Genomic DNA, 72,089 nt, shown 5'->3' with positions numbered 1-72,089 from the left:
AGTATGATCGGTTTAGCTCAGGACATGTGAGCAAAGGTGACACAAATGTGCGTTTTCTTTTACATAAAACAAATACAGGCCACATTTTCACAGGCAAATACAACAGAATACAATCCCAACATATTCACAGTTTTATAACTTATAACTTTTACAGTTTTAGAAATTGTCAAATTTCCATTCATGTGAGAACTATGTAGAAACTCACAAAAACAAGTACATGAAAATGTTTTTTCGTTCGTTTGTTAAAGTTTAAAACTGTCAGGGAGCGAAATAGAAGAAAAACAACGGACAAGGACATCTGCAGTCAGCACAGGTATCAGGTAAAGGCAAACACAGCTGAGGTCTGTTCAAATCTTTTAAAGAACCAACAACAACAAAAGAGAACTCAGGAAGAGCAACCCTGCACCAGGCAGCACGATGCGGTAAATCCCACTAGAGGGCGCCAGAGAACAACCAATAAAGTAGCATCGTACTCATAATCAACACAACTCTTAATAGCCATACATGTAGTTTCTACACAGCAGAGTAACAAACTAACTGAACTAAATAGACACTCAGCACAAAGATTAACAACTAGAAATATTCTAACAGTGTTTTACACAGATCTGGGGCACCTCCGACTGAGAGTCGGAGGTGCCTTTTACAGTCTCCGGTGGCGTACAGGTGCTCTAGGAAAAGTATGTGCACCTGCTGTAAAAGTGTGTAAAATACGTCATAAAAAGGTTTTTGTTCGTATGTTACACTTCAAATATCTGATTCATATAAAACTCATTTTTTGTACGCTTTTTTAAATAAAGCTTTGTCCATTGTACATGTCATGTGTTTTATTCTTTGGCCTTCGGAAACTGTGCAGTTTCTTAAACTTAATGACTGTGCAGTCGTTATCACTTACAACACAGAAGGTCAGTGTAGACCCCATACAACCAAATTAGACTAGCACATATAGTATTAAAGACACCATCTACTACTGTGTCTGAATGTGTGGTATTGGCACTGTCAGTTTAGGCCTAAAGAGATATGTGTTTAAAAAAAGACCACCTAATTTAAATATCATCATTACATGCTTGTTAAAAGCCAACTTCCAACATATAAAGTTTCTAATAAGCACAATGACCAGATAAAACATGAGGCGGTGTTTATATGTAACATAGGCAAGCCCAAAATGTTTCTTATGATTCAACTGTGGAATTTAACTTAATTCTTTAGAAGAATATAGAAGAAATTATAAAGCCAACCTAAACTTTAACCATTTAACAGAACACTAATCTGGTTTATGCCTTTGGACTTTCAAAAGCAAAACTTGTGTCTAAACACATTTTAATAGCAAAACAAATACTATTGTTATTATTATTATTATTACTATTATTTAAAATGAAATTAAGCAGAAAATGTCATTAAATGTAAATGCAGTTTGTTGTTAAAGAAAGGCTAGATTTGACATTAATAGATGCCACAGATGTCCAAAAGCAACCACAAAGCATTAAAATAAATACAGGGATTAGGAATATACAGTTCTTATGTTATAAAAGTTCATATGGATTGAAAACAAGCCCCGCCCCCTAACGGCTGCACCTTCCGAAAAAGTTTCGTCTGGGCTCTTATCTAGTACTGGGGTCGGCAACCTTTCTCAATGTACCATATCAACCATGGCATTAACAATAAACGTAATAACGCTCTATATCAGCAGTTACACACTATATAGAACAACTTCATAGAACTATATTTGTTCGCAGATGTTGGCAGAGTGCAGATCAGCTATTGGGGAAAAAAAGAGACACGTTTTATCCATAACAAAAACACCAGCAAATGAATTGTACAACAGAAAATGCAAATGCTATGTATGGCCTCCTCACAACAATGATAAGAAAAAATAAACTGGGCCAATATGGCATGTTTGTTAATACAAGGCTTCACATATTAACTAAAGTGAGTTTGGCAATAAGATGCCCCACAAATGATGTGTGCCAGTAAAAACAGGAGAACAACACAGGGAGAAACCTGCAGGCCTGACAACAGCAGGTGTATCACTCTGCTGGTTTTCTACTTAGTGACAGTGTTTATGTTCTGGATTTACTGGCCTGTAATTAAAATTTAAAAACTTTGAAGTCCGAACTTTCAATGTGGGCTGAAATAGAGACTCAGCGTGGCTGCAGCTTGTTGCTATGTCAGCTTAAATAGTCATGTGATTTGGAGGTGCAGCGTATCCGTGGACCACAGAGGGTTAATAACACTCACCTTCCTTCCATTTCCAGAGTGTAACATCCACCCACCTGTGTAAAAAGCGAAATTTCAATGGTGTTGTTCAAAATGTGTTCTGGCACAATGATAGGCATCGCTGGCTACTGAAAACAAGAAAAAAAGCTGCTGCTATGGGCTGAACCATTTGTTAATGGTGGAGGGGGGGAACATTATGCAATATATTCAGTTTTACCATTTATATTGACTGTTGACTGTAACTATGCTCAAACTGTTAAAGCTATCTTATTTTAATAAACAACACTGCAAAACTGGGGTGGCACTTGGGGTGGCAAGGGATCGTTTTAGGGTGGCACTTGCCACCCCATGCCACCCTTCTAGATCCGCCCCTGGTTTCAGGAGCTGCTACCGACAAACCAGCAAAAAAACCCGCCAAATGTGTCATCTGTGACACTTGTAAGGTTATCTCAAACACACTCTGTCAGTCTTGATGCTGTTGAACAACAAAATGTTTAAAGATGTCGCGAGTTTACCTGGTGATATCCTCATGCGCGACGCGATCACGAAAACAGCAAACTATTAACACCACGCCGATGTTGTTCACAGGACAGCAAGAGTAAACGATCAGGAGACTCTTGTCGTCGTTATCGTTCCCCTCGCACGTTTTATTTCTCCGGTTTCAGCGTTTTTGCTTCACAACTAAAGCGAGCAGTTTACTTTGTGCACTAACATGGACTCGAATCAACCAGCGCCACATCTGGCCAAGTGCCACAGCCTACAGCCAGATCAACCTGTGATAATGTGAGTGAAGTTGCCCCCCCCCAACACCTTCTTCAAATCCAACAAAAGTGGTATCAAACGTTTGGGCTACGTTTGTGCTGCAAAAATTTTCATTTGTGCTGCTATCATTTTAAAGATATTAATAAAAATTTCTAGAGGTCATCAGAGGTCAACCAGCCCCACCCACATTAATTAAATCAAACTAAATGGGTGTCAGTCAACTGTGCTACGTTTGTGCTGCTAAAATTGTCATTTGTGCTGCTTCTGTTTTAAAGATATTAATGAAAATGTAAAGGTCAAAAGGTCAACCAGCCCCCCCCACATTACCCAAATCAAACAAAATTGATGTCAAACGTTTGTGCTGCAAACATTTTCGTTTGTGCTGCTATCATTTTAAAAATATTAATAAAATAACATCCTGATGCGTGTTTAATCATCCAGGTAAGTAAATCCCAAAAGGTTGATTATGTTCATCTGGACATTTTCAGTTGGAGAAACGTTTCGTCACTCATCCAAGTGACTTCTTCAGTCTCAGCTGACTGCAGGTTTTCCCAACCTTATAAACACATGTGAGTGAAGTTGGCCCCCCTATACCTTCTTCAAATCGAACAAAATTGTTGTCAAACATTTGACCTGCAAATTATTTTGTTTGTGCAGGTCAAATGTTTCCCTAGTTTTATAAACAGTGAGAGAGAGATGTTACATCTGTCTTCACTTGCATCCCAGTCACGGAAGCGTTGGAGGTCGTTCATAAGAGATTACAGGATCACCCCAACCTCAGCAACAGGACCACTCTCAGCACTGATCAGTTGTGCTTGCTTTTGGTCTTAATTCCACCTATTTTGCATAAGGATCAGTAGAGGCAGAAACCTAAGTGTGCCATGGGTTCCCACAGGCCCCTGGTCAAAGTCACCAAACCAGTTCGTCTACAAGCCCACTCTACAGACTGTGGTGACACAATCCCCAGACAGTGTGTGGAGATCCCTTGCCAAAATCAATACACGCAAAGGTCCTGATAACATCCTTGGACGAGCACTGACGGACTATGCTGTGGAACTCACAAATGTCTTCACAGACATCTTTAACACATCACTAGGGTCAGGCCGTCGTTCCCACATGCCTCAAAGCCTCCACCATCATTACTGTACCCAAGAAGTCATCTACCTCCTGCTTTAAGGACTACCGTCCTGTCAAACTCACCTCCATCATTATTAAGTTAAGTGCTTTGAACGGTTAGTCATGCATCAAATCAAATTATCGCTTTCCCCCAACCTGGATCCATTTCAGTTCGCATACCGGTCAAAACGGTCAACCGATGATGGAATTTCAACTGCCCCTCACTCAGCCCTCACACATCTGAACACTAGAGACTCATATGTCAGAGTGCTGTTCATAGACTTCAGTTCAGCATTCAACACCATCATTCCCCAGCAACTCATTCACAAACTGGATCTGCTGGGGATCAGCACCTTGCTCTATAACGGGCTGCTAGATTTCTTGACAGGAAGACAGCAGACAGTACGGGTCAACAGCAACACCTCCAGCCCAAGAAGACTGAATACGGGGGCTCCCCAAGGATGTGTGTTGAGCTCCCTTCTCTTCACTCTGCTGACCCACGACGAGATCTACTACAGGGGTGAAGTTAACCATCTGGCAGAGTGGTACAGCAACAACAACCTGTCCCTGAATGTGGAGAAGACCAACAGCGACTCTACTTCCTCTGCAAACTGAGAAGCACAAGAAATTCAACCCCCATTATGAGCACCTTTTAAAGAGGCACAGTTGAGAGTATCCTCACCAGCTGCATCACTGTGTGGTATGACTCCTGCACTGGGTTCTGCAGGAAAAAATGACAACGGGTAGTGAGAGCAGCCGAGAGCATTGTGGGGACCTCTCTTGCCTCCCTCCCCAGGAGATCTACTGCACCTGCCTCATCTGGAAGGTCCTCTCCATTACAGGTGACTCCACTCATCCCTTCAACAGCGTCTTCAGTTTGCTGCCATCAGGAAGGATACTGAAGAGCCTCCGGGCCAGAACCAGCAGACTGAGAGACAGCTTCGTCCATTGGGCTGTCAGGATGCTGACCATCTCTGAATCGAGAAGGGGGGCCCAAGGGTACATCTTTCACCATCTTACAATGCTGTGATTGTAGCCATTCCCCACTTTCTGTGAATGGTACTCATGGCCATTGATCAGTAGGCTTTGATTAGTTGTCATTGATCAATGGTCATAAGAATTTGCATACTAACAATCATGGAACTAACCCCCCGGCACATTGTTCATTCAGTGGTGCTAGTTTCCTTCACTATGCAAATGTACTGTTTATAAGGTTGGAGAAACCTGCAGTCAGCTGAGACTGAAGAAGTCACTTGGATGAGTGATGAAACGTTTCTCCCACTGAAAATGTCCAGATGAACAAAATCAACCTTTTGGGATTTACTTACCTGGATGATTAAGCACACATCAGGATGTTATTTTATTAATATTTTTAAAATGATAGCAGCACACACAAAAATTTTTGCAGCACAAACCAGCACAAAAGTAGCACAAACATTTGACGTCAATTTCCTTTGACTTGGGTAATGTGGGGGGGCTGGTTGACCTTTTGACCTTTACATTTTCATTAATATCTTTAAAACAGAAGCAGCACAAATGACAATTTTAGCAGCACAAACCAGCACAAACGTTTGATACCACTTTTGTTGGATTTGAAGAAGGTGGGGGGGGCAACTTCACTCACATGTGAAGGCCAGATGAAGCTTGTAAAAAGGGTTCATTACTCTTTGGTGACATCTGGTGGACAACAATACGAAGAGCAGCTTAAATCAACAAGTAAAAATGAAGTTCTTTGTTATGATGGCCCACTCTGAGACGAGGCTGTGCTTCCGCTGTGGTGCTTTGAACATGTGAAAAAATAATGTTTATTTGATTAATAAATAAATTCGATGAATAAACCTTCATTGTTTAAACTTACTTTGTGACTTCTCCTTGTTTGTAAACATAACAAATAAAAGATATATTATGTATAATTATGTAAACACAATCTTATAATCTTAATAGGTTGGGAGTATGCTTGTACTGTGACGTCCTGCCTCCACACTCTAACTGTAACCCCAACCAGTGAACAGTTACATTTATATATAAAATACTGTAAATTATATGTATATTTTATTTGACCTCGATGACGTTTTCATGGAGGTCAAGGAAAAGTGAGTAGGAGAGTAGATGAGGACTTAGGAAACAGAAGAGCTGTGTGCTGAGAACTGGACCAACCTTACGCTCGTCTCTGTCAAATATGATGATGGATGTCTGCAGTGTTGAAACTACAATATGCAGAAAATGGACTACAAAATGCACATCTTACACTGCTACCACATGTCCTAACCCCATTTTCTATGGAGGTCAAATAATCGAGAACAGTCTGTGAAATATTTTTAGAAAAAGAACATTTAGGGCCAGATTAACGTCTCCAGCAGCAGAAATCCTTCTTTGGATGTTAAAAATCTGCTGGATTTACTGATGGCTCAGTGTTTTGTGACTAACTTCTTCTTCGGCTGGCCTTATGGTAAATGGACTGATTCTTATACAGGACTTTTCTACTCTCCAGAAGTACTCACTGTCTACAACATGCCTCGTTCACCCAATCATACAAGCACCTTCTTCTGCTGTAGTGCTGTTTAGTTAACATTCACACGGATGCATCAGAGAGCAAACTGGGGTTATTATCTTGTATCTGTTGTATTCGGGGGGAGCCACGGATCAAACCACTAACCATCCAATCAGCAGCTGACCTGCTCTACCACCTGAGCTACGTGCCTTATGTGTTTGTAAGGACCTAAAACAAAACTGTTAGAGCATTCAGGAGCAGCAATCTGACACCAGGCAGCACAAAGCAGCAACAGACACTAGAGGACACCAAAGGAACATCATTAACTTTAAAGCTGATATATATATCAGCACAATCAGACTTTTAATATTCATAGTTTGTACACAACTAATAAACACACTTGCTGCTTTGAATTTACAGAAATTCAGCACAAAGATCAGCAACCACTAACTAGTACTACTTTTTCTCTCTCTCTGTTGGTGAGACAGACAGATGAACCCGGTTGAGCTCATAAAAACAAAGATGAGGGAGTTAGAGATTGAAAAGAGATAAGTGACAGTTAGAAATGAGGTCAGTCAGGAGCTGAAACAGGACCAGCTTGTTTTACATTGTTGGAGCTCAGGATCAGCGTCAGTGTGAAGTTTGTGTTTTTTTAAATACTGCTGCCTGATGCTTGAGGTTCTATTTAAATCAAATCACTTTTATTGTCACATCACATGTGCAGGTTAAACGGTACAGCACATGCGAGTGAAATTCTTGTGTACAAGCGTCACAAGCAAAATACAACACAATAACGTAAGAACAAACAAACTATAAGAATGGGTAAATCTGAGGATTATAACAATAAATATATTTACAAATATAATAGTGTATGTGCATTACTGAATATGTATTGTTGTAAAGGCTCACCTTTCAGCACATTCACTTCACCAGATGCACCTTGTTTCTTTTCCTCACCTTTGATTGGGTGTGGTGCTTGCCCTTAATTGCACTCACCTCTCACCCGTTATATAAGGACTGCACTCACCTACAGCTCACTCTTTCTTCACTCCCACATGGGGCGGCAGCTGAGGTGAGTTTCTGTTTGAGTCTCTTGAGTTCATGTATTATTTTGAGTTACTTAAATCATACTTTATTTCCTTTCAGAGACAGCAGTCCATGTGTGTCTTTCCTTTACTCATTATTCAGTAAAACAAACCTACAAGTGATGACTGATTGTTCATTCTCATCCTGACCAGATGATGATGGTAACAATCTCCAACCTCCTCTGAACCTTCCTCCAAAACATGGTCCTTCGAGCTGGAACAGTGTTATCGTCATGGATTCACAGCCCTCAACAGTAGATTTGAGACATTTCGGTTATGAAAGGCGACCTCCTGCTTACCTGCAGCAGTATGACGTTCAGTACCCTGGAGCTAGAAGTAGAAGTGCTAGATGTGATACAGAGAGTCCAACTGAATGCCAGCACAGTGACACAGATACACATGGGCTGCAGGATCCTGATGGAGCGTCAGAGAGCCAACCAGAGACACACCCTGCTCCTTTACCCACCAATCAAGATGAGGTTGTGAGGGAACTCCTGATGACGATGAGGGAGATTAGGCGATTCATGATTCAGTTATCTCCTCCCCATTCTCGCAGTTCCCCCAGATCTTCAATTCACTGTCTCATCTGATAAAGCAAATCCTCTGTATGCAGTTTACAAGGCATTCCTCAAACACACCAGCAACATGAGCAGTTCCCAGTGATTGATCGAGCAACATGTCAATCACCCTCTCAGCCCCCCCAGGTTAGCCGTCACTCTGGTGCAGTTCTTGCTGCTAGCCCTCCTTCACCAAATTCATCAATATTAGATGCTGCAGTTCCTTCAAGCGGTTTGCCTAGACCAGTTTTTCCTACACCAGATGAGTCTCCTTTCAATTTCCTGGCCACACAACTGAAGGTTCCCCACCAGATTTCCTTTTGTTCAACTTGCTGTTCCTCTAGATGAAGACCCCGCTAAACCACCACCCACCAGCTACATCTGATGGTCTGCATGCACGGAAACCTTCGGGACTCATTCCTGCTAGTTCTAGTCACCCTGTTAGCACTAGAACACATGTATGCAAGCTTGAGGGTCCTTCTTTCCCAGACCTTACCAGAGAAGATGAAATCCAGTATAGGCTGTTACAAATGGCCCTCACTAACCTTCTTGACCCTCATGAGACAGAGCACTTTAAATGTGTCCTTCTCGATCATCTGAAAATAGACCAAGGTAAACGATTAGCTCTTGCCTTTTTTCTATGCTCCTAACCCATACACTCAAGCCATCAAAGCCCTTGATGAACGTTATGGGCAACCAAGGCAGCTAGCATTGAAAGACCACCCAACATAGAAACTGAGAGTTAATAACACGGATAACAAAGGAGGGCAGGAGAACTGAGAGAAGAAAATCAATACCTGCAAACTACAAGCTAGAACACAAACTACACTGCAAAACTATTTGACCTTAAAAATGCAAAATTACTATTAATGACAGAACTAATCCTACAAAAAATACATTAGTAAATAAATCATGGGTGTCAAACTCCAGGCCTCAAGGGCCGGTGTCCTGCAGGTTTTAGATGTCCTTGATCTAAAACAGCTGATTCAAACAGCTAAATGACCTTCCCAGCGTATCTTGAAGTTCTCCAGAAGCCTGGTAATGAACTAATCATGTGATTCAGGTGTGTTGACCCGGGGTGTTATCTAAAACCTGCAGGACACCGGCCCTCGAGGCCTGGAGTTGGACACCCCTGTAATAAATGAAAGCTCTAAAACAGAACATGAAAGGCAAACTAAGAATCCACAGAATACTTGATAACAATTAAAAATAGAAAGTCCCAACTCAACATCAGATCCATGACAGGTTAGGAACCATCGAACTCACAACATCCCATGTTCACATCACTACTAAAATTACAGAGTAATTGTTCTTTTATTTTTATTTTTTGCCTGTCCCGTTTGGTTCTTCAGCCATCAGAATTGTTGTCTGAAGGCCAAGAAAGATGCCCAACAGATTTACTTTACTAAGTAAATCTGAGATGATCCTTGAGAAAGGACACTTAAAAAAAATCACCTGGATCACCTGTTGAGAGAAGAAGAGAAAAGAAGCAAAAAAGAGAGCAGCATAAAAACACAACACCATTGCAATAATCTAGCTAAGTGTAAAAAAACAGTAAATATTAAATGTTATTGTGCAGCACGCAAGACCGACAGGGCACAAAGTGCTTTGAGGTAGCAGCCAAGAAAGGTGTGGTTTGTGTCTGTGCACACCTGTGTGGATCAGCGCGCTTGTATTAAAAAAGTTTCTCCATGTAGCGATCTGTTAGTGGGTGTGGGGAGTAATAGCCCTGTCCCCCAGAGCATGAAGCAGGTATGGAGGAGATCCAGGCCCCAGACTTCCAGAGGCCCCAGAGTGTGAGAGCCCAAGAAGGACCATTGGAGGGTCAACCGTGCCACCCTCCTGGGAAGAGGTGAAAAGAGCCCCAGATGAGGGGTCACCCAGCAGCCGTGGTGCAGAAGCCACAGGGGGCTGCAGTGATGTGCCCGTGGGCTCTGCCAATCCACCAGAGTGGCGCGAGCCCCAGGCTCAGAGGCCTGATGGCCCCCCTAACTTTTGTTGTTATGTTCCAGCATTTTGTTGTTAAATACTTTATTTAGGACCTTTGAAGATAAACAAATAACATATTATTTATATATTTTTTTATTTTACTTTCCTTGTCTGTCTGCTCATTGATTTCAGAAACTATAACTTGTCCTGATCTGTTCTCTGTTGGGGTTCCATTCTGCCACGATGGGTCATTGAAGTGTAATCACCAGAAATAACTGAATTCTGTCTCAATATTTTGTGTTTGGTTCTTCGAAATGATCTCTCCTTATTGACCTGGATGTTGTTGTTTTATAATTTTGGATTTCCTAATAGCACTGATTGTAAATCCTGCTGTAACCAGATGTTTCTCTCTCTAAGGGTGAGTTTCTGTTTCTTTAGAGTTTAGGTCAGATCTTCATTTTAATCACTAAACTGTTGATGTGGCAACAGCTCTGTCTCTTTCTCTTTCCTTCATACATGATGGAACAGGACCGGGCAGTGCTGCAGTGTGAGACTGCACTGTCAGCCAAACACTGTTATTACAGATTTTTCCTAGTAAAAGATTAGTTGAGCAACGACAATGCAAAGATCGTTAGTAATGATAGCATTTGATACTACTTAATGTCTCCTGTTGGCACCTGATGAGAATATTTCTTCTTCTAAATGTTCCGCATGTTGGAAATACTTGAAAGTTGATCCTTTAGCGAGGACATTTTCTTTGACTCCTTAAGCTGTGCACACTGTGCTGTATGACAGGCAGAGGGGACGGCTATCTGCCATGACTGATCAGGGGTCAGCGGAGGAAGACAGAACAAAGACACACTGTGGGTGACAGCCAGACTAATAAGTAATGAATGAACACAGTAGTGATGTATAAACACAGAGTGAAAAAAGGTGACTGAAGCAGAAACAGTGCATCATGGGAAATCTTCCAGCAGCTTAGACCTAACTGAGGGAGGATTCAGGGCCACCTGGTCCAGCACTAACTAAATACTTTATTAAAAGTTTGAAGCCTAATCTTAAAAGTAGAGATAGTGTTTGTCTCCTGAATCCAAACTGGAAGTTGGTTCCACAGAAGAGGGGCCTGAAAACTGAAGGCTCTGCCTCCCATTCTACTTTTAAATACTCTAGGAACAACAAGTAGGCCTGCAGAGCGAGAGCGAAGTGCTCTGTTCTTGGTTGTACTTTTACATTTCCTACTAGTTATTAGTTAATCTAATTTATTCAATAAAGATTTTTTTAAATGAATACAGTTTAATAATTAATGAAGAATTCGTTTTAGAATATCTACAGAACAAATTACATCACATGAATTTACTGCAGAATAAACTGTTCCCTGTACTGATGCTGTCAGTTTGGATTTCATCAATCTGCTGAGAAATTAACACAAAGAAATGTATTGTGGTTTAATCCTGAGAGGCTGAGCTCTGAGATGTTGTACACAGTTACTCTGTCATACACAAAATACCTAAAGACAGAAACCGAGGAGAAACAAAATACTCATCTGAGCTGTTTTTCTGCTCTATGAAAGACTGTCAGTCACCAAGTTTGTACTCACAACCTTTTGTTTTTCATGTAATCAGACCATCAGTTTAATGTCAGCCTACTTTAAATATACAATCCTAACATAAGAAAGCAAATGTTGATCCAACAGATCCTTAAAGTTTAGATTAAACTCTACTTTTCCTTTTCAGCAGCTGCTGCAGTTTTTCTTGAATAACAAAGAAAAAAATGTAAAGTTGGTGAAGTTTTGAGGGTTAGCTTTAAACTTGATGTCTTCAGCAGTGTATCATCATTACTGCATCAACATCCCAGGTGCAGTTCTCAGCTCCTGGGTCGGGCCTCTGGCTGCCTGTGGTTCTGTGGGGCTTTTGGTCTTTGGCTGTGAGGCCTCCCCCCTTCTGCTGCTGGGGTGGGCACACACTTGTCACTGAGATGTCTCCTCAGCTCTTTGGTACTCTTGTGCTGCTGTTTATTTTTTATTTTTGTGTTTTCTCCAACAGTTGGTGAATTGTTGTGTTTTTCTACTTGTGCTTATGTTTTTCTCTCTTCTCTCATTTCTCCAATTTTTATTTTTTCTTTCTGTCTATTTTTTTCTCTCCTCCCCTTCCAGCCTATCAGCTCTATTGTTATATTACACATGTACTCATGTAAATAATAAAGATAGATAAATGAATGAATGACAATAACCAGAGGAGCCTATAGAGAGTTCATTATAGAGCTCATCTTTTCAAACCAAATACGAATATAAATGCACAACAGTGCAAAGCCAGGGTTTCATTCTTTATGAAGCTTGTTTTTTTACTCTCACTTGTTTCTTTCTCTGCTCTTCTGCCTTCATGAATCTGAATCTGATTCTTGGAAGTCTGGCCTTCTGGATGATTGTTGTGTGATAAGTCTCTAAGTCACTGGTTTAACTCTGATTTTAATCAGGGTTTCTGAACAGTAGATGACAACAAAGCAGAATAACTAATTGTCCCACATTTTCCTTCATGTTGTTCACATGAAAAGTGAAAATTATTAGTGGTTCAAAAAGGAAACAACTCATAAACTCATCTTCTTCCTGTTACTGTCATCAGTTCTCATGAATGCCTACAGTTTCCCTGATAGAGGAGATGCTGCATCATGAAGATAATATGCTGTGAGTGCATAGATCAGTACAGCTCCTGATATACGGTCATTATTCCAAAGGCTGTCAGTTCTTGGAAGTCTGGCCTTCTGGATGACGGCCAGCTTGTTGTGAAATCTAATTGCCTGACAGGAAGTCTGTCATTTAAAGTGAAAGTGAGAGTGGAGCTGAAATCTTTTTTTCTTTTGTTTAATGACTTCATAGCCTGGGTTGTAGTATCATTCCTCTGTCTGACTTTGAGATAAAATTCAGTTGTGAATTCTCAGACTAGTCGTAATCTCACGTTTAATTTTAAATTGATTAGTCTCACCTTTCAGACACTCAGTTTATGTTAAAAAGAAATGTAAATTTCACTCTCCTCCTTTCACTAGATTCAGTTCCTGAGTGGGGGATCTGATGCCATCAGAATGTAAAACGTGTCATTTCCAGCATTCAGATACATGAAAACCTCACTGTGTGTACTATGATCCGCGGGTGGGTAATTGTACATTCCTACATGCAGACAGAAATATGGACCCAGATTTATCTGTTATGTTTATTTCCAGCTTTGTTCTGAATGAGAGAGAGATTCGGAAGGATGAAGGACAGCTGAGTCTGGTGCTGCCAGAGGTTTCTTACTATTAAAAGAGAGCTTTTCTTTGCCACTGCCAACTGCTTTCATTTAAGTCAGCTTTATTGTCAAATGTATTGTCAACGTGTTCCATATGTACAGATCATACACAGGAATTTGAAATTGCAGTGCTCCCTCAGCCCTCAGTGTTACAGTAAAACAGTGGTTCCCAAACCTTTTGTGCTAGGCCCCCCTTTGTTTTACAAGGAAATCTAAATCAATATTTGGTGTGACCTCCCTTTGCCTTCTTCTAGGTACACTTGCACACAGTTTTTGAAGAAACTCTGATTGTGGGTTGTTCCAAACATCTTAGAGAACTAACCACAGATCGTCTGTGGATGTCGGCTTCCTCACATCTTTCTGTCTCTTTATGTAATCCCAGACACACTCGATGATGTTGAGATCAGGGCTCTGTGGGGGCCACACCATCACTTCCAGTACATATAGTTCTTTGTTACGCTGAAGATAGTTATTGACTATCTTTGCCTATGTTTGGAGTCATTGTTTCTGCTGCAGAATACATTGGGGACCAATAAACAATCATTTATATTTCTGAAAGCTTTCTTTGTTTACAGCAATTTTTCACACCTGCCTAAAACCTTTGCACAGTACTGTAAATATAATAAGATAAAAATAAAATAAAATAAAAGTCTTATATAAAATACAATCTTATATAAGATTGGGGAGTCTTTTGTGCAGAGGTGTAGTTCTGTGCCTCAGAGCAAGCGAAGAATTTGTTTAGCTCATTTGGTAGAGAGGTGTAACCGACAGCAGTCTGTGGAGTGGGCTTGTAGTCTGTGCCACAGCTTCTGAGTATCTCTGCTGTCCATGAACCTCTGTGAAATCCTCCCGGAGTACTGCCTTTTCACCTCTCTGATGCCACGTGACAGGTTTGGCCTTTGCTGTTCTTAGGCTCACCTCATCCCCAGCTCTGAAGGTTGCATTCCTCACCCTCAGAAGCCTGTTTTAAAAATGGATGGATATAAAATGATGGATTTAAAAGATGGATGTCGTTACTGTGAAAACACCCATTGGTTTTCCACTGAAACTAAATGTTTGTTTATTTGTTTTTTTTCTTTGAGTGATTGTTCAAGCCAGAAGTGACCATATACCAAAAAATGATCAATTAATCAACAAATTCTATGATAGACTGGTGACCCGTTTGTGTCTACTTCAGCTCTCACCCTGTGACAGCCAAGACTGGCTGACTGGCCCGCAGTGTACCTGAAATGAACAAGCAGTTAAGAAGATGGATTGATAGATGGATGGATTCATCCAAATGTCACTCTAAAAATAATCCATCTTCCATCCATCCTGTGCCTTTTATCCAGGTTTGGGTTGTGGGGACAGCAACCTAAGGAGATCTTTCCCGACAGCCACCTCGTCCAGCTCATCTCTCCAGCATGTCCTGGGTCTGGTCTGGGGCCTCCTCTCTAAAGGGCACACATACAAGAGGCATTAGATGCCTGAAGCAGTTCAACTGTCTCCGCTAGAGGAAATGCAGTTTTTGACTAATTTTATTTTCATGCAATGAAAAAGAAATTTGAAGCGTAAAGTTAAGCACGGTGGGACGGTGGTCAGCACTGCTACCTCACAGCAAAAAGGTCCTGAGTTCAAATCTGCTATCAGGCTGGGGTCTTTCTCTCTGGGTACTCCAGTTTCCTCCCACAGTCCCCCCCCACCACACACAAACATCTCCCTGTGACCCTGACAAGTATAAGCAGAAGAGGATGGGTCGAAGTTAAGATTTGATTTAAATCCAAAATGGAAGCCATGAGCATTTATTTTTCTTTTCTTTTCTCCCCTCATTCTCATTATTGCAGGTCAGATGCAGCACCCAGGAAACAGGTCATGTCCTTCATGAATCTTTCTCCCGTCAGCCTTTCTCTATGTCTGTCACAAAGCCACCGGAAGTGCAGTTATGGTTTACTGCTTTAAGAGAATAGAAAGTCAAAGTGTTTTGGAGCGCGTCAGTGCGCTGCGAGGAGTGGCTCCGAGCTCCTTTTTATTAAAGAGATCCTGTAACGTCTGAACGTTTGAGGGTTTCTGCAGACATGGAGCTTCCACCACTTCTGATTCTGAGCTTCTGTTTCCTGAATTTATCCGGACTGACGTTTGCTGCTGAATCCGGTAAGAAACTCGTTGATTTAGACTGATCATGTGTGCAGGCGCTGTCACGTTTCACAGGAGCGGATGGAGCTTTAACGCTGCTCAGGCTGCTGCTTTAGTGGGTGGATGACTGCGGCATGTACACCTGTGACATCAGCTTTTTACGCAGCCGCGTTTTAGAATAAAATAATAAGACGGCAGATTAATGTGCAGCATCTTCAACAATGAAACGAAACTATTCTCTTTGTTCTTTATGGTCAAATACTTATGATTCCATTTGGAGGAGTTTTAATGTGAAGGAGCCGCGTGTTTGTTACTGCGCTGCACGTGTGTGTGTGTTTGATTGTGGACTTCTTCGTGGTGTGCTTATCGCCTTCTTAAATCATGCAGCAAACTACAATATTTCATTGTTCTTGGTTTCAATATTCTGAATCATAAAAAACCCTAATTTGTTTTTAACTCTTTGGTCTTCCTGTATATGTAAAGCTTCAGGTGCATTTCTGGCTACTGCGCCGCTGCGAGCCGGCTCTTCCACCACTGACTTCGGCACTTTCGATAGTGACTCTTGATTGGCCAATTAAATGTCTTAACGCAACTGACCTTCCTATGCTCCCTATGTGCTGCTTCTAGAACAAAATTTAATGTAGAAGTAGTGTTTGATAAAAATTGAGAAATACTGCTGCACCGTGAATAGCAACAACAACGAGTAACAGCGTTGTAACTTTGTGTTGAATGGTTTAGATATGTGATTAAAAAATAACTGTAAACAAAAGCAAGAAAAGTTTCATCTCCTTCAGCAAATGACTATCAAAGGATATTTTCTATATTTTCTATCTGCACAATATACTCATATTACTAGAGTCATGGTAAAGTGGAACTATTATAAGAGTTCCATTATATATTAAAGTCATTGTTATATTGTGTGAAGGCATACATTTTATGAAGTACACATTTATGATCTGAACTTTAGCTCTTAAAATATTTCCTCAGTGCTTCCCAGTGCACTCATTAAAATAGAGTTTTTTCTGCAGTGTTTTGTTGGCAGAGAGGAATACTGGGAAATATATTTCCTGTACTTCCTGAAATTGATCTGTCATTTGTGTAAAATAACCACAGCAAGTGAATGCACTCATATTAGCAGAAATAAATATGCAGAGAGTCTTCTGTAATGGACCTCACTCTTTGTCTTCTGACCTCGACGATGCAACACTGATTTTTCAGTGTCTTATAGAGTCCCTAGCAGCATTTTAAATTATGTAAGTATGCCTGAAAGATGAATTTCAGATGTTTGTGTACTATGTGTTTTCGCAAAGGACTGAAACATTCTTATCACTGAAAATATGCATTCATGATGTAATGCCTACCTCTGACTGTGGTTATTGTCCATGGTGCTGTCCAAAAACTGTCATCCCTGAATGAAAAGCGTAGCATTTATGGCTGTCAAATGATTAAAATATTTAATCAAAATTAGTGGAGAAATATACACATCTATGTTTATTATTGGTGCAACAATCCAAAACAGTAGGAAATGCTATACAGAATATTCGGTAAAAGTACTGCATGCGCATAAAACATACCAAGAGCAGACTCACAAAAAACATCCCGTTCTAAGTGGGATCACAACAGAAAGACACAAAAACACAAATGAAATAAAATGCACACATCACAGAAGGATGTTTAATTCAGAACTATGATTCAGCCTGTAAAGTGAAGTTATGATATAGCTTCCAGTTTACTGTCTCTCCTTTTGTATTCAGCGGAGGCTGAGCGACCAACCTCTTTTTCCTTCCTCTGACTTCCTTTTTTGTGTTAATGCTTCATTATCATATTACCTTTGACAGTGTGTGTAGGTGAAAGAAATAAAGAGAGAATGTGACATTTAACTGCGGTACATTGTGTTGGTAAAGGTCCTAAATTACTAAACTTAAACCTATATTAATTGTTTTTTCGCTAATGTAGAGGCAGATCAGAAGTCCAACAACAACACAAATGCTGCAGTCACATACTAAAAACTGCCAATATGAGTACAGAGTAAATCCCAGCAGATTGTCTGAAGAGTGATCTTCATGAATCCACTCCAAAAACAAATCAGGAAGATGGAGAGGTCACATTCATACTGAACTTTGGGATCGTAGTCAAAAACAGTAAGAAAGAAAGTCAGAGCAGAGAAAAATAAGCAGTAACTCACAGATATGTCAGGGCTGCTGTCAGCTGACAAACTGCTGTAGATCATTATTACAGTTGTAAAGCTGAGGAATCAGAATTTTTTAGATTAGAAAATTAATCATGAATGATCTGATATTTTTGTTTACAGAAAAAATAAATACAGTTTGGTCACAGTGTGATTGTTACTGAGGTGGAGCTGTGTGTTGGTAGGATGGAGGAGCAGCTCATGTGGATATTAGCAAAAATCAATATTCAGAGAGAGTCCTCTTTAATGGACCTCACCCTCTGACTTCTGAAAACAGAAATGTAGTACATGAAGTAAAGGTGAGCTATTATACTCATTTCCGGCTCCATATTTTATTCTTGGACACGACTGGAACGGTTTAGCATGATTCACAGTTCACAATAATCCTTGTTTATCTCAGTCTGGGCCTTGGTGCAGCCTCTGAGCTCACCCTCTCTGAAACAAGCTCTTCAGCTCCTTCAGCCTCCATTTAAACCAGTCATACAAACTGTGGGGCTGTAGGTGGGACTGTGATGACAACAGAAAAATATGAAGAGGAAGTAAACTAAAAATGTATGTTTTGTAAGGGTAAAAAGAATGATCATGACTGATAAAAATTAAGGGTGAACTTTCTTCTGATTGGCTGCCCCTGCCTCATATCTGACTTTTCCTTCTATCCTCATCACTGTTTAATTCATGTTTTGTCTTTCAGGGACACCTGTGACCAGAGTGACGGTGAAAGAAGATGATGGTGTCATTTTACCCTGTTCCCTCAGCACCAATGAGAACATTGAGTCAATGCTGTTTGACTGGAAGATAGAAGGAACAGTTCCACAAAAGAATGTGTTCCTGTATGATGATGGCAAATATTACAATTATGGCCTCTCAGGTCAAGATGAGGAGTTCAAAGATCGAGTCTCACATTTTCCAGAAGAGTTAAAGCATGGCAACGCGTCTATAAGAATAAAAAAAACTAGGTTGGAGGACAACGGAACCTATTTATGTAAATTTCCAAAACTGAAGCCAGAAATCAGAACATTCCGCATTGAGCTTGTTGTTGGTGAGTGCTGTTATAAACCAGCTGATTATTTACAGATGAAACGGTCAGCATGCACATCTGGCAGGGCCTCATCCCTACAGCACACCTGCATTAATATTCAGTGAACAAAACTGAGACCTTCCATGTGCATGCTGGTCCTGCGCCTGTCTACTTATCAGAAATCTGAGGTGTCCATGGAGTCTTTAGTAAACAAAATAAAATAAATAATTGTTCATTTCTTCTGAAATATCAGACACACAACTGTTCAAAGTGTTTTCTGACTGTGTGATTATGACACATTCATGACCATAAACCAGCCTCTTGTTTAAATGTATCAGGACATTTATTTAATCTGTGACTGTGCCTTCTCTTTTAGTTTAGGATTATAAAAACTGAACTGTCTAATATAGCAAGTTAACATGTCTGGGTTTCTTTTCTCTAGTTTTATTTAACTGCCAAGTTGATGATAACACAATCACCTCTAACATGTGTGTGTTTCTTCCTTTTCAGAGCCCGTATTAAAGGTCCGAATTAATGGTGAGTCCTCTTAGTTACGTCACTAATCTTTACGTCCTTGTGTGTATATATGAACTGATAGGTAAATACTGAACAATACTTTTACCATCTTATGGTTAGAACCATATAAAATATCTGCAGATTATCTTTATAAACAGTCCGAACAAACGTTTTTTTTTTATTTGTGTGCTTTGTAAATATTAAGGATTATTTAATTCATAATCAGTTCATTAACTGTGAATATATTATTGATCAAGATATTATCTTAATTGCACATAGCTGTTCATCCAAATAGAAAACTATCGCATGACCTACATATGCCCATATATCTCATCCCTCTCAGTGTCTTGGTTCAAATTTACAGTAACGTCCAAAAGTCTGCATTAAAATATATTTTTATATTCAAAATTGCAGTTTTTGATATTGGTATTTTCTGTAACATCTACAGTTGTTTACATATTTATTTATCCAAATTAAATTAGTAGTTTTTTGATGTTAAAAATAAATTTGTTTTAATTAATGGCACTTTATCATGTTTCTATATAACGCTTGGACAAATGTCTAAATTGGAGTCACAAGTAATGTATAGAGTGAAAACTCTCAAATTGAATCTCTACCTATCAAAACTGTGCTGTTAGGTACAGTTAAGGTGGAACAACTGTTCTTTATGCTCAAATACATGTGCATTCAGAGTAGGTAAAATAACTGACTGTCATTGTTACTGTCACATGATAATCTGTCTATCATGTGTTCACAGGTGCAGCACAACCTTCTGTCACAATTCTTAATCAAACAGATGACTGGGCACTGCTTCAGTGTGATGTTCAAAGTGGGTCCCCCAGACCTACGGTCGAGTGGTGGGACAGTAACAATCAGACCATTCCTTCTGATGACCCACATGTCTCTAAAATAGGAGATCGCTTCTACATCACTGTCAGCACTACTGTGAAAAAGGATGACAACTATTGCTGCGTTGCCACACAAAAGGACATCTGGCATCAGTCACAGAAGAAAATCTATATACATTTGAATAGTGAGTGGCATTTTAGTCATTAGACGATTCCAATAATTATTGCTTTTCAAAAATGTTAATACATGCTCAGACTGAATGCAAAGAATGTTTCCAAGGAAACAAAATGTTAAATAATTAAATCATAAAGACATGCAGTCAAATGTCTGTAAAATGTTTCTCAGGTGAAAAAAGAAAAGGTCTTTGATAAAACAAAAGCAGATTTTGTTTTTATATAAGTCTTCTTACAGATTTCATTATACACTGCTATTATATCAGTGTAACACATGGTCTGATTAAATTACTTTTTTATGTCTTGTAGCAAATGTTTGAGAGCAGAAACTAAAAAGTAAGATGACACCCATTACACATCTGAGCTCTGTCTCATTAAGGAGTCATTTCCCTTCTCTTTGGAAGTTTTCTGATAGCAAATCATCAAACTCTTTTAAAAAGTCTGTTGTGGTCCCTAAATCCAAAGCTGAGATTAACCCAACATGTTGCTGCAACCCAAAGAATATGAAATAACACAAAAATAGCACCAAATATAAAAGATAAAAAATGTAAATATATATAAAAATGTTGCAGTCTTACACGCCTCTCTGCAGCTTCTCTCCTCCTCTTATCCCTCCAAAGCCCCATCCCCTTAGAGACTGTGTCAGCTCCTAAACAGACAAAAATACAAAAGAAAAGACAAACTAAAAATCGTATTGGATTATTAAACATTAGGTCTCTCTCCTCCAAGTCTCTGTTAGTACATGACTTAATAATTGATCAACAAATTGATTTACTCTGCCTTACAGAAACCTGGTTGCAGCAGGATGATTATGTTAGTTTAATGAATCAACACCCCCGAGTCATTCTAACTACTAGAAATCTCGAAGCACAGGCCGAGGGGGCGGTGTGGCAGCAATTTTACACGCCAGCCTATTAATCAACGAAAGACCCAGACAGACTTTTAATTCATTTGAAAGCCTGATGCTTAGCCTCAGAAACCAGTCTTACTTGTTATCATCTATCGTCCACCTGGGCCTTACACAGAGTTTCTGTCTGATTTCTCAGACTTTTTATCTGATTTAGTTCTGAGCTCAGATAAAATAATTATTGTGGTGATTTTAACATCCATGTAGATGCTAAAAATGACAGCCTCAACATGGCATTTAATCTGTTATTAGACTCAATTGGCTTCTCTCAAAATGTAAAAGAACCCACCCACCACTTTAATCACACTCTAGATCTTGCACACACAATCTAAACATTAAAATAACTTTCTTAACTCAAACAAATGTCTCATTTATCATATTAATCAGGCTTATACTTTTAAATCTTTGATCAAGAATAAAAATGATTTAGTATTAGTGAATGCATATATAGATAAACTGGTAAACTGAGGTAAGCTGGGGGACCTCAATCTCTCCGAGCACCCCCTCGCTTGACAACTGTTGCAGCTATAAGAACAGGAGTGAGGTAGTATGAAGGGACATGACAGAGAAAAGTCTCTGAAAGACTGAAATGACTCACACACCCACAATAATCTCATGAACTTCATACAAATATCCTGTAAAGGATTTAGAAAAAGCTGGTGTGATTTTTGTGGCTGGCCTTCTCACATATGTATTTGCAGGAGTTTAACATTAAAGAGAATAATATCTAAATAAATCATGAAAATGGGATTTGCTAATATTTTCAGCATGCAGTTTGTTGTTAATTCCACTAAATTTACTTTTCATGGTTGTCATAGTTTCTTGTTTTATTATATCTTTTATGAGCCTTCAACATAATTTCCTTGTGTATTTATTGATAAATTTATATTTTGGTCATTATTTCACCGTTTTACACAGTTTGTTTTAGTCTCAGTTTTCTCTTCATTATGTTTTCTGATATTTATGCATCTTTGTCTGCTACACTTTTATAATAAGAACCTTTTCTACCTTTTTGTGTCCACAGAGAAGAGGGACTTGGCACCCCAAGGTAAAGTCCAGAATCCTCATTTTGATTCATACATTACATCATTTGTTTGCTGTCATTCACAGGTTGGCAGTTAGCAAGGTAAACAAACAAAATGTATTAACATTAGGAACCAGCACAGTGAGGAGATCAGTTAGGAAGAACATGAAGTCCTGGAAAAAATTCGACTTTAAAGACAATCTGGTAATTGGCGAGGGGACAGAGACGACTGTATGTTTAAAAAGTCCAAAACATGTCATAAGGACATATAGGAATGGTGGAGGGGAACTTGATATGGACTTGGAAAAATCAGAACCAGAATACCTATACAAGAAGTAAGAAAAAGCACGATATATATATATATATATATATCCCTTTCTAATAAACATCTGAAAAAGAAAGAAGAACATGCGCAACAAAAGGTGTAGCTACAGCAGTATACAGTGTGTTAGGTGGAGTTGTAGAGGGAGATGGCCACAGGCAGGAATGATTTCCTGTGTCATTTAGTGGTGCTTCTTGGTAATCTCAGTCTCTCACCGAACGTGCTCCTGTGGCTAGCCAGCATGTCATGGAGTGGGTGGGAGGCATTATCCATGATTGTCCTTGTCTTGGACAACATTCGCCTCTCCATCACTACCCTAAGAGAGTCCAGCTCCATCCCCACAACAGTGTTGGCCTTGCAGATCAGTTTATTTAGTCTGTTAGCATCAGCAACCTTCAATCTGCTCCCCCACCTGCTGCTCAGGTTGCTTAGCAACCATGATACTAACCGCGAGAAAAGTCAAAGTCAACTTTGTCATCTCAGAAACGTTCCATACAGCATTGTTTGAAAGAAAAAAATTTTTTTTGTTCATTATGTCTGTGAAGGTTCTCAGTCATCCAGGTCATCGTAGTCTAAGGAGCTTGGAAAGAAAAGCGCCTGGACTTCTTTGAGTTGCTTGAAGACGTTTCACCTCTCATCCGAGAAGCTTCTTCAGTTCTAAGGTCAAATGGTGGAGAGTCCCAGATTTAAACCCAGTGGGAGTTTCCCCCCAAAGAGGGACAAAGGACCCCCTGATGATCCTCTACCTAATCACATGAGCCAAAATGAGAAAACGGGTGTGGGTCACAATCAGCCAGAGTTTCAGGTGAGCTCATTGTGAAACCTGGCCCCACCCTATCATGTGATTTCCTGAGGTTAGATGGCCCAGGATGTGAGTGGGCGTTAAGGCGTCTGGGAAGGGAACTCAAAACTGGATTATAGATGGCAGATAGTTGGTGTCGTAAACCACCGCCTCTGTTCAAAGATGGTCGCTCACAGTGGACATAGATGCTTCTTTCATTCCTCTTTCAAACCATCTGTCCTCTCTGTCCAAAATGTGAACATTGGCATCCTCGAAAGAGTGACCTTTGACCTTTAGATGCAGATGAACTGCTGAGTCTTTTCCTGTGGAGGTGGCTCTTCTATGTTGTGCCATGCACTTGTGAAGTTGCCGTTTAGTCTCTTCGATGTAGAGGTCTGGGCATTCCTCGCTGCACTGTACAGCATACAGCACATTGTTAAGTTTGTGTTTTGGCGTTTTGTCTTTCGGATGAACCAGTTTCTGTCTGAGCGTGTTGCTGGGTCTGAAGTAGGATGAAGGATGTTGTGCTTGGAGAAAACCCTCCTGAGTTTCGATACACTGGCTACATAGGGGAGGACAATGTTGTTGCGTCTGTCCTTCCTATCCTCCCTCGCTGGTGTCTGAGCTTCTTTTCTGTGCCTCTTTGCTGACTTTATAAACGGCCAGTTAGGATAACCACATGTTTTAAGTGCTTCCTTTACATGTGTGTGTTCCTTCTTTTTTCCTTCAGGCTTAGAGGGAACATGTTCTGCCCGGTGGTGTAGGGTCCTAATTACCCCAGGTTTGTGTTCCAGAGGGTGATGGGAGTCAAACAGGAGGTACTGGTCCATGTGTGTGGGCTTCTGGTAAACTTCGATGTTGAGTTTGCCGTTCTCTTCAATGTGCACAGCGCGGTCCAGGAAAGGCAAACAGTTGTCCTTTGTGTCTTCCCTGGTGAACTTGATGTTTTTATCCAGAGCGTTAATGTGCGCAGTGAAGGATTCCACTTCTTGTGTCTTGATTTTGACCCAGGTGTCGTCTACATATCTGTACCAGTGGCTGGGTACTCTTCCTTTGAAAGAGCCAAGAGCCTTCCTTTCCACTTCTTCCATGTAAAGGTTGGCTACAATAGGTGACACGGGGGAGCCCATGGCACAGCCATGTTTTTGTCTGTAGAAGCCTTCGTTGTATTTGAAGTATGTTGTGGTGAGGCAGAGGTCTAACAGTGTGCAGGTCTGATCGGGTGTGAAGTTGGTCCTGTCCTCCAAGGAGCTGTCTTCTTGTAGTCGTTTTCTGACAGTCTCCATGGCCTCCGTGGTGGGTATGCAAGCGAAGAGGGAGACTACATCAAAGGACACCATGGTTTCATCTGGGTCCAGGGTAAGTTTCTGGACCTTGTCGGTGAAGTCGGTGGAGTTCTTGATGTGATGTGGGGTGTTCCCCACAAGAGGTGCTAGGACAGTAGCAAAGTGTTTCGAGATGTTGTAAGTGGCTGAGTTTATGCTACTGACAATGGGTCTGAGTGGGACAGCTTCCTTGTGGATCTTAGGAAGTCCGTAAATGCAGGGTATGGCATCCCCTGGGTAAAGGCGGTGATATGTAAGGCGGTCAATGTTTTTGTCCCTTTCAAGGTCTTGAAGGCAAGCTATAACTTTCTTTTTGTAGCTGCTTGTGGGGTCTCGCTTTAAGGCTTTGTAGGTATTGTTGTCACTGAGGAGAGTAGTGATCTTTGTGTGGTAATCTGTTGTGTTTAGGACCAGGGTTCTTTTCTTGTAATGTGAGGTTAGACGGAGGGACTTTGGCACTGGAGAGGGTGGCTGAGACTTTCATCCTGATTTGCTCTGCTTCTGTCTGTGATAATTTATTAATCAGTATGACGGTTTCTGTGGCTGTGATGAGGTCCACTATGGGCAACTGTTGCGGAGAAATGGCAAATTTGAGTCCTTTGGCTAACACTTTCTTTTCGGGTTCAGTGAGATTCCGGTCTGAAAAGACCGGAGTGGCCTTAACGCCCACTCACATCTTGGGTCATCTGACCTCAGGACATCACATGATAGGGTGGGGCCAGGTTTCACAATGAGCTCACCCGAAACCCTGGCTGATTGGGACCCACACCCGTTTTCTCATTTTGGCTCATGTGATTAGGTAGAGGATCATCAGGGGGTCCTTTGTCCCTCTTTGGGGGGAAGCTCCCACTGGGTTTATATCTGGGACTCTCCACCATTTGACCCTTAGAACTGAAGAAGCTTCTCGGATGAGAGGTGAAACGTCTTCAAGCAACTCAAAGAAGTCCAGACGCTTTTCTTTCCAAGCTCCTTAGACTTTTTTTGTTCATTCATTTTTTTTTATGACATCACTTTGATTAGTTGAGTATCTGAGGCTGAGACCACGGGACTGTAAAACATTATTCTTGGGTTTCATTTCTGTACTGAACAGTCATTTCAAGATTAGTTATATAGCAATATAACTAGCAATTAACTAATGTTGTTCATGAGACTAAAGTCATCTCACTTTGGTAATGTAAATATAATATGGCCAATATTATATTTATTGTCAGATTATTATGATATATTACAGCAGTGAGCTTGAACTCTGTGTCAAAGATTCAAGTTGCAGTCATTTATATTTCCTATCAACTTAAATCTTCACTCAAAGACAAGTATCTTTGACAGTGTATATATAAATGTATTAAATATAAGAGACAAATACTGTTCGTTTAATATGTTGGCATTATTACATTTGGCTCAATCCTTACATATATATGTAAAAAGAAAATGTACAAGCTGTGATAACTGGTTCTGATAGAATGAAGAGTAGACTGATATATTAAATTGTCATATCGGGTGAGAAAATCAGACCATGTCATAACTGCTTTCAGTCACACAGAATAGATATCAGAGCCTTAAACAGGCTGACTTCTGCTAAATGGGTCAAACTGGGCAGGAAGTAAACAAACACATAACATCCTTATAGAATATGATGTAACACTATAGATCAACTTAGCTCAGAATATATAAAGCATATAAACAGTTACAGCAATATGATGCAACAAACACAGCAGCTACTGATCCAAAATACTCAAAGCTTCATAGAACTGAAACAAACATTTATTTTTAGCTCCATTCTGCTGCTGATACATACTTTAGGTTTCTGAATATTAAACTTGTTGCTGCCTTTCATAGTGTGTAGCTTGAAGGCCCTGAGTACTTCCTCCCACACTGGAAACACTGGGATGATCACATTATTTGAACATTACCTAATAAGACTGATTCAGCACAGACAGTTATGTTAAACTTTCCTAGCAGTCCTTCACAAACAGGGAACAGTCTGTCTATTCTCTCCATCTGTCAGCTGCTGCTGGCTCTTCCTCCTCCTCTTCCTCACACACTGCTGAGATTGTCCTGGTGGATCATCAGGGGTGCAAAGCCTCACAGATGATGTGCAGCAGTGGGTCCCTCAGTCTGTCCTCACTCTGGACACTTGCAGTCGTCACACATGGAAATCAAATGTGTGATAAGCTGCAGGATTCAAACACAAGTGTAACTTATAAATACATGTTCATACTTTTATTCCACAATCAGAGAGAAAGAAACAGAGAGAGATTGCAGGACAGACAGACAGGTGACAGTCTCAGGTGTACACACTGCTACAAAACAGCACAAGAGAAGCAGGATTTAGTGTTTGTGTTATTACGAGTGTAAACAAGAAGAGTTCCAGATGGTGCAGTGGACACATGTGTGACTGCTGTGATTAAAGCATCTTTCTTTCAGCTTAACGAGTGAACCGTCAGCTCGTTCAAACATACGTTAAAGTCCGTTTGGCTCGACACCACCGAACAGAGGCAGCAATATAACATAGCTAACATTAACAGTGCAGTGAATCCTGCTTGTGCTGTGATGTTCAGGACTGCAAACCGAGCAGCATCACTGAGTTCTAACAGCATTCTAACATCTCACCTGTTGTGTGCCCACTTTATTACTGAATTAGGCAGAACACTCTGAATTAAATCAGGACATAAAGCATGGTCTTTCTCTTGCTTAAAGGGATTGCACGGCAGTATTTTCTTGTTTTGTATGTTCGGCTATGCCCTCTCTATTTTTGGTTTCCACACCCCAAACAAAACACGCATTAAGAGGCTCTAATACCTGTGTCTCAATCTCGCAGCCCATGTCACCTCTACTTGCGGCCCGCATAATGATGTGAAGAAATCTTTTTTTTTTTTTAATATTCACGAAAATGATTTAATATGAAGGCAATAGGCAGAGTGTTACAGGCATAGCCCTAAAGAATGTAGGTTCATGGACAGTGTAGTCTGTGCTGCAGGGAGAATGGACTGCCATTATGTGAGCGAGGGAGGGAGAAAAAGGAAAGGAAAGAGCTGTCACCGAGCAGAAACGGGAGCTGGAAGCATGCAAATATAAAAATAACCAGTGCAGCCAAAAACAGTGCCTGACAAGCCCAGTTGTAAGTAAGCTATTAAGACTCGACTTGTTAAGAAATATACTCTAAAACACTTCTTCAGTAAAGAGTCAGAGAAGAGAAACACACCGAACTTCTTGCTAGCAAGGGCAGCCTCCAGCACTGAGGCTCGCACTGAGAAACTGCCCCGATCTTTATTTATACTTCAGTGAGCGTTTGCTCCTTACATTGGAATGTGGAGGTGTGTGTGTGTGCGTGTGTGGGGTCAGAGTGTGGCCCCATAAACGACTTCCCTTAACCTGCTGGTCTGGAAAATCCAACAGTTCATCTATATGTAAAAAAGCACTTAAACTAAAACTGACATAGCTACGTTAATCCTACCGTAAAACAATAAGACAAGGTACGACCTCTCTCATGCTCCTAGGATGTGGGGGTGAACACCCTAGAATGTTACAGACCTCCTAGGATGAGACATTCTTTCAATATGCCACCAACTATATACAGTGGGGCAAAAAAGTATTTAGTCAGCCACCGATTGTGCAAGTTCCCCCACTTAAAATGATGACAGAGGTCAGTAATTTGCACCAGAGGTACACTTCAACTGTGAGAGACAGAATGTGAAAAAAAAATCCATGAATCCACATGGTAGGATTTGTAAAGAATTTATTCGTAAATCAGGGTGGAAAATAAGTATTTGGTCAATAACAAAAATACAACTCAATACTTTGTAACATGACCTTTGTTGGCAATAACAGAGGTCAAACGTTTACTATAGGTCTTTACCAGGTTTGCACACACAGTAGCTGGTATTTTGGCCCATTCCTCCATGCAGATCTTCTCGAGAGCAGTGATGTTTTGGGGCTGTCGCCGAGCAACACGGACTTTCAACTCCTGCCACAGATTTTCTATGGGGTTGAGGTCTGGAGACTGGCTAGGCCACTCCAGGACTTTCAAATGCTTCTTATGGAGCCACTCCTTTGTTGCCCGGGCGGTGTGTTTTGGATCATTGTCATGTTGGAAGACCCAACCTCGTTTCATCTTCAAAGTTCTCACTGATGGAAGGAGGTTTTGGCTCAAAATCTCACGATACATGGCCCCATTCATTCTGTCCTTAACACGGATCAGTCGTCCTGTCCCCTTGGCAGAAAAACAGCCCCATAGCATGATGTTTCCACCCCCATGCTTCACAGTAGGTATGGTGTTCTTGGGATGCAACTCAGTATTCTTCGTCCTCCAAACACGACGAGTTGAGTTTATACCAAAAAGTTCTACTTTGGTTTCATCTGACCACATGACATTCTCCCAATCCTCTGCTGTATCATCCATGTGCTCTCTGGCAAACTTCAGACGGGCCTGGACATGCACTGGCTTCAGCAGCGGAACACGTCTGGCACTGCGGGATTTGATTCCCTGCCGTTGTAGTGTGTTACTGATGGTGACCTTTGTTACTTTGGTCCCAGCTCTCTGCAGGTCATTCACCAGGTCCCCCCGTGTGGTTCTGGGATCTTTGCTCACCGTTCTCATGATCATTTTGACCCCACGGGATGAGATCTTGCGTGGAGCCCCAGATCGAGGGAGATTATCAGTGGTCTTGTATGTCTTCCATTTTCTGATGATTGCTCCCACAGTTGATTTTTTCACACCAAGCTGCTTGCCTATTGTAGATTCACTCTTCCCAGTCTGGTGCAGGTCTACAATACTTTTCCTGGTGTCCTTCGAAAGCTCTTTGGTCTTGGCCATGGCGGAGTTTGGAGTCTGACTGTTTGAGGCTGTGGACAGGTGTCTTTTATGCAGATGATGAGTTCAAACAGGTGCCATTCATACAGGTAACGAGTGGGGGACAGAAAAGCTTCTTACAGAAGACGTTACAGGTCTGTGAGAGCCAGAGATTTTCCTTGTTTGAGGTGACCAAATACTTATTTTCCACCCTAATTTACGAATAAATTCTTTACAAATCCTACCATGTGAATTCATGGATTTTTTTTTCACATTCTGTCTCTCACAGTTGAAGTGTACCTCTGGTGCAAATTACTGACCTCTGTCATCATTTTAAGTGGGGGAACTTGCACAATCGGTGGCTGACTAAATACTTTTTTGCCCCACTGTACTTCTACACACAAATGATTACATGCAGCATTCTACCATATGCAAACTTATATCATTAAAAGATTATACTGACTACTAAGTACAATTTTCCTATTAACACGACTGTACACTGTTTTCGTGTTTTTCTCCGAAACAATAAGTTCCGTTGGAGCAGCCTTTCAACGCCTCTCTCTGTCTCTCGCTAGCAAAGTTGACCCAGACAACAAAGTAAAGATAGTTTTCGGCTACGAGCCTGACACGAACCCGACGTATTAGCCAGAGGTCCCTTTCCTACGGTTTTGAGCCGCGGACCTGTTTTATATACGCGTGGGATAGTTTTCTATACGAGATCGCTGCAAAAAGTGCAGCCTTACCTAATGTCCACCTACTGTTACTCATTTATATTAAGATTTAAACATCTAGTCGGTATTGGTATGGCGAGTAACCTTCAGTAAAAGTCATAATTCACACAGCAATACTACATTCATGTAGTTGTAAAAAGCATGATAATATATTAGGTAATCCAAAGTATTCCGTTACGTTACTGTCATTGAGTAACGTAACGGAATATGTTACAAAATACATTTTGGGGCATGTATTCTGTAATCTGTAGCGGAATACATTTTAAAAGTAACCTTCCCAACACTGTTCGTAATGTCCTTCTCTAGTCTCATGTGTCTCATATTTCTTCACATGTGTCGTATTACGGCGATAATGAGCTCCTGTTGGTGATTCAATAATGACTTGGTTTCCAGTTCTGCTTACAACTCTGTGTGGCGTTGCATTGAATGGTGTTGTAAACTTTTCCACTTTGTCTTGTTGAACCAGCACTGTGTCTCCCATGTCAACTTTTGAATACTCAGCTCCCCTTCATTCATCAGCAGAAATCTTTGATTTTCCTTTCTGTTCAGCGTCTCTGTCACACACGTCCAACTCCACTGTTTTTGACTCACTGATGTTCGGTAACTTTCCTCTCATTTTGTGGTTAAACAGGAGTTCTGCGGGACTTTTCCCTGTGGTTGGATGTTCAATGTTGCGATAAACTGTCACATATTTTCTTAGCTCTCGCTTCCAGTCAAGTCCTTCGGCTTGTGCGATCCTGATTCTTTTCATCAATGATGCATTTTGATGTTTCACTTCTCCATTTGCTTGAGCCCATTTTGGTGTAGTTCTTATATGTTTGATTCCATTAGTTTCACAGTATTCTCTGAATAACTCAGATTTGAACTGTGAGCCGTTATCAGATTTGATGGTAACTGGTAGCCCATGTCTGCTAAATATACAGTCAATAGAGTCAATGACTTTTTCAGCAGTCGTAGACGTCATTACATCATACTCATAATACCAACTGTAGTAATCTATCAGTACAAGTATTGAGTGGCTCGAAGATAGCGGTCCCAGTAAATCTACCGCCACATCCTGCCAAGGTGCATCCGGTAAAAGTGTGTTTCTCAGTGGTTCAGGAGCATCTGGTCTGGCTACTATTTGACATCCGTGACAAGATTTACAAAATCTTTCTGCAGCTTTGTCCATCCCTGGCCACCAAACTTTTGTTCTCAGATGCTGTTTGGTTCCAACAATTCCTAAATGTCTTTCATGATCTAGTGAAAGTGCTTGAGCTCTGAGGTTTTCTGGCAATACAATGCGAGTTCCCCCGCAAAACTATGTAGCCGATGACGCACAGTTCATTTGCAATGGGTGCACATGTTTTCCATTTTTCAAAGTGTCCATTTTCAATAGCTCTTCGCACTTCTGTTAATTCTGATTCTGTAGCAGAGGCTTCTTCAACCTCTCATGTTGTGAGTGCTTTTGGAGTAGCATTAACAGCTACAAATCTCACATATTCTTCAGATTCAAGCTTGTGTACCTCTTTTGACGTGGTGTCAGACAGCAGTCTTGACAGTGAATCTGCAATGTTTTGTTTTCCTGCAATGTGCACTACTTTAAAGTCATATGGTTGCAGTCTGAGAACCCATGCGTGCACAAGGTTTAGATCTTTGGCTGTATATGACCTCTAATGGCTTGTGGTCTGTGATGAGGTCAAACTTCCTGCCATACACATATGGATGTAGTCTCTCACATGCCCATACCAGTGCTTCTCTTTTTGTTTGAGAATATCTTCGCTCACAGTCTGTTAAACTCCGGCTTACGTAGCACACTGGTACCTCTTCTTCGTTCTGTATTTGCATTAGCACTGCGTCCAAGCCTACAGGGCTTGCATCTGCTATGACTCTGGTTGGGGCTTCTTTGTCAAAATAGGCTAGGGTACCTGCTCTGGCTAACTCAGTCTTTAGTCTTTCAAATGCTTGCTTTTGTTCTCTTTTTGAGTTAAACGTCTAAGCGGTTCAGAGAGTGTAGCAAACTGTGGTATGAACCTGCTGCTGAAGCCTACCAATCCAAGAAAGCTTCTCACCTCAGTAGCATTTTTCAGTTCTCGGGCTTCCACCACAGCTCTCACTCTTTCTTCAGTTGGGCCAGTGCCTTTCTGCATCAGCAGTATTCCCATGATCACAGCATGCAGTTGTTTTTTATTAAGGGATACATGCCCATATGGAAAAGAAATAGTAAAAACTTATATGATTTACTCGTGAAAGTGGCCACTTTCTCATTACTTTCATATATTGTTTTAGTAAGTATCCAAAACATACAAGGTTCATTTATATAATTTTTCAAGGGATCTTATATCTGTTTTCACTCTTATATGCTTTTCATACAAGTTTCACACAAGACAGATACAGTGGGGCAAAAAAGTATTTAGTCAGCCACCGATTGTGCAAGTTCCCCCACTTAAAATGATGACAGAGGTCAGTAATTTGCACCAGAGGTACACTTCAACTGTGAGAGACAGAATGTGAAAAAAAAATCCATGAATTCACATGGTAGGATTTGTAAAGAATTTATTCGTAAATCAGGGTGGAAAATAAGTATTTGGTCACCTCAAACAAGGAAAATCTCTGGCTCTCACAGACCTGTAACGTCTTCTGTAAGAAGCTTTTCTGTCCCCCACTCGTTACCTGTATGAATGGCACCTGTTTGAACTCATCATCTGTATAAAAGACACCTGTCCACAGCCTCAAACAGTCAGACTCCAAACTCCGCCATGGCCAAGACCAAAGAGCTTTCGAAGGACACCAGGAAAAGTAACGTAATAGTAACGAGGCTGGGTCTTCCAACGTGACAATGATCCAAAACACACCGCCCGGGCAACAAAGGAGTGGCTCCGTAAGAAGCATTTGAAAGTCCTGGAGTGGCCTAGCCAGTCTCCAGACCTCAACCCCATAGAAAATCTGTGGCGGGAGTTGAAAGTCCGTGTTGCTCGGCGACAGCCCCAAAACATCACTGCTCTCGAGAAGATCTGCATGGAGGAATGGGCCAAAATACCAGCTACTGTGTGTGCAAACCTGGTAAAGACCTATAGTAAATGTTTGACCTCTGTTATTGCCAACAAAGGTTATGTTACAAAGTATTGAGTTGTATTTTTGTTATTGACCAAATACTTATTTTCCACCCTGATTTACGAATAAATTCTTTACAAATCCTACCATGTGGATTCATGGATTTTTTTTTCACATTCTGTCTCTCACAGTTGAAGTGTACCTCTGGTGCAAATTACTGACCTCTGTCATCATTTTAGGTGGGGGAACTTGCACAATCGGTGGCTGACTAAATACTTTTTTGCCCCACTGTACAAACTTTATAAGATTTTTATATATCTTTTCCATATGGGTGTACACTATTTTAATTTATAGAGACATTTTGTTACTGAGGTTAAACATGATATATAAGTCACTTAGATAACATCTAAATGTTAATGTTTGGTTTATTTCAGTGTTTTATTTGTTCCTGAGTAAGTCAGTTTGGCTGAGATTAAAGTTAAGCTTCATAACATATTAATGACAGTTAAATTAAGACGGGACGGCAGTAAAAACTCTGGACCTTTGACATCAAGTACGCTGGTGTTCCAATTGTTCCAACAAATTGCGAGTCTGTACTCGCGTTCTCGCCAAGTCCGTACTCCCGTGCGTTCTTGGCAAGTCCGGTCTCGCCGAGAACGTGAGTACGGAGTCGCGTACTTAGAATTGAGAAAGGGCCCTTGTGTGGGGTGGAGTTGTAGGAAAAGACTTATGCAGAAGTATGGGGTACCGCGCTGTTAGGGGAGATTGTTTTTCCATGTTAGTTCGATTTTACCTCATCACGTAAGCTGTGTTCCTGGTTGCCATCCTTCACGGTGATGCTACGAGTGTTAAGTTCATGACTGAAAGTAAGTTTCCTTAAATATGTTTATTTTCCGATCCTGATGTTTGCGTGATAATGAACATGGCTGTACAAAGTCTGATAACAAAGCAGAGCAGCATGTGCTGTAAATTGTCAAAAACATCTTCCCACAAAGAAAGGTAACACCAGAACAAGATGTGATGCCAAGACATGACCAACTCCATGGCCATAAATATTTCTCTTATGGCTTATCCCAGCTGCATGCTGAGTGTGGAGAGAAGGCTGAACGGCTGTGTTTACTACCACATCAGACTGGTGGTCAAATGAGTCGCACATTTGATCATAAATGAATCTCACTGTCTGTTTCATTGAGACAGTCAGGACTTCATGTGCCCTTTGTTCACCTTGGGGAAAAAATGGACCACAACTCAGTTTTTATAATGTTCTTCCTTATTTACATTGAACTTTTCTTGTACTGATTATCTTGTACTGTACTGACATAATTTAGTTTTCCAGTTTTTTATGTTGTTCTGTGATACTTGAAGCTGCTAAGTCAGAATTAAGATTTTAGTTTATTATATGTATCTGTTATTTATTTAAAATAATCGTGTACAGTGTTGCAGAGGATTTATCATGTTCAACTTCTGAAAAAAAACCCAAAATAATTCATTCAGTAAAAGGACTAGATGTTGCAATCCCTGATAATGCATTACTTTAAATGGAGATAATCTTGAGGGATGGCTATTGTGAGGAAAGGCAGCCCAGAAACTTTACCAGCGGCACACATCGTTGTGTGCCTCAACTTTCAGTCTTTTACCCAGGCTAATCTGCCATTTTTTCCTTGGTTAGGTTTAGGGATTAGAGATCTGATCTAGCTTATCATATTAAAATTTGACACATTGTCAGTAGTGGACCTTGAATTCATCAGGTGTTTCGCCCATTATCACTAGACACCCTCATCCAAGAAGGCCCCCTCAACCCTCTCTTAGCAGTTTTGCTGTTGTATTGGCAACAAAGCCCCTGCACCCCACTTCCACCGGGTGCACCTTGATCTTCCAGCCTCTGTCCTCTGCCTCAGCTGCCAAGTTGGCATACCGCAGCTTCTTACGCTCAAATGCTTCCTCAATTGCTTCCTCCCACAGTACCGTCAGCTCAATGACGTGCGCAAGTTCTTTTCTAACTTCGCTCTGTGTTTCACTATGGGAATCGCCTCGGCGTGACCATCTATGGAAGCTCCAATCCGGTTGTTCAGTGATGACACGACGAATCCTACTTCCGGGCCTGAAGTAGTCTGCGTTTAATATGGCTTTTGTGTTGTTAACATGTTTAATGTTATGTATTTTCTTCTATTTGATCTCAAAAAGCTCCTAAAACAGTCAGTGATCCCTGTTGACCTCCCTCGGCTTTTATTACCGCTAATCATTTATTTAAGCTCAGTTTTTAAAACCTTAGGATGTAACTACAGCCCAGCCCATGCAGCAGTATATGAATGACTAACCTCGTATTGTGGATGGATTATCTCAGTTGTTCTCCTGGCTGAAGTTTGGTCCTTTTACAGCATCCTGCCATGCGATTACATTTGTTCCTGACCACCGAGAACACTCACGTTAACTTTTATCGAGTGGAAAAAAAGTTAGCTTGTTTATATTATGCTAACATAGCTGTGTCGCTAGCGGTCATGTAGCACATCATTATATACCAGCTAGCCCAACTTCAGTAACCCTACAAATGTCACTGCTTTTTAGTTTTCTGTCTTCATTTATGCTGGAAGTGATAACAGAGCTGTACGTTTTAATTTGTTTCCAAAACCCCGCAGTCAGGACATGCTATATTGTATTTAGATAGAAGCTAGCGAGCTAACTCCCTGCTAACTTCTAACTCCATTAAATGTCATAAATTCCGTTTTCATGGATGCCTGGATGTTAAACTCAGTTGTTACACCTGGTAGAGCAGAACGCTGATCATTTTATTAAAGATGAAAGACTTTAGGCAGTTTTTCAACTCTCAGTAATGCCACAGTGATCGTTTGATATATGGACCTGCAGCGGAGTTTAGGTCCAGACATGGCTAGTGACGTCAGACTGAACAACCGGATGACAACACGTCTGTCTACGACAGACCAGTCAAGCCGTGCTCAGGGCTCCACTCCCTCATTCTAACACGGACGACCAGCCCCTCCTAACTCCTTCTCGCTTTCTTCCCATGAGCAACTACTTTGAACTCCCTCAGCACGTCCAGGATAACTTGATTAGCTGCTTAACAGTTCTCAGGCATCCCGTGTAGGAGTACGTCGCCGAACGCAGTTTTTCCGGTTCCAGTTTGGATTGTGCTGAGTAGGTCCTTCAGAAGAAGTGTACTTATAGTTACACTGTGGAGCAGCAATCACGTCATGCGAGCTGTTCCAGTGGTTCCTGGTTTTAGTTAGAGAAGTAGCCAACATTGTGTAACTTGGGCTAACGCGTTCCAGCGAGCTGTTCTTTCAGTGTCCGGCTAGCATTAACTTATTAGTGTCTCACTAGCATTAGCTTGTTAGTCGACCTGTTCGGTTAACATTAAGTTGCTAACGACATTGGCTAACGGAGTGCAGCTAACGTGTCACGACGAGCTGACTCACGTGGCGACTAGCTCGGATTTAACCCCCGCTGCTAGTTCTAGTTACGTACGGTCTAACGTATTGTGACAAGCCTGGTGTAGCCTAGTCTCACCCCTTTCCTGGAACCATGTCTATAGCTCCTACCCTCGTCAAAGGGTCGGAACCGAAGACCAAAGAGGCTGCATTCCGCCCCTGCCCATGCGGTGCCACCAAATTAATTCTGCCCAAAAGGGACAGATTTATTTTAACCCAATTCTGCAACAGCGGACGAATGTTTTGAATCACTGGGGAGATGTTTACTTGCATTATGTTGTCTAAACCAGGGGTCAGTTTAATCCCTAAGTAAGTCAAACCCTCGGGCATCCACTTGAAATGCCATGAGCTCCTCATAACTGGCGGACACAATTTAGAAATGGGCATAACTTCCGACTTAGACCAATTTATGGTGTAGCCAGAGATTACAGAAAAGGAATCAATAATTGAGGAAATTGCAGGAACGGCCTGTTCTGGGTTACTTGAGATCAGTAAAATGTCATCTGCATACAAAAAAGTTTTATGTTCTTCTTGACCCATATCCACCCCTCTGATTTTCTTACATTCACGTAATGCAATAGCCAAAGGCTCCAAAAACAGGGCGAAAATGAGAGGTGATAAGGGTGAACCTTGTCTAGTACCCCGACTTAACGAAAAGGAGGGTGACATTATCCCATTGGTAGTAACTGTAGCCATTGGATCTGTGTATACCACCTGAATCCACTGCCTAAAAAAGGGACCAAAACCGAATCTCTTCAACGTATAAAACAGAAAGGAATACTCAACTTTATCGAAGGCCTTCTCTGCATCTAAGGAGAACGCGACGACAGGGTCTAAATTAGTCCTGCTCTTCCAGAATATGTGCAATAACCTACGTAGATTATCTGCAGAACTTCTGTTTTTCACAAAACCGACCTGATCCCTATGCACCAAATACGGAAGAACTTTCTCAAGCCTAAAAGCTAGTATCTTAGAAATAATTTTTTCGTCCACATTAATTAATGAAATTGGGCAATAATTCCCACAATACTGTGGGTCTTTCCCTTTTTTATGTAATAACGTGATCACTGCCGATCGCATACTAAATGGTAGTCTCCCTCTTTGAAACGCATTTTGATATACCGACAGTAGTCTTGGAGCTAATTCGCCCACGAACACCTTATAAAAATCTGATGGAAATCCATCGTTGCCTGGAGATTTGCCCAATCTAAGACTGCCAATTGCCTGCTTAACTTCAATTAGTGTAATCTTACCTTCTAATACAGTTCTTTGATCTTCATACAGGCTGGGAATTTTAATAGAACAGAAGAAATCTGCCTCTGTTCCTCCACCAATCCATTAGAGGTGTAAAGCTCCTGATAAAATTTAGTAAAAGTATCATTAATTTATTTTTTACTGGTGGTCAACTTATTATTATTACTAGGAACAAAAATAGATGGTATAAGGTTGCTAGATTTTATCTGCTTAACCCTGTGTGCCAACATTTTACCTGTTCTCTCCCCTTGTTCAAAATACTTCTGATTTAGACAAAACATTGCATATTCTTCTTTTTTCTCCAGTATACTATTCATCTCAAATTTAAATTTAATTAATTTGTTCCATAAATCCCTCTCTGGGTGCAGCATGTGTTGTTTTTCAAGCTCCTTGATATCCTGTTCCAGCTTCATCAGCTTGTCCCTCTCAGCTTTTTTAATCAAGGAGCAATACTGGATAAGGCGCCCCCTCAAATAGGCCTTAAAAGCGTCCCAGGTCATTCCAACGTCGTCAATAGAGCCCTCATTGTGCAACCAAAACTCCTTTATCATTTCCCTTATACATTCACAATGACCCTTATTCTTCAATAATGAGTTATTCAAACGCCACCTAGGTGACGGTTTAATATTATCACTACCAGAAAGAACAAGGTCAATGGGAGCATGATCCGAAACAGCAATATTACCAATAGAGGACCCAATAGTTTGACTTACCAGAGAACGGGACACCAAGAAATAGTCTATCCTGGAGTAGGTTGAGTGAGGATGCGAAAAAAAAAGTATAATCTCTTTCTTGAGGATGAAGAAGTCTCCATATATCTACCAGGCTCAATTCCTCTGACATCACGTCCACCGCAACATTTCCTGGGTCCTTACTTAGTCCAGTACGGGAGGATTTATCCAACAATACATCCCTGACCCGGTTAAAATCTTCCCCAATTACAATATTTGTATTACCTATAGTCCGCACAATGTTACAGACTTCATGAAAAAATTGTGGCTGAGGAGAATTGGGAGCATATATGTTGACCAATGTCATTTTCCGCCCCTGTAAACATGCATCCAAAACCAACCATCTACCCTCCTGATCTGTATAATGCTTAAAAACCTGAAAATCCAAGTTTCTTCTGATCAATATGACCACCCCTCTTTTTCTAGCCGAAAATGCACTAAAATAAACTTGCGCCACCCAATCTCTTTTAAGCTTTAATGATTCCGCCTCATCGAGATGGGTCTTCTGAATCAGGGCTATGTCTGTCTTTTTCTGCTTCAAGTATGTGAGGATTTTCTTCCTTTTAATAACATTATGACAACCCGCTATATTCCACGACACTATTTTACATAACTCCATAACACCACGCGAGCCAAGTTATTGTACAGATTTATCCAGAAGAAAATCCCATTTACCCATATAACAAATCTTAAAGCCAGTTACATGAGACAACCCAGTGGTCCAAAAAATAGGTCTATACAGGACAGTTGGCACCATACCATCAAAACGAACAACAAAACAAAACACAGTTGGAAAAAAAAAGAAAAAGAGAAAAAAAAAAAAAAACACCATGAAATTGTTGGTCCGTGGCACTCAAAGATCTCATAATGGCGTCCCTCCTCACCCCCCCCCCCCCCCCCCCCCCAACAACAACAACAAAAAAAAAAACACATAAGTAAACTAACCCTTAGCTTATAAAATCCTCTTAATCTACATCACCCGGAATGTTAGCCGAATCCAGGCCGCTCAGAAATTGCTTAGCCTCTGCTGGGTTGGAAAACTGATGATACTGGTTATACACTGAAAAAGTCATAACAGCCGGAAAGCGAAGGGAATAGCCAATATTGCACTGTTGCAGCAAGCGACGCACCTTGTCAAACTTCCGGCGTTTTTCTTGTACCTCCTGTGCATAATCCTAGAAAAAACAAACTCTCATGCCTTTCCAAATGATCTGCTTCTTTTTTCTGGCAGCCGCCAGTACGGACATCTTGGCTTTATCCCGTAGGAAGCGAACGATGATGTGTCTCGGTCTAGAGTCCGCAGCTGGCTTCGGAGGTGCTGGCCCCACCCGATGGATTCTGTCTATTTCGTAGTAATCTCCCATCTCAATGTCCAGAGCCTCAGACAACAGATTCTTCACGCAATCCTCAAGATTACGGCCTTCGGTTCCTTCTCTAATACCCGATATTCTAATATTCTGGCGCCGTGAGAAACCCTCGAGCGCCGTTACTTTTTCCTGCAGCCACTGGTTCTGTATCTTCAAGTTCTTACTTATTGAGCTAGCTTTAGCCTCTTCGTCCTCCAAACGAGAAATTCTTGTCTCTGTTTCGTCCACCCTCGTGACTAGGCTATTCACAGCTTCCTTGAGAGACTCAATTCCACCTTTCACCGCCGTCATGTCTTGTGCTACCTGCTCAAGCAGAGATCTTATAGAAGTCAGCTCGGCCGCCACACCATCTTGGGAAGGACACCTGGCATCCACACCATCAGGTGTCTCCGCCATAGTAGTTAGCGAAGTAGCCTGAGTGTTGTGTGTTTTCCCTCGCGGCATAGTTGGATCGTTGCGTGTAAAGTAATGACTCTTCTGACTCCTTCCACAGAATTTGCCAGGGCAGACCCAAAGTAAGACAAATGACCGGCTCTAACTTATTTTTAACGAGGTTTAGGGTGGGTGGAGTGCGCACCTCCAACTTATGCTGCCATCTTGGGCGGGCGTACCACGTGACTCGACGTCTGCCCCTATAAATAAGTACACCACAGATCGGGCGGGCCATACCAGCGGTTCAGTGACAGGGTCAACAAGTTCTGCCCAGTTGAGAAGTCCAGTTGAAACCCAAGCTTCTGCCACGTGGTGTCCTTGTAGGGGCGCCACGTTCCAGAATACTCCACTATAGTAGACCAATGGTCACATGGGCCCTTCCAATAAGTGTGATAAGGACTGCAAAGTGGGGGGAAAGAATCGTCCTACCGGCTCGCCACTTCAATATGAGGAAGATCAATTCAAGGTGAAAAACAAAACCATACTTGTAGGCCAGAAAAATGTCGATTAGCACATCAAGTTCAATTCAGTTTACCGGTAAACAAATACATTTCTCTGCAATTCTAAGCAACAATGAACAATGTGAATCATGAATCATCATCATCACCATCATCAGTCACAAATGTACAACAGTTAAATTATTAATCATCTTGGCTACTTAATCCATACATTCCAGTAGCATACACTACAAACAAATACAAAACGACGATAAAGAAAAATAACTGTCTAACAGACAGCATAGCGGAATTCAAGGCAACACATAACAATAATCTTTCAATTGCACTTTGTTTCAAAGGAAGCCCATTTAAGTGCTTAAATAAATAAAAAAATAAAAACAGCAGTTTTTGAACCGGAGTTCTGCTCGCGGTGGGAACGGCGCCGAACAGTTATTTTTAATCGCAGAAACGATCGACTCATTACTGACAACTAAAAGATTGTTTTTGGTAGATGATAAAGACACTTACTGCTGAGGTGATACGATTTTATAGACTAATTGAGGGGAGAAAACGCTTTGTTTTCTAATGCCGTTCTAACGCCATAAGCTTACAGCCACAGCAGGAATCGAACCCGGAAGTATCCCTCCACAGCCGGTTTTAATCCTTGCCGCGATGTGGAAGGAGCAAATCAGGAGAGGGATCTCAAATCAGCTGACGTGGGTCATGTGACAGTGCGTAGTTGATATGGGTTACAAAAGTGAAACTGATACTGACCAAAGCCAGAGCAAAAGTCCAAAACCAAAAAACAAAAACCAACGAAACAGGTCAGGAGGCCGGCTGCGCCGGTAAAGAACTCCAGTCAGTGGCCTGGAAGGTGGCCACTGACGCCAAACCAGACGTGGACGACGTTTAGCAGGCTGAGCCGGACATGGACGAGGTGGTGGCATGGAAGCCGCAGGCCATGGCGCTGCCGGCGACGGCGTGGAAGCCGCAGGTGGTGAAGCAGGAGATGGCGCTGCAGGCGATGGTGCTGAAGCCGCAGGTGGTGGTGCTGCAGTCGGCAGCATGGAAGCCACAGGTGGTGGAGCAGGTGGTGGCTGAACAGACTCACCAGAGCCATCAACAGGCATGGAGAGACGCTGGATGGGTGCTCCAGAACCCCCAGCTGATGTGGCATGAGGCTGGGCAGGCCCGAGGAGCCCTTCAGCTGTAACAGGCAGCAGATTGTTGAGCAGGTGGCTGTGCAGATGATTGGGCTAACTCTGAGCCTCCAGAACACAAGGACAGGGGCTGGATAGGCTCGCCTGAGCCTCCAGCGGACACAGGAATGGGTGCAGGCACCCACCGGACATGAGCCGCTCCCACCCGAGGAGTAGGTACGGGTGCGGAGGTAGGCTGTGTCCTGGCTGGCCTCACCCTGGGAGCTGGGACAGGTACCGGCGACAGCTGGGTAGCTGCTGTCCCCACCCGAGGAACTGGTACGGGTGCAGGGACTGGCAGAGCCTCAGCCGGCCTGGAAACCACAGCAGGGACCAGCTGGACCTCAGCCACTCTCACCCGAGGAACTGGAATGGGTGCAGGGGAAAGCTGGGCCCGAGCTGCCCTGGGAGCAGGAACAGGAGGTGGAGAGTGGAGCTCAGGAGTGGCCACAGGAGCAGGGAGGTTTGCAAAGGCAGTTTCAGAATAAGCTGACTGATGAGCAGCAAAGTCCAGGGGTGAAGCCAAACCCAAAACAGTCACTTGAGGTGCAGCTTGAACTTTGTTAACTTGGTCTCACTCTAAAACATGGTGAGTGTGTTTGAACATGGCTGGCTTAGGAACACAAAATTCAATTTGGTTCATTAGCTCAGTGGCATCAAGTCCAAGTTTTTTAGCTAGTTTACCTATGGTATCCCCTGGGGAATTTCCACTGAGCTGAGGCTTCTCTCTGTTTTACCTTCACAGCTCTAAGTGGGGGAGGGTCTCCCACAAATCTACTCCTGAGTTTAGGACACACTCCAGGGCAGTGTCAGTGTCTCTACAATAATTCTATGTCATATCTAACACATTTCTAAATTCTAAAATAGGTTACACATATCTCTTTTTCCCTGGCGACCTTCAGTGGGTCCGGGGTTGAAGGGCTAGTCTTCAGCTTGTCTCCCTCCCGGACAAATGCTGATGAAAACTAGGGATGGACCGATCCAATATTACATATCGGTATCGGTCCAATACTGACCTAAATCACTGGATCGGATGTTGGAGAGAAATAAAAAAATGTAATCCGATCCATTAAATATCACAAAAGCACCTCACAAAAGTTGCGATGTGGCGTAACTCACCTCATAACCTTAGCACGTCGGAGCAGTATGTGTCACGTGATAGAGCGACTGTGGTGTGCAAGACCTGTTGGCAGTCTGGTTGAGCATTTGGAGCCTCGCTACCAAACCGGAATTTCATCTCCGAGAAAGTTATCCAAGAGAAGTTCATTTCTGAATGTTTGTAAAGCATTCCCACTTAAGCTTAACAAGCGATATATGGAACAACTGCCTCTCATTCTCTCTCCCTCCCTCTCCTGTTGCTACGTAAATTTATGAAACTGATCAATGATCGGCTGATCAACTTTTCTGTCGCGAGTCCGTCTCTCTTGTTTGTTTTTGACCCACTTTGCACCAGAAAGAGGAAACCAGTGGCTGAATAACAGCAGCAGGTTTAAGCGTGATAAGATGTTGTTAGAATGTATTTAATATTACTTTCTACACCAGGATCCTTTTCTACGTAGCTGACGGCTGGTAACTGTGCAGGGGTTAGCAAAGTCTAGCAAAGTTTTGCCAGGGGGCCAGGTAGGGCATTAACAGGGAAAGGGGGCCACAGAGACATACTTTTCTTATTCTCATTTAAAATGTCTAGCTTTTAATAAATAACTATCTGAATCTTACACCCAAAGTTTTAATCTGATATGAAATGTATGGAAGTCCATTACTGCATATAGTAACTATTAAGGGCGATCGTGGCTCAAGAGTTGGCAGTTCGTCTTGTAATCGGAAGTTTGCAGGTTCGAGCCCCGGCTCCGACAGTCTCGGTCGTTTTGTCCTTGGGCAAGACACTTCACCCGTTGCCTACTGGTGGTGGTCAGAGGGCCCGGTGGCGCCAGTGTCCGGCAGCCTCGCCTGTGTCAGTGTGCCCCAGGGTGGCTGTGGCTACAATGTAGCTGCCATCACCAGTGTGTGAATGTGTGTGTGAATGGGTGGATGACTGAATGTGTAAAGCACTTTGGGGTCCTTAGGGACTAGTAAAGCGCTATACAAATACAGACCATTTACCATTAAGCCTAATATACCCTGGTCAGCTATAGTACTATTTCCTTTGGGAAGGTACGATCTGTGCAGTCTGCAATTGTGTTGAAGAGAGATGTTGAATCTATTTATTTATTGTAGAAAAATAATTGATTTCTGTGCTTTTTTTTTTTTTAATTGATTACGTCAATTAAGCATCACGAGGCGGAAGGTGGGGTTGGTTCCATATGTTTTTTTGCTGGGGGTGGACAACCCTATTAGTTAGGTTGTTTAACATTTCTACTAAGTACTCTTTAAAATACCAGAATAGGGAGGATGGTGTAAGTTTGTTTATTAGATTGATCAGTATTGCTGAACTATGAAATATTTTGGGTGCATTGTATGTTTTGCATACAGGTATCACAGAATAGCTTTAGTGTTTTGTTTTTTAAAACTTGAGTATGAACTTATAAAAAATGCAGCAAGCTATTAAAAAACAGTTATATTGATTAATAAATACACTATATCGGATTAATATCGTTATCTGCAGATATCCAAATTCATAATATCGGTATCGGACATAAAAAAGTGGTATTGTGCCATCTCTAATGAAAACTGACACTCCTCTTGGTTTGTGAAAGGTTTGGTGTTTGCACTCAACTTTCTCGGCTAGACACCCGAGGACCTCATTGTGTCTCCATGTGTATCTGCCTTGAATAAGGCTAGTCTTACAACCAACCAAGATGTTCTTGAGTGTGGATGGGACAGTACACATGGGGCAGGATGGGTCCTTTCCAAACCACAGCTGCAGATTTATTGGGGAAGGTAGCGTATCGTATGTCACTCGGATGATGAAACTTAGTCTATTAGACTCCATTACCCAGATTTCACTCCAAGAGAGTTTCCTCTTTTCAACACTCTCCCAATTAATCTAGCAACCCTGCTTGGCCAGCGCTAGGGCTCTGGCATGTCTTGCGGTTTCCTCCTGTCGACGCACCTCCTCTGCCACCGTTTTTCGGTGTTTGGTTACAGATGTCTGTGCGACTGAGGTGTTACTGCTCCAAGACCAAATTCTCCTCTGCCTTGTTGGACGTGACCCACCACGTCACTATGGTGAGGAGCTAATTTGGCCTGTGGCACAGAAGTGGCTGGGGTCCATTTGGGGTGGGAGCAGTGCCTCTCACTATGAGGTTCCGGGAGTCCGGGAGTAACATCTCAAGCCTCACTTTTGCACATTTAAACTCCTCTACCATGCTAGGGATAGGCAATGACAGTATCCCATCGCTATAGAGTCCAATGTTGCTGAGGCATTTCGGAAGTCCGAGCCACTTCTTAACGTAGGAGCTCACTAGCCTCTCTAGTCAATTAGCATGATTGAGTGAGACCTCGTACATTGTCAACGGGCACAGTAGTCTGGGTAATAACCCAAACTGGAAGTGCCAGAGCTTCCGTTTCCCTGGGAGTGTAGTGTTGTTAATACGCCTGAGGTCATTAGCCAAATTCTCCCTTAGTTGTTCTAGTTGCCAAGTATCATTGAGGTCTGCATTATACCACCGTCCCAGGCCCTTTATGGGCTTCTCTAAGACCAGGGGTGTCCAAACTCCGGTCCATTTTTAATTGGCCCGCAAGTAATTTTATAAATAGAATAGAATATGGCCGCACTTCAACTTTTGCCTGAGTGTATTGCACTTCTTAGTTTTAACACCAGGGGGAGCTACTGTTGATCAAGGTAGTTGCTCCAACAAAAAGGACAGTCACAGAAGAAATTTACCCCAAGTTACTAAACATGGCAGAACCAAAGAAGCGAAAAGTAGAAAGTGAGTGCAGAAAATTTCAGACACGGTGGGAGAGTGAATATTTCTTCAAAGAATTCAAGGGGAAGTGTGTCTGTTTGATCTGCACTGAAACTGTGGCAGTTATAAAAGAGTATAATGTACGACGTCATTATGAAACCAAACATCAGGCATCCTACACTGGTGCTGAGCGAGAGCAGAAATTAAAGCAACGGGTTGCTCTGCTGCAGGGTCAGCAACAGTATTTTTTTGTGCTCAAAAGGTCCAGGAAAAGGCTCCAATAGCCAGCTATTAGGTCGCCCAACTCATCGCAAAACATGGCAAGCCTTTTTCAGATGGAGACCAGTGGAAACACTACCTCGTCAAAATCACTGAAATAATATGCCCGGAAAAAGTGCAGGACTTCAACAACGTCAGCATGTCCAGAAATACAGTTGGCTGGATGGCCCGATTTACATAGCCAGCACAGCTGATACTCACCAGAATAATTTACTAAAATTATATGCACTCCTGTTATTAAGTCCAGTTCAGTCTGTTAATGTTGATAACGGTTTCAAACGAACGTTAATAGGTGTGTTGCTAAGCCTAATAACTTAATAGCCAAATAACAAACTTGAGATTTACCCATCCTATTTTCCCCTTTATTGTGTTTTTTCTCGGGCAGCACGGTGGCAAGGTGGTTAGCACTGTTGCCGCACAGCAAGAAGGTCCTGAGTTCAATTCCACCAGAGTTTGCATGTTCTCCCCCGAGATTTACTTGTCTTAAACTCCATTCTTGCCCATTCGATGTTTTCCTGGAGCTTCTGTAGTAATTGCCTTATACATGGTTTTGTTGTTTTAATGATGGTCATGTCATCCATGAAACCTAAATTAACCTTATAGTTTCAGACCTCAGGAGTAAAATGGAACTTTTAAGATCATCACAGTTTATTCTGGGAGTGTTTATTTTGAAGGAGAGAGGGAGATTTTATTAGAATGAGTGTGTAATCGTCTCAATACTCTTACCGTGTGTTCACACCGAACGCGATAGACGCGACCAAAATCGTGCCAGACGCCCCTAACTTGACGCGTGCAAATTCACACCTCGACGAGTGTCCAACACGAATTAATCGCGTGTGAACCGGAAATGTGGGAGGAAGTTGTGCCAGAAGGTATGTTTGCAAGATCGCAGCTGTCGAGCTAGCGTTTGAAGAGAGAATCTCCCTTCTCTGTTTACTGTGGAGAGCAGAGCAGCAGAAGTGGCAGCGCGGAAGGCAGCGGCGGCGAAAGAGCTGGTTCGGAAGCCGGCCCGCAGAAGGCAGTGGCGACCTTGTTCAGGGGGCCGCCCTCGACAGCAATGACGGCCAGCTAAAGGCCTGGAAAGTGGCCGGCAAAGGCGAGGAGGTTCAGGCTGAACTGGTTTGGACAGTGGTGTAAAGGCGGCAGAGGCTGGACCAGGTGACTCATAGGCTGGACCAGGCGAAGCTGATGATGAGGACCTTCTTGCTGTGAGGCAACAGTGCTAACAACCATGCCACTGTGCTGCCCTTAATAAAAATAAAAACAGAAAGTGATGTTGACAGGAGTGTAAAGTGAGCAGAAATCACAAAGTAAAAGAGGACATTTTTTGAAGCATGCTTAATCATCTAGATAAGGAAATCCCAGGAATTTGATTCCGTTCATCTGGACGTAGCATTATCATTGGGGGAAAAAGTTTCTTCACTCATCCAAGTGACTTCTTCAGTCTCCGCTAGGGATGGTTATCAAAAACCGGTTCTTGTTGAGAACCGGTTCCCACTGTTTCAATTCCTTGGAATTGTTTGCCATTTTTGCAAACGATTCCCTTATCGATTTCAGTCTCCCCGAATTACGTCACCACGTTGCGGAGCGTCATTTACCTGGCAGGAAACACGGCGCCTAAGCAGCTCAAACGCTTCATAGTTTGGTTATACTTTACGAGAACGGATGACAACAGGGCAACTTGCAATACTTGCAAAGTAGATATTTCATTTAAGGGAGGAAACACTACGAATATGCAAAAGCATTTGCTCACAAAACACGCGATGACCTTAAATGAATGTCGTGTTTTTAATTCTGCTCTGGACTCGTGAATCTCAACCCAGCAGCAGCGGTAACGTTTGCACGTCCTCTCCCGTTAATGCGGCAGGTAAATAATCAACTAACAGTGCATATTATGTTAGCGCGATCTGCCTTATTACAAAACCTGCCATTACTGTGCATTTAGGTGACCATGATGAGACAGACAGAGTCTGGCTGGCTCAGATGCTGGCAGTTCTCGCTGCAGTCTACCGGTAGCGTCTCCTTTCAGGCCAGGATAGACGAATGTCACCGAGCAGTGAGTAAGTTTGTGGTAAAAGGCTTGCACCCATTTGCCACAGCAGATGCCCCGATTTTAGGTAAGTGAATGTGTTTAATTGTAGGCAGGGACATTACTGGATATTCTTGTGTAATTGCTACTGAATAATTTATGTTATACTTTGTTATTGCTACAGGAGAATATTTATTTTATTATTTTACATTTACAATTTTTTTCCTGGGGACCCTGTGACACCCCATTGAAGAGCCGTAGGCTGGATCTCTTAAGATCTCACTGTTGGGTTTGTAAGGCCATGTTACTCCTAAATTTCTATCTTGTTCAAAGAGAAGATATAAAACAAAGTTCTAAGCTAATCGACCTTAGTGTTCTCCTTTTTTAAAAAGAATCGATAAGAGAATCGATAAAGAATCTAATCGTTAAACAGAATCGAAAATGGAATCGGAATCGTGAAAATCTTATCAATACCCATCCCTAGTCTCAGCTGATTGCAGGTTTTCCCAACCTTATCACCAGTATATTTGCATAATGACTGAAACTAGCACCACTGACTAAGAGAGTACAGGATGACTAGGACCAAGTGTCTTTGCTCTTGGAACTTTATTGTGGAAATGAGGGACCCAACACCAACAGCGTTTGCAGTTGCACACGTTTTTATTTGCAAAAGTATAGCATGATTGGGTGTACCGACAATTAATGTCATGTACTGTAAGGTTTGGTGAGTAGTGTGCAAAACTTGTGCACAAAGATATTCATATAGGAATTTCTGGTTAGATTGGAAGAGAGTTAATGAATTGTAATTCATGACTTCAATGTTTATTATATTCAGCATTTTTTATTTGTACCCATACCTACCAGTTCTTGTACACCACCAGTAAGCCTGTGGTTGCAGTACTGTGTTGTTGTGCCAAAGAATGACAGTAAAGAAGGGATAATCTGACACCATCCCCACTGACAGCACATGGAGATGGCCCTGAGTAAATGTGGTTATCCCAGCTGGACTTTTGGCAAAGCTGGGATAACCAGCCGATCCAGGACAGAAGGACAAAACTAACTTCAAAGACTTCACGAGGTCAAACACTGTGATGGCATAGTGTGTTACTCAGTGTTACTGATGCAGTTAGAGGAAGAGCGTGGAGGCAGTGTGAAGGGACATTAAACCCTAAAGGAAAAAATAACTATTGAGCCAAATATCGGACCAAAATCTCACTGAAGGTTTTAGCTGTAAAACAGCTGATCAGAAAAAAGAAAAATGTTTTTGCAATCTCAGTGGATAAGAGCAGTGGTAAAGTTACAAACTCTAAGATGAGGGAGATACAACTGCGATTACTTTAATAATCCCAAAGGAAATTATTTAATTTTACAATTTTTACTTCTTAACCTGTTATTTCATGATGTCTTGTTATTTAACAGGTGTGTCCTACAGAATTTGTTATCCTGAACACAATCTGAAGATTTTTGATTGCAAGATAATACAAACCTTTAATTATTCCTTCTGTGGGTTTTAGTGCGATTACATACAGTATATGTTTGCCAGAGATTTAAGGTTTTAAAGAGAAAATGGAAATGAAAGCCACAGAAAACTGTCCAAGTTCTGATTTCTAATTCTGGAAATCAAATCTTCATCATCATCTTCATCTGAAACCAGAACACAGAAAACAAACTCCTTAAATTGTCCTTTAGTTTTGTTATCCTGCTGATGAAGATGATCACAGCTGTGTCTTTGTTGAAGAATAACTCTCAGCTTTTGGTAAATATGTCAAATATATATTCAGGAAGGGTCGCTTCACTGCACTCTCATATAGTTTAGTTTGAGAGTTAGTGCTCAGTGCCAGTGTGTTCATCAGGAGAGCCAACAGTTTTTCAAATTAAAGCTGATCGCAAAAGAAGATTTGTTTTCCTGGAGGTAGAAACTGTAACAGCAGTGAAAAGGGTAAATGACTCACAGGAACAGTGAAGTGTTAGTGTCTAAAAACAGGATTCCTCCTAACAGCTTAAATTAAATCTTTAATTCAGTGCTTCATTTTACACACAGCGTGTTTTCAGCCTTTATTTATTCTGGATTTTTCTACAGGATGATAAAAAGAGATCATATTAAAGTCGGTCTATAAAAATGTGTTTTTAGAAGTAATGTTAAGGAAGGAGGCTCAGCAGGAGGAAAGCAGGAGTCTCTGAGCAGCAGCCTGTTAGCTGTGGAAATGAGCAGGAGGAAACAGGAAGTTAGATCCATGCTGACGTCACTGAGCTTGCTGTTTAAACTTGCTGTTTGTTCCTGACATGCAGTCACAGTCTGAGTTACACCAATGTTTTCTCTTCTGTTTCAGGGCTTCCTGTATGGGCTGCCATACTCATCGGTGTTCTTGGTTTTATTGTTGGTGTTGCGGTTGGTGTTGCTGTTGTGCTTAAGGTTAAAGGATACTGTTTGAAGAAAGGTGAGTTTTACTGATGTACTATATCAACATTCATCATTTGTTGGCAGGAACATCAAACATTCTTTATAACTCCCTCATGTTAGATCTTAACCTTTGATTTATGTCAAAGAAGATAAAGACTTTGTTGGTTTTCACTCAGTTTGTGACCAGTGTAGTTGTGTGTTTCAGAATTTTTTTTTTTTTTCTGCAGGTTCACGAAGAAAAGAAAATGGCTGCTCCACATCGCTGCAGTTAAATCTCAACTCCGAATGATCTTAAAAAGTGAGAAGTGATCATATTTGAAACCTTTTTTGTTTGTTTTTTTGTCTTTGATTCAGCTGAGAGTTTAATCACAAAAGGACATGTTGGCTCTTTTTTGTTGTGTGACTGTTCTCTGGTTTCTAATGAAAAAACATTTTGGGATAAATTACAAATTTAAAATCCCAGTGTAGTGATGAAAACACTGTAACTTACCTCATGTTAATATATGCAGTACACAGTCACATTTCCATCATTTAAACCTTAATTCGATCATTTACTGATAAGATAAGATAAACCTTTATTAGTCCCACACATGGGAAGTACAAGAGCAAAAAAAAAAAAAAAGAACAAAAAAAGGGACTGTATAAAGAGCTAATATCTCCAAAATGTCCTGAGTAGTTAGTCATTATAAGAAGTGTTTGTGAACTAAAAATAGAATGTGGGATACTATTTGTCTGTGATTTAAAGGCCTGGAATTGGACACCAGTGTAATTAATGAAAGCACTAAAAGAGAACATGAAAGGCAACCTAAGAATCCACAGTAGTCAAAAACATCAGATCCACGACAGGTTAGGAACCACTGACCTACAACGCTCCATGTTCACATTGTTATTAACATTACACATAGTAATTGTTCATCACAGATAGAATGTTTTTTTTTTCACTTTTGATAGAATTTGTGTTATCAACAAAATTGTAAATACAGTAAATGAGTGAAATATAAAAACAACAGAATCTTACAGAAGTTTGCGTTGTTCATCTTACAGAACCTTTTAGTGTGACATTAGAGATGGGCAGATGAAGCCTTAAGACGTTTTTTTGAGGCTTCTTGCTGAAAGATAAAAATCTTCCAGAGTCTTCCGAGTCTCTGTGGGTGAACATCTCAGTAATGTCTCCATGTGTTGGCGTGTACCCTGCCTCTCACCCTGTGACAGCTCCACAGGTCACACAGCTGGATCCTCTCCTCTCCTGTGGAAACCAGAACTCACCTGAAACAATCCTGCCCTCTTCAGCACATCTTAAGCACTTTTAATGATATTTGTTGTCGCTGCTATCCAGATGAAACTGTATATGTTTTGTATTATGTCTCATGTCTCCAACATGTTTCTAATTTACATAAGTCCCTGTTTGTGCCCCTGATAAATTTATGTCTAAAGTAATGGAAACTCTTGGTCCTATTGCTGCATTTGCTAAATATGCTACAGTTGCTTAATCAGGACTCTCAAAGTAACTTTTTACATTTCAAAGTTTATTTCAAATACAATAATTCAAAGACAAACTGGTTCACTCTTGTGTTTATTATTTATGTCTGGATTGCCATAATTCTTTTTTTACTTCTCTAAACTAATAATGCTTCTGCGAGGCTTCTGACTAACTACACTCACGTTGCAGAGTTGCTGACTCAGCTGCACTAGCTTCCCATTAAATTCAGAGTCAAATTGAAAATTCTGATTTTGATTTCTAGAACTCTGCATGGACGAACACCAGCATACATAACTGAACCTTTACATCTGGATGTCCACAGCAGGTCCCTGAGGGCATGTGATCAAGGCCTGCTGGGTGTGTCATGTATCATGTGTGCTTTTAGTTAACTTTTTTTATATTCTAGCATTTTGTTGCTAAATACTTTATCTTTAAATGTGCTAATTAAATAACATTTTATGTACTTTTATTTTACTTTCATTGTCTGGCTTCTCATTGATTTCAGAAACTATAAAGCCACAAAAGGCTGGACCGTCTGTTCCACACAACAGGTGATAATAAGTGTAAGATGGTTGGATTAAATTTTCCAAAAGGCACCAACAGTACAAACAGTTCAGTTACTTCAGTTAGTGGAGGTGAGAAGGAGCAGACAGCGTCAGCCAACTTTGCTGGGACACCTGTCAAACCCATCCTTCCACTTCACTACCTTCTTAATTGTAAACAATAAAAGTTGTTTAAAAACAAATACACCCAGCATACAGTTGGTATGAAGTGAGAAGTTGACCACAGGGAACAAAAAACATTTATTATATCAGACTGTAAACCTGCTGATTTCTGCTGTGAATGCTTTAGGATGGAAGTCTGAGGTGAAATTGTTTGTTCCGCCTTCTTCCAGTTTTCCATTTCTTCACCTGTCTCTATAGGGAGTGCAGAATTATTAGGCAAGTTGTATTTTTGAGGAATAATTTTATTATTGAACAACAACCATGTTCTCAATGAACCCAAAAAACTCATTAATATCAAAGCTGAATGTTTGTGGAAGTAGTTTTTAGTTTGTTTTTAGTTTTAGCTATTTTAGGGGGATATCTGTGTGTGCAGGCGACTGTTACTGTGCATAATTATTAGGCAACTTAACAAAAAACAAATATATACCCATTTCAATTATTTATTTTTACCAGTGACACCAATATAACATCTCCACATTCACAAATATACATTTCTGACATTCAAAAACAAATCAGCGACCAATATAGCCACCTTTCTTTGCAAGGACACTCAAAAGCCTGCCATCCATGGATTCTGTCAGTGTTTTGATCTGTTCACCATCAACATTGCGTGCAGCAGCAACCACAGCCTCCCAGACACTGTTCAGAGAGGTGTACTGTTTTCCCTCCTTGTAAATCTCACATTTGATGATGGACCACAGGTTCTCAATGGGGTTCAGATCAGGTGAACAAGGAGGCCATGTCATTAGTTTTTCTTCTTTTATACCCTTTCTTGCCAGCCACGCTGTGGAGTACTTGGACGCGTGTGATGGAGCATTGTCCTGCATGGAAATCATGTTTTTCTTGAAGGATGCAGACTTCTTCCTGTACCACTGCTTGAAGAAGGTGTCTTCCAGAAACTGGCAGTAGGACTGGGAGTTGAGCTTGACTCCATCCTCAACCCGAAAAGGCCCCACAAGCTCATCTTTGATGATACCAGCCCAAACCAGTACTCCACCTCCACCTTGCTGGCGTCTGAGTGGGACTGGAGCTCTCTGCCCTTTACCAATCCAGCCACGGGCCCATCCATCTGGCCCATCAAGACTCACTCTCATTTCATCAGTCCATAAAACCTTAGAAAAACCAGTCTTGAGATATTTCTTGGCCCAGTCTTGACGTTTCAGCTTGTGTGTCTTGTTCAGTGGTGGTCGTCTTTCAGCCTTTCTTACCTTGGCCATGTCTCTGAGTATTGCACACCTTGTGCTTTTGGGCACTCCAGTGATGTTGCAGCTCTGAAATATGGCCAAACTGGTGGCAAGTGGCATCTTGGCAGCTGCACGCTTGACTTTTCTCAGTTCATGGGCAGTTATTTTGCGCCTTGGTTTTTCCACACGCTTCTTGCGACCCTGTTGACTATTTTGAATGAAACGCTTGATTGTTCGATGATCACGCTTCAGAAGCTTTGCAATTTTGAGACTGCTGCATCCCTCTGCAAGATATCTCACTATTTTTGACTTTTCTGAGCCTGTCAAGTCCTTCTTTTGACCCATTTTGCCAAAGGAAAGGAAGTTGCCTAATAATTATGCACACCTGATATAGGGTGTTGATGTCATTAGACCACACCCCTTCTCATTACAGAGATGCACATCACCTAATATGCTTAATTGGTAGTAGGCTTTCGAGCCTATACAGCTTGGAGTAAGACAACATGCATGAAGAGGATGATGTGGACAAAATACTCATTTGCCTAATAATTCTGCACTCCCTGTAAAGTCTAGTTAGGATCTCAGATTTGAGAAAGAATTGCACTTCATCTTTCTGATAAATAGTCCTGTGGCAGAATTATTAGTGTGACATTTCTCATAATCTGGGAGCTATCTGAAACAAAGCATAAGTTCAGTAGGAACATCTGTAATCACTCTGCCGAGTGCTCAGTTCGGGTTTATTCTTTATGACATAACAAATTTAGTTTCCCACGTAGTCTTCCCACTCTGACTTTGCTCAGTCTGCCTCTCGGGCTCTCATTTGTTCAGCACACCTTCTCCACTTTACCGTAATCACTGTCTCCATCTTAAGAGTATAGGTCAGGTCTTCTTTTTAATTACTAAACTGTCGATGTTTCAACAGCTCTGTCTCCTTTAGATTTTAGTCTGAAAGGAGATTAAGCTGCTTCTCTTTCCTTCATACCTGATGAAATAGGACTGGGCACTGCTGCAGGGTGTGACTGCACTGTCAGCCAAACACTGTTATTACTGATTTGTATATATGAATAAATAAAAATGGTGTAAAAATAAAAGGCGTATAAAAATTAAAAAAGGTGACTGAAAAAGAAACAGTCAATGCATCATGGGAATCCCCGGCAGCCTACGTCTATTGCAGCATAACTAAGGGAGGATTCAGGGTCACCTGGTCCAGCCCTAACTATATGCTTTAGCAAAAAGGAAAGTTTGAAGCCTAATCTTGAAAGTAGAGATAGTGTCTGTCTCCTGAATCCAAACTGGAAGCTGGTTCCACAGAAGAGGGGCCTGAAAACTGAAGGCTCTGCCTCCCATTCTACTTTTAAATACTCTAGGAACAACAAGTAAGTGCTGTATTCTTGGTTGTATGTTTCCAAATATTCATTAGTTAAACTAATTCATTCTGTAGAGGTCCGAAAGTCAATTATGGTCATGCTGTCTATTGATTTGCCTTTCCCACTACCGTAGTTAAAGTAGACCCCATTTACTATGCTGCCCTAAGGTATTACCAGGCTCACACTTCAAGACTCATCATTGCACTTTGTATGCCCTTGCTGGATTTACTTCACTCAATAATCGAAGGATGAAGCATTGGTATACAAAGCCATTGTAAGAATATTGCCATTATACAAGTTCATTGCCTACAACCTTTTGTTTTTCATTTTAATCAGGCCAAAGTTTTAACCATGCATTAATGGTGCATTAATAACAGGACAGGAAAAAAAGAGAATCATGTGATGAATACAGATGAATATAAAGGTAGAATAATTATCTTGTTCCACATTTTTGTTCATGTTGTTCACAAGAAAAGTGAAAATGATTAGTGGTGCAAAAAGAAAAAGAACTACGAAATCTTGCTTCTTCCTGTCAGTTTTATCAGTTCTCATGAATGCCTGCAGTTTCCTTGATAGCAGAGATGCTGCATCATGACGATAATATGCTGTGAGTGCATAGATCAGTACAGCTCCTGATATACGGTCATTATTCCAAAGGCTGTCAGTTCTTGGAAGTCTGGCCTTCTGGATGACGGCCAGCTTGTTGTGAAATCTAATTTCCTGACAGGAAGTCTGTCGTTTAAAGTGAAAGTGAGAGTGGAGGTGAAATCTTTTTTTCTTTTGTTTAATGACTTCATAGCCTGGGTTGTAGTATCGTTCCTCTGCTTGACTTTTATAGAAGCGATTTTCATAAAGGCTTTTCCTCATTACTGCAGGTCAGATGAGGCTGTGAGGGAATGCGAAGAGAGACTGTGACATCGCTTTTTTAGTCTTTTAAAGATGCTAGTGTCAAAAAGAAACAAACAAAAAAAATAACTCTTTGACTTTAAAGTCTGGGGGTAAGAGGGGTCCCTTCCATTTACCTCAGCTTTTGCCAAACATTTTTACAATAATCTGTCATGTCTGCTCATTAATCTCTCACCTGTCAGCGTTTCTGTGTACCTGTTATTAAACAAGTTCAGTCTAATGTTGCACCGGAAGTGTAATTATGCTTTACTACTTTAGGAGAATAGAAACTCTAAGTGTTTTGGAGCGCGTCATTGCGCTGGGAGGAGTGGCTCCGAGCTCCTTTTTTTAAGAGATGCTGTAACGTTTGATCCTCAGAGGGTTTCTGCAGACATGGAGCTTCCACCACTTCTGATTCTGAGCTTCTGTTTCCTGACTTTGTCCGGACTGACGTTTGGTGCTGAATCCGGTAAGAAACTCACTGATTTAGACTGATCATGTGTGCAGGCGCAGTCACGTTTCACAGGAGCGGATGGAGCTTTAACGCTGCTCAGGCTGCTGCTTTAGTGGGTGGATGACTGCGGAGTCTACACCCGTGACATCAGCTTTTAACGTAGCCGCGTTTTAGAGTAAAATAATAAGACGACAGATTAATGTGCAGCATCTTCAACAATGAAACGAAACTTTTGTCTCTGTTGGTGATCAGTTTTTCGAGATACTCATTATTTCCTTTGAATATGTTATAAGGTGTATGTGTGGCGTCAGTGCGCTGCTTCCTGTTTTGTTTGTTATCTCAGGCTGGGTCTTGGTGCAGCCTCTGGGTTCACTCTGTCTGAAACAAGCGCTTCAGCTCCTTCAGCCTCCATTTAAACCAGTTACTCTCGCTCTGTGGGGCTGTAGGTGGAACTGATGACAACAGGAAAATATGAAGGGGAACTAAACTGAACAAATGTGATTTTTGCGGTAAAAAACAAACAAAACAAAAACAAAAAAGCTTTGCAATTGCAAATGGTATTTTTGTGATTTTTTTCCTGAAAGATTTTTTCTTAAATTAAACTTAATGCTTTTGTTATGTTCATAATGGATACAAACCAAGAATTACCTTTTTTTTAGCTTCTGAAATGTAGCATGGCAAAGTTTCTACAACTCTGCTTTGAGCCACCTTCCTTCTGCTCGAATGTCCGTGACTGATATTTGACTTTCTTTCGATCCTCATCACTCTGTGTGTGAACACATGGTTTAATTCATGTACTGTTTTTCAGGATCACCTGATACCAACATAACTGTGCAGGAAGATGATGATGTCATTTTACCCTGTTTCTTCGTCTCCAGCGTGAACATTGAGTCAATGAAGTTTGACTGGAAGAAGAAAGGAACACTTCTTCAAAAGGAGGTGTTCCTGTATGATAACGGCAGCTATTACAATAATGGCCTCCACGGTCAAGATGAGCAGTTTAAAGGTCGAGTCTCACATTTTTCAAAAGAACTAAAGAATGGCAACGCCTCAATAAGAATAAATAAAACTCGGCTGGAGGACAGTGGACTATATACCTGTATTTTTCCAGACCTGCAGCCAGAAAGAAAAATCTTCCGCATTGAGCTTGTTGTTGGTGAGTGCTGTTACAACTCAGCTGATTATTTACAGATGAAACAGCATGCACATCTGGCAGGGCCTCATCCCTACAGCACACCTGTAGTAATATTTGCAATATTTGGTGAACAAACCTGAGACCTTCCCATGTGCATGCTGGTCCTGCACCTGTCCACTTACCAAGGATCTGAAGTTTCCATTGTTTTCAGTAAACAAAATAATTCTGTGTGAATGCAGCTATAAACACTTAATAAATAAATGTTCATTTTTAATTATATATGATAGACACAGCTGTTCAAATTGTTTTCTGACTGCGTGATTATAACACATCCACAATCAAAACTTGCCTCTTGTTTAAATGTATCAGGATATGTGAAATGTGTGATTGTACCTTCTTTTTTTTAGTTCTTTTTTTAGGAGAAAAATCGAATATAGCAGGATAACACCTCTGGATTTCTTTTCTTCAGTTTAATTTGACTGCCAAATTGATGATAACACAGTCACCTCTAACATGTGTGTTTCTTTTTCCTTTCAGAGCCCGTATTAACTTGTTAGAGCCTCTCACAGTCATGTGCACTTCTGCATGTCTGGAACTACCAGAATAATCGTTTTAGTAATTTCTAAACCATAAATAGCTGATACCTGCCTGTTTCATCACTGTGAAGTAAAATCTTTGATATTTAATGTCATCTGTCAGTTTAACCTTTAGCTCTAACACAGATGATTTGTTTGAGGGTTATACAGGAAATGGCTGAAGCCTTGTTCATTTTAAGCTTTTACTTAATATATTAAATACAGTTAATCAGTCATTATAAGGGCTAGGAGGCTGAAATTTACAGGATATCTTCTTTAATTTGTCTACTGTAAATGAGCCAAATTCCATGCCTATATATTGAAGTGGCTAAAAGATATTTCAGATATTAATTCAAAGTGCAAAGCAGAGAACTGATACCTAATTACTTCAAAACACCATACAAAACCCTCCAAAGTTAACAAAAAGAAGAATTAATTGGGTTTTCAAATATTCCTTAATGCTAAAATCAACTGCAAAATTATGCTCTTAATAATTAAAATGAAGATTTAAACATTAATTTTCATTTATTTAGGTCTTTTTCGACGGATAAAAATAGTTTTCTATTATATTTTTGTTCCATTTTAACAGCGAGACCAACTAAAATAACTTCCATATATGGTCAGACAGGTGATTTTCCCGACATCAAACTAAGAGTGATTTCATTACGGTGACTTTCTATTGGATGACAGTAGCTGTCAATCAGCACCAATGTGACGACCTTAAAGACCGCTCTTCTCTGATTGGCTGAATGAATTAACGGTCCCGTGAGTGCGTCACTTTCAGTCGGAGAAAGTGCAGATTAGTTAATTTAGTTCGTGGGTGTTTACAGATGTCAGAGATACCAACAGGGTTGGTTCAATTCTTTGTCAGTATTTTTAAATTGTCTTTAACTTCACTGTTTAAAAGTTTGCGCTAGACCGTATAAAACCTAAAAAGAGAATAAATTTATTTTTCCCCAGGTCATTTTTAGTCCCGGTTCATTTTACATGATTTGAAGTTAATCGGTGGAGTGTTGTTCTTTAAAAGGAGCTCCCGTATGACTTTAAAAGTCTGTTTTGGACAAATGCAGAGATCTTAAAAGGGCCGCGGTAGGCTATCAGTAAAGTTACTCAACTGCTTATTGTCGTAAATTAAGACCTTACAACTTTAAGCGTCGTAAATTATTTTTCGAGATTCACGAATCTGTTGAAAAATGAACAGCTGACCTTTTAAATGACGTTTAATATGCCAGTGTCGATGTTTCCGGTCAACATGAAAATATACAGTATTTTTAATTATTAATTTTTACATGTAAACTTGGGTCGCATACAACCTCTGCGTTTTAAAAGGTTAAAGGTCCGAAATGTCACAGGTGAGTCTTGTTTGTGACGATGTCACCGATTTACATTCTCCTCTCATTCGTTTACATTCCTCTCTCTGTATATGTGAACGTATCCGATATAGACAGTCATGTTAAAAAGTAGACAGTTAATTATAAGTGCTGTGGTTTAGGAAATAATTAAAAACAAGCCTCTGATCCTTAGCAGATCTTCAAGATAAGTAAATACAAACTGAGATGAACAACAGTAACACACAAGACAAAAAGCAGAAGCAGCTTGTGAAAAACCACGTTTGGCAACTGTAACCTGAATTTATTTTCTCTATGAGTTTAATCTCACATCATTGCAGGAATTTTAGAATGTTGGTTCAGTTCATTGAAGTTTGTTGGCATTTCTTTATGTTACTCTGTTTGTGTCGGGGGGACAAATTTTTGCGCAGTGTGTTTTGGAGTGTGAAAGCCACAGAGACACGGTGTTTAGAAAAAATGCGTCTCAGCTGTTCCGATACTCCTGACACATACGGGATCACAACAGGTTTTCGCTTAGGCAGCAGCTGTAGGCTACTTCTCTCCTGGATCGGCTGGAGCTTTCTTTAGGCGCCTTCCCAGCTTTGACAAATGTCTAGCTGGGATAACCAAATTTACTCAGGGACTTCTTGATGTGATGTTCTTCTGCTCAGTCTTGACTGAGAGGTCTTAAATGTACAGTATAGAAAATCTTACCACGGAATGTCAAATCGCATTTAAATGAATTCTATTTTCTTCCAGCTACAGTGGTGATTGTAGGACAAATACATAATAATAATTTTTTTAAAAAGACTTACTTTTTTGTTGTTTAAACTCCATGTGTAGCTTTCTCTAATGAAAATGCTGCTTGCAAATAAAAATTTTAGGAGGTGAAATCAGTTTTTTGTCAAAGAAAAACAAGTATTGGACAGCTGATATGCTGTCTTTGGCTTTCCCCAAATGTGGTGCTGTGAATTATTATCAAACATCTCCACTTTGGTGTCATCTGTCCACAGGACATTGTTGCAGAAGTATTGTGGTTTATATAGCTTTGCAAACCTAAGCCGTGCTGCCGTGCAATGAGAAAACAGACTTTCTTCTAGCAGTTCTTACGAACAAGCCATACTTGTTCAGTCTTTTTCTAATTATACTTTGCATGAACTTGGAATGGGCAGCACGGTGGTTAGCACTGTTGCCGCACAGCAAGAAGGTCCTGAGTTCAATTCCACCATCAGGCCGGGGTCTTTCTGTGTGGAGTTTACATGTTCTCCCCATGTTTGTGTGGGTTCCCTCCGGGTACTCTGGCTTCCTCCTCCCATCTTGTAGGTTAATTGGTTAATCCAAATTGCCCATCGATGTGAGTGCGAATGGTTGTCTGTCCCTGTGTGTTGGCCCTGTGACAGACTAGTGACCTGTCCAGGGTGTACTCCGTCTTGCCCTATGACAGCTGGAATAGGCTCCAGCGCCCCCTGCGATCCTGAAAAAGGATAAGCGGATGCATGGATGAACTTGGGATGAATTTTCTGGGATGTCCACCTCTGGAAAGATTGACATCTGGCTTGTGTGACGCCCACAAGTGTATGGTCACAGTTTTTGATGTAAAAGACCTGATTTTATGGTGGTATTGCACTTGTAATTTAGAGTTATAGAGAATGTAATTGCGTGGCTTTGCCACAAGTGAGAGAGGAAGAGCCTGCAGACCGAACGCAACTGATGTCTCCTGTCTCTGCTTTTCTGTTAATAAAAAACAAAACAGGTTAATAGTTTAAGTTTGCTCACTGCAATGCACATACAAAGGCAAGAAACCCTTTTCTGTCTTAGTTTAAAGTTCACGAATATTGTGAGAGAGTGTGTTTTCACAGATTGAGAGAAAGCTAACTATACCGCCATTTGTAATGGAAGCCGCCATTTCACTCTTAGTCTAAATAGGCAGCTGGTCTTATTACCTGTTTTATTTTGTGACAAACGCAGCTCTTAAGACGCTTCTTTTATCCTGACATTATTGGAAGTTACAGTTGATTAGGACCTACCCAGTTCTTATGTGTCAAATGTAAATAATCTGACGTATGCTGTTTGTGGATGATTGTGAACTGTTTGTGAGCAATGGAAGAATATTTTTGTTTATTGGTTACAAATGTAATATGTTGTTTGAATCTGTTAAAGTATAAGGAATGTATAATGGTATATAAGCGGGTTAATTGCAGTGTTAGTGGTGCTGCACAGAAATGTTTTTGATGCTGAACAGCAGTAGAATTGGTTACAGATTTATTGTAAATAAGGACACTCATATACAATGATTATTTTGTAAGTTTATTCTTGCGAGAAAGCGAGGTAACCAAAAGGGTTTTTACCTATGGACCTGATTGAATGTGTTTTTGCTGTTAAAAGGGAAATGTGTGTGTCTAAATGAAAAGAAAAGTAACTGTTTAATTCTTTTAATAAATCAGACGAGGAAGAGCCTGCAGACCGAACGCAACTGGTATCTCCTGTCTCTGCTTTTCTGTTAAAAAAAAAAACAGTTTAAAAACAGACCCCATCGAAGGCCTGTAACACTTGAATGTTTTCCATTTTAAAAATGATAGATTTCAAACTGCTTGTAATGCCCTTTAACCCTTCCTAGATTGATGTGAGCAACAGTTTCTCCTCTAAGATTATTACTGCCGTCTTTCCCCCTTGACACGTGTTAACACACATCAACTCCAGAGCTGCAAATAGCCAAAACTTCTGGTATTATAGAGGACCTCACACTTAGCGATGATCAATTAATCAAATGCAACTGATTATCAGCAACTGGCTGCTACCTACCGTCTAAGTTCTTGTAGAAGCAGTAAGGGTTTACTTGTCTTTCCACACACAGATTCTGAATTTTAATTAAATTTCTGTTAAATAAATATGATAAATAATGACACTATGTAACATGTCACGTTATTGTTAATCTGATTATTTTATTTTAATAATTTTAGAACCTGTGTGGACCAGATTATTTTTTATTATGTCCTGATATGCATAACCTCACAACTGACAAAGGGTAAATTTTGTTTTTACAATAGCTGTAGCTATATTTGTTCATTATTTAGATTTTAGTGTTTGTTTGTTTTTTGTATTGTTTATGTTGTTTTTGCTGGTGGTTATGTAAACTAGCTGCTCTAACAGCAGTTTTTTTCTTTCTCTGGAAGATTTTTTCCAGACTCATAAATTACAACTCTTGTTTGTAGTAAAACCTGTACAGTGATCTTAAATCATGCTGGAGTTATTATTAAGTTTTTACTGTTCTTTTCTTTGCTCTTAAACACATTGTAATCCACTTGTATGCTTTGAAACATTTGAGTATTCAATTCTATTCTATTTATGTAGTGCCCCACACAACAGTCGTGTCAAGATCCTTAATATTACAATTTCATAGTCTTAGATTGCTAACATTGTATGTTTGTTGTCTGTGATGTGTTCACAGGTGCTTCTCCAAAGCCATATGTCACAATACTTAAAAATAAAGGGCAGCTGCAATGTGAAGTTCCAGGTGCTTATTTTGAACCTACAGTTCAGTGGTGGGACAGTGACAACAAAACTCTTCCTTCTAAGACGCTAAAGGACCAAAAAGAAAATGGTCTCTTCTATGTCATCATCCAAAGTACTTCCCATAAGCCTGACTGCTATCGCTGTGTAACCACACAGATGGACATCTGGCATCGGATTTCTTCAGAGATCTGTGTGCATGAAGGTAAGTGATATATTATTCTTCTAATATTCTATATTTAGAAAATATAATAACAAAAGTGAAGAGAGGAGCACCATTAGCTTCGATGATGGCATTTTGATGAGCTGATGCAATGTCACTGCTTTTAAAGCCATCCAGAGTTTGCTTAATCTTTTGCCATAATCATGTGTTGATGATGGAAGAGTCAAGTCTACTCCCCAAAAGTTGATTCTGTTCATCTGGACGTAGTTTTTTCAGTGGGAGAAACGTTTCGTCACTCATCCAGGTGACGTCTTCAGTCTCAGCTGATGCAGGTTTCCCCAATCTTATAAACAGTACATTTGGACAATGACTGAATCTAGTCCACTGAAGGAACAATGGGCTGTGAAGTCAGTTCCTTGATACTTAATATGCAAATTCTCATGAGTCCCATTCACAGAGAGTTGGGGAATGGCTGCAATCACAGCATTGTAAGATGGTGATAGATGTACCCTTAGGCCCCTCCTCGATTCAGAGATGGTCTTTCCCTTTTCACGTAAACGGCCTCCTTGACTCTGCCCTCAAACCAGCGTTCCTCCCTGTCCAGGATGTTACATCCTCATCATTGAAAGAGTGTCCACTGGCCTGTAGGTGTGAATAGACTGCAGAGTCCTGGCCTGACGAGGTGGCTCTTCTGTGTTGTGCCATCCTCTTCGCCAGAGGTTGTTTGGTTCCCCCGATGTATAAATCCTGGCAATCCTCCTGGCACTAAACAGCGTACACTATGTTACTCTGTTTGTGTCGGGGGACCCGATTCTTCAGGTGGACTAATTTTTGCACAGCGTGTTTTGGGGTTTAAAAGCCACAGAGACCTGGTGTTTAGGAAAAATGTGTCTCAACTGCTCTGATACTCCTGACACATACGGGATCACTACAGGTTTTCTCTTAGGCAGCTGTTGTCCTTCTCTCCTGGATCGTCTGGAGCTTTCTTTAGGTGCCTTCCCAGCTTTGCCAAAAGTCCAGCTGGGATAACCTCAATTACTCAGGACCTTCTTGATGTGCTGTTCTTCTGCCTCCCTGGTGCTGTGTCTGTGGGGATGGTGTTCGCTCTGTGTTGTAGCGTCCTGATGACGCCCAGTTTGTGCTCCAGTGGATGATGAGAGTCAAACCTTAGATACTGATCCGTATGTGTAGGTTTACGGTACACGTCAGCTTTTAGATGTCCCCCATTACTGATGGAAATCTCACAGTCTAAGAAGGCTAACCTGCCACTTTTCATATCCTCCCTGGTGAATTCGATGTGTCGGTCCACCGAGTTAATGTGATCCGTGAAATGTGGTACATCCTGAGATTTGATTTTCACCCAGGCGTCATCCACATATCTGAACCAATGGCTTGGTGGTGTTCCAGGGTAGGATAGCAAAACCCTCTTTTTCACTTCTTCCATGTACAAACTGGCCACGATGGGGGAAGCTGGGAAGCCCATGGCACACCCATGTTTCTGCCTGTGGAACTGACCCTTCTATGTGAAGTAGGTGGAATGAAGACACAGTTCCAAAAGTGAACACACTTGGTGGATGCTGAGAGTGGTCCTGTTGCTGAGGTTGGTGTCATGCTGTAATCTCTTATGGACTACCTCCAACGCTTCCGTGACTGGGATGCAAGTGAAGAGAGATGTAAGGTCGTACGAGACCATGGTGTCATCTGCCTCCATGATGACATCTCTCACCTTCTCAACAAAATCCAAGGTGTTCTGGATGTGGTGTTCAGAGCTGCCCACCAGCGGGTTGAGGATTGAAGCCACAAACTTGGAGATGTTATAGGTGACAGAGTTGATCATGCAGACAATCGGTCTTAAAGGTGCACCCTGTTTATGTATTTTCAGTAAACCATACAGACTTGGTGTAGATTCCCCTGGGTATAGCCTGTGATATGAGGTCCGGCCAATAGCCTTGTCTTGTTCTAACTGCTTCAGACAGTCTATCCTTCCTGTAGCCACTTCCTGGGTCTTGTTTCAGGGGCTCATAAGTATTTTGTCACTGAGCAATGACAAAATTTTCTCATGACAGTCTTTCTGGTTTAGCAAATCTGTGCACCTACCCTTGTCTGCCGGAAGGCAAGGCAAGGCAAATTTATTTGTATAGCACAATTCAACAACAAGGTGATTCAAAGTGCTTTACAGAGACATTAGAAACAAAAACAAATAAAAAGCATGATTTAAAATTGATTAAAACAAGCAAACAAACAAACTAACTAAACACACACATTTCACACCTGTTCGCGCGATCTGAACCCTTATTGTAAGGGGAGCTACCAGTCCTTCTGTGGATGAGCTACTTTCTATTTTAAATTCCCTGAATTTAAAATACTCTCTAGACCCAGTCTAGACCCAGCTGGGGAGCTACCCAGAGCTCTAAACCCACTTAACAAACAGACAAACAAACAAAACAGTATATAAAATCAAAACAGATAAAATCAGAACAGTAGATAAGATCAGTAGTTAGTGTAAGTTTTGAAATTTAAGCTTAAAAGTGTGGATTTGGTGCTTTATTCAAATGCAGCTGAGAACAGGTGAGTCTTCAACCTGGATTTAAATAAACTGAGTGTTTCAGCTGATCTGAGGCTTTCTGGGAGTTTGTTCCAGATATAAGGAGCATAAAAGCTGAATGCAGCTTCTCCGTGTCTGGTTCTGACTCTGGGAACTGATAAAAGACCGGATCCAGATGACCTGAGGGATCTGGATCCGGAAGGATGATAATGTTGTTGTCATTACTAAGGGATGTGAGTGCCTTCCTCTCCCCCATGCTGATGTTGGAGGCTGAATTTACTATTTATACAGTTGAGGAAACCTGCAGTCAGCTGAGACTAAAGAAGTCTCTTGGATTAGTGGCTTTAGCTCAGGCGGTAGAGCAGATCAGCTGCTGATTGGAAGGTTGGCGATTCAATCCCTGGCTCTCCTAGTTTGCATGCCAAATATCCTTGGGCAAGATACTAACCAACTTGTTCTCATTTATACACATTCATATCTCTGATATGAATGTGTATAAATGACAGTTAGAAAGCACTGAAAGTATAGATAACAGTGCTTGTGTGTGAATGGGTGTGTATTGCTGAATGTGACGTGTTGTATAGAGTGCTTTGAGTACTCCAGGAGAGTAGAAAAGCACTATATGTGAATCAGTCCATCTAATTAGTGACGAAATGTTTCCCTCACTGAAAACGCTACTTTCAGATGAACAGAATCAACTTTTTGGGATTTACTTACCTGGATGATTGAGCATGCATCAAGAAGTCAAGCCTACTCCATAAAGTCTTGTCCAGCACATTTCAGAAATTCTCACAGGGGTGAAGGCCTGGATTCTTTTAAGAGGCCATTTCTGTTTTGCTTTGCTCAAGCTTTCTTGTATTTACAGTAGTGTTATTTTAATCTGTGCTGCTTTTATCTACAATGTATGTAAACAGACCAGTGTGATGCCACTTTGGAAATCCAATCCTGTTTTAGAGCATGTGTAAACCAAAAAAGTAAGTCTGGGAAACAGATGGAAGGTTAAAGGTTAAAACTGAGATGAGCTACATGTGAAATATAGTTAAAGAAAAAGACCAAAAGTAGAAGATCTAATTATTATTTTAAATTAAGCACGTTATTTGCCAACAACTTTTCAAAACTATTTTGTTTTTGAATGCAAACCTTATATTTTTTAAATGGAAAAAAAAGAATGTTTATTATTATTTTAATACCAGAGAAACACCAATTTGTTAAGAAATTAACAATAAACTTTATTGAAAAACTGTTTGATTGTACTTTGTTTATTTATCTAGTTGTTTAGTGTATGTCAACACTGATACAACTGTTAGGGTACTTCAAATATAGATTGCAGTGAATTATAATGCATGTGGAACTTTATGATATTTTGGAGTTTTGTTTGAGAAAATTTTCTCTACCTAGAATTTCTTCAATTTTAATTAAATACCCCAGGTCTAGCAACTTCAGTAGTAGAGCTCGTCAGCCTCTGAGGAGTGGTGATATAAATATTACTTCGGTTTTTATTGTGTTTAAATATCAAGAACAATGAAACTAGTTAAAAGGCAAGAAAAAAAACTACTGATAATGTGACATTCATATTTTCTCACATACTTTGGTCTGTCGGTGAGGTAGTCCAGAATCCATGTAGTGAGGTGATGGTCCTGAGCTCTATAGCCTGTCCTTCAAAACCATGGGCAGAATTGTGTTGAAGGCACTGGAGAAATCAAAGAACATGATTCTCACAGTGTTCCCAGCGGTCTCCAGGTGAGAGACCTGGTTTACAAATTTGCTGTCAGCTTTGTGGTAAACCTTAAAAAATCTCCTGTGTTTCCGCATTAGAATGGGATTTGTTTCAGTGTGACAGCAGCTTCAGGTTTATAATTTTAACTGGTAATCATGTCACAGTGCTTCTTAAACCAACTAAAGTAATTTAAGAATGAATTATTTTCTTTCAGGGATAAAGAAGGAAAGCAATGCTTTACTTTTTACACTGAACACAACAGTATACAGATTTTAAATGAAAATATTTTATACTATATGATAGCCACAAATCTTTTTAGTGGCTTTTGCAATAGCATTTCTTCATTGCTTCATTAGACCAAAGACAAGTAGCGATTGTTAAGAAACTGTTTTTAAAAAGTCATCAGTGTGATCCAAAGTGTTGTTTGACCACACATTTCACTACAGATAATTTTAATTATATTATTTTGTTTCTGCTTTATTTGGTTCATTTCCTTTGCAAGTTTTACTTTGTTGAGCTGTTTTGTTTTATTTTTACTAGATTATTTTTTATACTTCATTTAAGCTTTTATATTATTGGTTGTGTTTAGGGTTTAGCTGATCTAACAGGATTTGTTCTGTATGTTATACTCACAGGTGCATCTTTCTTAAGGATGTTTAGGATATGGACAGGAGTGACCTTATACCGTATGTATTTGTAGGAGTTTCCCTGTAAGGAGGAAATATTAAGGCCTGTGATTCTTTAGATGTTCAGGGTTCTTCTGTGACCTTCTGGATGAGTCATCAGTGCACTCTTGGAGTAGTTTTGGTCGGCCACCCACTCCTAGGAAGTGGATGGTCACCAGTGTTCCAGGTTTTCTCCATGTGTGTATAATGGATCTCACTGTGGTTTGCTGGAGCCCCAAAGTTTTATACATTGTTTTGTAACCTTTCGAGAGACTGATAGATGTCAGTGACATCGTTTCTCAGTGGTTTCTTTAGATTGTGGCATGACGTGGTGCTTTTTGAGATCTTTAAGCCTGCTTTGTCAGACAGGCTCTGTGTAGGTGATGCCAGACGATTAAATATAAAATAAAAACAAGAATAAAATACATAAAAAACATAGAAACATACATAAAGAAAACATACATAAAAAAAATACGTAAAAAATTATATCCTAACACTCTCCCCCAGTGCAGAGAGTCATCTGTTGGCAGTGCAGCAGGCGGTCATTACACAGACAGATTTGTATTCCTTGTTTTCTGCAATCATCAGTCTGAAGAGATTCACTTTAATGATGTGTGTATCTAAGAAGCTCAGGGTCGAGGAAACCTCGATTACAGACAGACTCACACATGTTGTCAGATGTGAGGCTCAGTAAAAGGAAAACAGGAGTCTGTGAGCAGCAGCACAGATTCAAACATCCTTCATACAAGACAAAACTCCAACATCATCTTTACAGCTGAGAGCAGAACCAGAGCCAGCCTGTGAGCTGTGGAGACGAGCAGGAGGAAACAGGAAGTTGGATCCATGCTGACATCACTGAGCTCGCTGTTTAAACCTGCTGTTTGTTCCTAACATGCAGTCACAGTCTGAGTTACACAAATGTTTTCTCTTCTGTTCCAGAACCAAAGACTGGATGGATTGTAGCTGGTGTTGCTGTTGGTTTTGCTGTTGTTGTTGTAGTTGTGTTTCTTGTCTGGTGTTGCATCAAGAAAAAAAGAGGTAAGTTTAATATATTTATGAACATTCTCGTATTTTTGTGTGACTGTCATGTTTACAGTCTTGCTTTTTTCACTTTCTCTTTTAATATATTAATGAAACGAACTGAAATGAACTAAAGCTTATTGTGAGGAAAGAGGAGGAACACACTGCAGAGGCTGATGAAGATGGTTAAACAGCAAACATTTATTCATAAAGACAGTTTAGCACTTTGTCTGTAATCATAATAAAATTGGGTGAATCTGCCCGCTGTAGTTATGTTGCCATATCGGCAAGTATAATTCAAACACACTCATGTGTCATCGTGCACGCCACTACTTAAATTCGCAGCACTACATTTCTGCTCAGTTATGACTTTTTAACACAGTTTTGCTTTCCAATCTGCAGGAGTCCTCTGAACCCTCAGCCCAGGAACGGAAACTCAATGCTGATCAAAGTGAACCTGTGTGAAGCAAGGGCGTAGATTTGGCATGGACGGAAGGCACATGTCCCCACCAATATCCAGCAATTATTGAATTGTCCCCACCAATAATTTGATCTTTTCGAGTAAAGAAAAACAAAACCAATAGAAAGAAGAAAAAAAAAACCGATCTGTCAGCGTCTCATTCACCCAGTGGTGCAGAAAGAGTTAAATTACGTTCTCTACTGGAGTCCTACGTCATGTGACAAATATGGCCAATGTGATTGGCTGTTCCTTTCAGGGAGCTCTGTTTAGTTTTAGCAGCGGCAAACCTGCGCTGCGAGGAGGACGGCAGCACAAAGGAAGAACCTGGATATAACAAAGTGTTTTTCAAAGAAACCTGTAAGTCACTTAAAGTCAAGTTCACTCATAAAATGTGTCCGTCACAATAACATTACAGGCTATGCTAGGCCATACATGCCAACCCTCCCGATTTTTCCGGGAGAATCCCAAATTTCAGTGCCCCTCCCGAAAATCTCCCAGAGCCACCATTCTCCCAATTTTCACCCGGACAACAAAATTGAAAAACCATATGGTTTCCAACAATGGCTACTACTACTGCAGCTACTTAGTTTTAATATTACTCTTATTACTCTTTCTGGGTCGCAAAATAAACTTTTAACATATTTTCAGGCGAGAATGTAGCTCTGTAAACTTCAAATATCTGAGCCAAAAAATGATTTCCAATGTTTCCGTGTGCTTTTTATGTGTAATATCTTTACGTATGTTGCTAAATAGACTTTGGTGAACAGGTATTACAAAGGTGTTATATATAAAATTACAAAATCACCTGTTTCTCAAGTATCTTTGTAACTGTGTTATTGTACTTACATTATAATCAATCAGCTCCCTTTTGTCCACTTAAAATATGTTTACAGAACTATTTTTGCATTTGTTGCAATTTCAACTGTCCTCTAGGCCAGATTACTCTTAAAAGAGACATTTTTAAAGTCAACAATATTTTTTTTTAACTGCATAAATAAAGGATACATAAAAGTCACTGATAAAAACTGAATGCAGCTTCTACCTCGTTACAGGAATATTGTTTGTTACTTAAGATGACTTGATATCATTCATGAGGGATACATTTGATATATGTTTCACATATTATAGACCAACAAGTTATTTATAGCAGTTTAAATACAAGCAGTCAGTTTTTGGTAAATACCGGAAATCAGTTTTTGGCAGACAATCACTTTTTGGCACAACACCGGGTCCTCAGGAAGATGCAGCCTCTGAATGTGGACACCCCCAGCCTGTTTCCAGCTGGACAGTAATAACAGTGACATGTAACTTATTTTATATATATATATATATATATATATATATATATATATATATATATATATATATATATATATACTCCCCACCCCCAACAGCCCTTTTGAATGTCTCAAGGTTGGCAAGTATGTGCGAGGCTTTGGCCCACATCAGTCTAAAATTGTATCTAACCATGAATAACGTGTTGCCATGTCCACCAGGAGAGACTGGACAGTATAGATGTAAAACAAATATGCCAGCAGTTTATCTCAGTTAACGAGAGAAAGCATGTGTTTGGCTCCTTCACATAGTGGACATTGAGTTGTTGTGTGGGACATGTAGTACATGTCTGTTGCTGTAACAGTAGTTTATGTTTAGAATAAAACATCCCAGGGGGGTGGGATGCCCTCAGGCCTCTGGCCTCTGGGCCTGAAGCTCGGTCCTCTCTGGCACAGCTGGCTGCCGGCAGAGCCCGCGGGCACGCCACTGCAACCCCCTCTGGCCTCTGCTCCGTAGCTGCGGGGTGACCTCTCCTTTGGGGCTCTACTCAGCTCTTCCCAGGAGGGTGGCACGGTTCCCCCCCCTTTGGTGGTCCTCCTCGGGTCCTTGTACTCTGGGGGCCTCTGGATATCTGGAGTCTTGATCTCCTCCATACCTGCTTCATACCCTGGTGGACGGGGCTATGGCTCCCCACACTCCCTAGCAGATCGTTACATGGAGAAACCTTTGGAATACAAGCATGCTGATCCACACAGGTATGCACACAGGTGTACACAGACGCGGACTACAGCTTTCTTGGCTGCTGCCTCAAAGCACATTGTGCGTTGTCTATCTTGCGTGCTGCACAATATCGTTTATTATTTAGTATCTACTGATATCTACTGCTAGCTAGTTTATTGTGATGGTGCCGTTTTTTTTATTATGTTGCTCTTTGTTGTTTGCTTTCTCTTCTGTTTTTTTTCTCCATACAGGTGATCCAGG

General features: G+C 40.9%; 2 protein-coding genes across 8 annotated transcripts in view; both read left to right on the top strand.

Moving 5' to 3' along the window:
- The first annotated feature begins 15,347 nt into the window (after window positions 1-15,347).
- LOC120715379 (V-set domain-containing T-cell activation inhibitor 1-like) lies at window positions 15,348-53,067 on the top strand. Of its 6 annotated transcripts, none has more exons than XM_040002358.1 (8): window positions 15,348-15,562; window positions 18,424-18,771; window positions 19,261-19,287; window positions 20,024-20,299; window positions 22,220-22,243; window positions 50,550-50,657; window positions 50,848-50,918; window positions 52,363-53,067. In XM_040002358.1, exons 1-7 carry the CDS (start codon window positions 15,487-15,489, stop codon window positions 50,907-50,909), a joined length of 921 nt encoding a protein of 306 aa, XP_039858292.1. In that variant the 5' UTR covers window positions 15,348-15,486; the 3' UTR covers window positions 50,910-50,918; window positions 52,363-53,067. The 6 variants fall into 6 exon arrangements, with proteins under 6 accessions (XP_039858292.1, XP_039858295.1, XP_039858293.1 ...); XM_040002361.1 differs by lacking the exon at window positions 52,363-53,067 and adding an exon at window positions 51,841-52,328; XM_040002359.1 differs by lacking the exon at window positions 52,363-53,067 and adding an exon at window positions 51,833-52,328.
- A 3,482-nt stretch (window positions 53,068-56,549) lies between these two features.
- LOC120715371 (butyrophilin-like protein 2) overlaps window positions 56,550-72,089 on the top strand; it is a 42,811-nt gene continuing 27,271 nt past the window's right edge. The window contains exons 1-7 of one of the 2 annotated variants that reach the window (XM_040002332.1): window positions 56,550-56,730; window positions 57,524-57,871; window positions 58,388-58,395; window positions 59,756-59,777; window positions 63,202-63,468; window positions 69,293-69,391; window positions 69,776-69,942. In XM_040002332.1, coding sequence (XP_039858266.1) covers window positions 56,655-56,730; window positions 57,524-57,871; window positions 58,388-58,395; window positions 59,756-59,777; window positions 63,202-63,468; window positions 69,293-69,391; window positions 69,776-69,786 — 831 coding nt within the window. In that variant the 5' untranslated portion in view covers window positions 56,550-56,654 and the 3' untranslated portion in view covers window positions 69,787-69,942. Of the gene's footprint in view, window positions 56,731-57,523; window positions 57,872-58,387; window positions 58,396-59,755; window positions 59,778-63,201; window positions 63,469-69,292; window positions 69,392-69,775; window positions 69,943-72,089 lie in introns of those variants that run through there. The other variant, XM_040002331.1, reaches the window with a different exon arrangement.

The sequence above is a fragment of the Simochromis diagramma genome, unplaced genomic scaffold, assembly GCF_900408965.1.
Source record: "Simochromis diagramma unplaced genomic scaffold, fSimDia1.1 OVJJ01000438.1, whole genome shotgun sequence".
NCBI lineage: Eukaryota > Metazoa > Chordata > Actinopteri > Cichliformes > Cichlidae > Simochromis > Simochromis diagramma.
Note: the sequence above shows the minus strand (reverse complement) of the source record. Positions and strands in the feature narration are given on the sequence as shown.

Bases quoted from the DNA above. Each gene is read 5' to 3' on its own strand.
- LOC120715379 (XM_040002358.1), top strand. From the start codon at position 15,487: ATGGAGCTTCCACCACTTCTGATTCTGAGCTTCTGTTTCCTGAATTTA. The intron at 18,772-19,260 runs GTGAGTGCTGTT...CTTCCTTTTCAG, and splicing joins CCGCATTGAGCTTGTTGTTG to AGCCCGTATTAAAGGTCCGA. The intron at 19,288-20,023 runs GTGAGTCCTCTT...ATGTGTTCACAG, and splicing joins ATTAAAGGTCCGAATTAATG to GTGCAGCACAACCTTCTGTC.